This window comes from Coregonus lavaretus (genome assembly GCF_964263955.1).
Source record: "Coregonus lavaretus genome assembly, chromosome: 31".
NCBI lineage: Eukaryota > Metazoa > Chordata > Actinopteri > Salmoniformes > Salmonidae > Coregonus > Coregonus lavaretus.
The window spans coordinates 9,631,953-9,704,041 of record NC_140018.1 but is presented as its reverse complement, the minus strand read 5'-3'; the positions used below and the strand labels follow the sequence as shown (position 1 = coordinate 9,704,041).

The 72,089-nt window shown below is 42.4% G+C and overlaps 2 protein-coding genes across 2 annotated transcripts; one reads left to right on the top strand and one right to left on the bottom strand.

The window, feature by feature from the left end:
- Positions 1-32,704: 32,704 nt before the first annotated feature.
- Positions 32,705-42,772, bottom strand: slc25a47a (solute carrier family 25 member 47a). Its single transcript, XM_084148737.1, has 6 exons — positions 42,627-42,772; positions 37,413-37,456; positions 37,214-37,285; positions 36,913-37,092; positions 35,812-36,082; positions 32,705-35,629 (listed from the first exon to the last, which is right to left on the bottom strand). The coding sequence occupies exons 1-6, from the start codon at positions 42,661-42,663 to the stop codon at positions 35,307-35,309; spliced, it is 927 nt and encodes a 308-aa protein (XP_084004863.1). The 5' UTR covers positions 42,664-42,772; the 3' UTR covers positions 32,705-35,306.
- Positions 42,773-43,764: 992 nt separating this feature from the next.
- LOC311107197 (mitochondrial basic amino acids transporter-like) lies at positions 43,765-60,245 on the top strand. The gene is made up of 5 exons (XM_084149685.1): positions 43,765-44,131; positions 48,619-48,662; positions 50,552-50,635; positions 56,583-56,790; positions 58,454-60,245. Exons 1-5 carry the CDS (start codon positions 44,104-44,106, stop codon positions 59,020-59,022), a joined length of 933 nt encoding a protein of 310 aa, XP_084005811.1. The 5' UTR covers positions 43,765-44,103; the 3' UTR covers positions 59,023-60,245.
- The last annotated feature ends 11,844 nt before the right edge of the window (positions 60,246-72,089 follow it).

Sequence of the window (72,089 nt, the reverse complement as noted above, 5' to 3'; positions counted from 1 at the left end):
AGATGACCATATAACTGGACAGTACTCTAGGTGTGATAGGACCAGGGATTGAGTCACCTGATTCAGAGTGCTAGATGTTACATACTGAACATTTAACAGCAATTCTCTTAACCATCTAAATAACAATATTATCTATGTGTTCTGACCATGATAAAGCTGCGCCTAGTAGTTTCGTTTTTTTCACTTGCTCTACATGCATTCTATTCATCAACAAATTCAATTGGGGATCATCAGCAAGCATATATCTTGAACCAAATACAATACATTTAGTTTTAGAAATGTTCAACAACAATTTGTTCATATCAACCCACTCAGACACCATCCTTAGTTCACTACTCAGTACATCTGTTAGCTCATTACATTCTGATGCTGCGCTATACATTGTAGAGTCATCAGCATACATTACCACTCTTGCTTTGTTCATTACTGAAGGTAAATCATTAGTAAAGATAGAGTAGAGATGTGGGCCTAGGCAACTTCCTTGAGGAACACCACAGTGTATATCTGTACTGTTTGAAAAGCTACCATTAAAGAACACGTTTTGCCTTCTGGATAGATAGCTTTCCATCCAGGATAGAGCTGCAGTCTTAAAACCATAACATTTTAGTTTACCTAGTAACAGTTCATGATCAATTACATCAAAAGCAGCACTGAAATCTAGCAACACTGCACCAACTAACTTCCTGTCATCCATACTCTTTAACCAATCATCTGTCATTTGTGCTAAGGCCGTACTTGTAGAATGCCCTTCTTTGTCTGCATGCTGGAAACCCGTTATCAGACCATTACATGATAAATAATCCTTGATTTGTACAGATACAATTTTTTCCAATTATTTACTAAACACAGGAAGCATGCTTATAGGATGACTATTAGGACCAGTGAATGCATATTTATTTATCTTTAGGTAGTGGAATAACCTTTGACTCTTTCCAGATTCTGGGCACACCCCATACATCAAGCACTTATTAAAAATATGAGAGATTGGGGTAGATGTTTGGTTAGCTGTAACTCTAAGAAATTTGGCATCAAGATTATCTGTACCAGGTGACTTGTCATCCGAAAGAGACAACAGCATCCTTTCAACCTCTTCCCTTTCTACTTGGTGAAATTCCAACATGCATTGCCTCTCCTTCATGATACAATCTTTTATAAGGGTATATGACATGGAGCCATCAGTTGGACTCATGGCATTCCTCAACTTGTCCACTTTGCATGTAAAATATTCATTAAAGTAGTTTGCAATGTCGTGTGGTTTTGTAAGAAATATTCCCTCTGATTCAACAAAAGAGGCGGACATGTTCAAATTCCTACCCATCGTGCTCCACAGTTTTTTCCCATCACCCTGTACTTCATCAATTTTGTGCTGATAGAATCCCTTCTTCTTTCCTTTGTTTCGCTTGGTCACAAGACTTCTTAATTTACAATAACTTTGCCAGATTTATCTGCTGCTTTTTTGCCATCATAACGTTGAATCATTACATTTCTCAGCTCATCATCAATCCATGGGGCACTGTTTGACCTCACAGTGCATTTTCTTAAAGGGGCATGCTTATCAGCAATACTCATAAATAATTTGGTAAACAAACTTAGTGACATTTCAGGATCATCCTTACTACACACTTCTAATCTCATCCACAAATGAGTCCTGATTGAACCCTCTGTAGGACCTTCGGTAGATTACCTTAGGGCCAGCCTTTGGTATTTTAGTTTTCTTAGTGAGTGCAACCACGTTATGATCACTACAACCTAGTGCCACTGAAACAGCTTTAGAACAATGTTCAGCCATGTTAGTAAAAATGTGATCAATACATGTTGATGATGTGATACCGGACTTATTAGTGAAAGTTCTGGTTGGTGATGTCATAACTTGGGTCAGGTTACATACATAGGCAACAGAAATACGTTTATTTCTCATTGGACAGTTGGTGTTAAAAAAATCAATATTAATAGGGATTTATGGGAGACAATTCGTTTGTCCTACCTCAGGTAGGCTATGTCACCTCGTTCTCTTGCAGCCTTCATAGCTGGTATTTTCTTTTTTTAAATCTTTTTTTTTTTTAGGGGGTAGATCAGCTTTAATATTGCAGATAGATTGTAACTTCCACCAATGTAATTGTCTGCATCACTTCCAATCCCCCATATGTTTTTTTCCCTCGCAAATATATACATGCATACATATATACAGTGCTCAAAAAAATAAAGGGAACACTAAAATAACACATCCTAGATCTGAATGAATGAAATAATCTTATTAAATACTTTTTTCTTTACATAGTTGAATGTGCTGACAACAAAATCACACAAAAATTATCAATGGAAATCAAATTGATCAACCCATGGAGGTCTGGATTTGGAGTCACCCTCAACATTAAAGTGGAAAACCACACTACAGGCTGATCCAACTTTGATGTAATGTCCTTAAAACAAGTCAAAATGAGGCTCAGTAGTGTGTGTGGCCTCCACGTGCCTGTATGACCTCCCTACAACGCCTGGGCATGCTCTTGATGAGGTGGCGGATGGTCTCCTGAGGGATCTCCTCCCAGACCTGGACTAAAGCATCCACCAACTCCTGGACAGTCTGTGGTGCAACGTGGCGTTGGTGGATGGAGCGAAACATGATGTCCCAGATGTGCTCAATTGGATTCATGTCTGGGGAACGGGCGGGCCAGTCCATAGCATCAATGCCTTCCTCTTGCAGGAACTGCTGACACACTCCAGCCACATGAGGTCTAGCATTGTCTTGCATTAGGAGGAACCCAGGGCCAACCGCACCAGCATATGGTCTCACAAGGGGTCTGAGGATCTCATCTCGGTACCTAATGGCAGTCAGGCTACCTCTGGCGAGCACATGGAGCGCTGTGCGGCCCCCCAAAGAAATGCCACCCCACACCATGACTGACCCATCGCCAAACCGGTCATGCTGGAGGATGTTGCAGGCAGCAGAACGTTCTCCACAGCGTCTCCAGACTCTGTCACGTCTGTCACATGTGCTCAGTGTGAACCTGCTTTCATCTGTGAAGAGCACAGGCCGCCAGTGGCGAATTTGCCAATCTTGGTGTTCTCTGGCAAATGCCAAACGTCCTGCACGGTGTTGGGCTGTAAGCACAACCCCCACCTGTGGACGTCGGGCCCTCATACCACCCTCATGGAGTCTGTTTCTGACCGTTTGATCAGACACATGCACATTTGTGGCCTGCTGGAGGTCATTTTGCAGGGCTCTAGCAGTGCTCCTCCTGCTCCTCCTTGCACAAAGGCGGAGGTAGCGGTCCTGCTGCTGGGTTGTTGCCCTCCTACGGCCTCCTCCACGTCTCCTGATGTACTGGCTTGTCTCCTGGTAGTGCCTCCATGCTCTGGACACTACGCTGACAGACACAGCAAACCTTCTTGCCACAGCTCGCATTGATGTGCCATCCTGGATGAGCTGCACTACCTGAGCCATTTGTGTGGGTTGTATGCTACCACTAGAGTGAAAGCATTCAAAAGTGACCAAAACATCAGCCAGGAAGCATAGGAACTGAGAAGTGGTCTGTGGTCACCACCTGCAAAACCAGTCCTTTATTGGGGGTGTCTTGCTAATTGCCTATATAATTCCACCTGTTGTCTATTCCATTTGCACAACAGCATGTGAAATTTATTGTCAATCAGTGTTGCTTCCTAGGTGGACAGTTTGATTTCACAGAAGTGTGATTGACTTGGAGTTACATTGTGTTGTTTAAGTGTTCCCTTAATTTTTTTGAGCAGTGTGTATATATATATATATATATATATATATATATATATATATATATATATATATATATATATATATATATACACACATATATACACATACATATACACACATACATACATACATATATAGCCTCCCTACTGTTATTTTATTTTACTTCTGCTCTTTTTTTCTCAACACTTTTTTTGTTGTTGTTTTATTTTTACTTTTGTTGTTAAAAATAAATGCACTGTTGGTTAAGGGCTGTAAGTAAACATTTCACTGTATTGTCTGCACCTGTTGTATTCGGCGCATGTGACCAATAAAATTTGATTTGATATACACACATACATACACATACACATCCTTTAAAAAAAGATATTTCCCTGACATTGTCCCACACAATGACATACGTGACCCCTTCACCTTGACAGGCCTGCTCAATTTTATTGAGAAACACAATGAGGTGTGCAGCGTTGTAGGATCCAAGTAATGGCACTTGAATGGTCGCCCGTTGAGGTTCTACTCTTGGCGCTGAGTTTAGGCCAGTTGGAAGCCCGTTTCATCCTCAAAGATTTATATGTGGTTCACAGAAGCATCAAGCACCATCACTCTCTAAAAATATGTTTTGGTTAGTTATTTTTGCAGTATAGTTCCAAGATGATATTGTGAAGTAGCATGTGCATCAAATAGTAACAGTAATACAGTATATAGTGCTGTACCTGAACATACTCGGCCCGCAGTAGTTTCACCCAGTCGTTGTTTTTCTCAAAAGGCACGAGGTAAATGTGTTTCATAGATACCTGGTGCCTCTTCAAAAGGCGGGCGATAGTTGGTAGTCTGATGGATGCCACATTGGCAAAGGTGTCATCGTTCTCCTCAATGGCCTGCTTTATTTTGGACAGCCGTATGTCATTCCTGGCCCTCACCATTTCCACCACTGCCCACTCCTGCTGGTTGGTCAGCACACGGCCACAGCCACCATCATGGGGTCTTCTGTCAATTCTGAGGGTAGAACAGAGTACAGTGCATTCGAAAAGTATTCCCTTCACTTTTTCCACATTTTGTTACGTTACAGCCTTATTCTAAAATGGATTAAATAAAACATTTACATAAGTATTCAGACTCTTTGCTTTGGAACTCGAAATTGAGGTCAGGTGCATCCTGTTTCAATTGATCATCCTTGAGATGTTTCTACAATATGATTGGAGTCCATCTGTGGTAAATTCAATTGATTGGACATGATTTGGACGCACCTGTCTATATAAGGTCCCACAGTTGACAGTGCATGTCAGAGCAAAAACTAAGCCGTGAGGTCGAAGGAGTTGTCTGTCGAGCTCTGAGACCGGAGTGTGTCGATGCACAGATCTGGGGAAGGGTACCAAAACATTTCTGCAGCATTGAAGGTCCCCAAGATCACAGTGGCCTCCATCATTCTTAAATGGAAGAAGTTTGGAACCACCAAGACCTAGAGCTGGCCGTCCGGCCAAACTGAGCAATCGGGGGAGAAGGGCCTTGGTCAGGGAGGTGACCGAGAACCTGATGGTTACTCTGACAGCTCCAGAGTTCCTCTGTGGAGATGTGATAACCTTCCAGAAGGACAACCATCTCTGCAGCACTCCACCAATCAGGCCTTTATAGAGAGTGGCCAGACGGAAGCCACTCCTCAGTAAAAGGCACATGACAGCCCACTTGGAGTTTGCCAAAAGGCACCTAAAGGACTCTCAGACCATGAGAAAAAAGATTATCTGGTCTGATGAAACTAAGATTGAACACTTTGGCCTGAATGCCAAGCGTCACGTCTGGAGGAAACCTGGCACCATCACTACGGTGAAGCATGGTGGTGGCAGCATCATGCTGTGGGGATGTTTTTCAGTGGCAGGGACTGGGAGACTAGTCAGGATCGAGGGTAATGTGATCGGAGCAAAGCTCCAGAGCGCTCAGGACCTCAGACTGCGGCGAAGGTTCACCTTCCAACAGGACAACGACCCTAATCACACAGCCAAGACAATGCAGGAGTGGCTTCGGGACAAGTCTCTGAATGTCCTTGAGTGGCCCAGCCAGAGCCCGGACTTTAACCCGATCGAACTCTCTGGAGACACCTGAAAATAGCTGTGCAACGACGCTCCCCATCCAACCTGACAGAGCTTGAGAGGATCTGCAGAGAAGAATGGGAGAAACTCTCCAAATACAGGTGTGCCGAGCTTGTAGCATCATACCCAAGAAGACTCAAGGCTGTAATCGCTGCCAAAGGTGCTTCAACAAAGTACTGAGTAAAGGGTCTGAATACTTATGTAAATGTGATATTTCAGTATTATTATTTTTTGCAAAAATTTCTACAAACCTGTTTTTGCTTTGTCATTATGGGGTATTGTGTGTAGATTGATGAGGAAAAAAACAACAACATTTTAATCCATTTTAGAATAAGGTTGTGACGTAACAAAAATGTGGAAAAAGTCAAGGGGTCTGAATTCTAACCGAATGCACTGTATACTATAATAGATCATACTGTAAGAATACTGTAACAAGATTATAATACCATTTTAAATAGCTCAATGGACCGTAAAGGAAATCACACTACAAACAATCACCCTCATGCTCTTAAGGAAATCATGAATGTCATGGATACATTAGAACTAGTAGATATATGGAGGCTTAAATATCCTGATCTAGTGAGATATACATGGCGGAGACTCAATCAAGCTAGTCGTCTTGACTTCTTTCTTATGTCATTCTCGTTGGCACCAAAAGTTTAAAAAGTGTTGATAGGGGACAGAATGCGGTCGGACCATCATATAATTGGCATATACATTACTCTTTCTGAATTTCCACGTGGGAGAGGATATTGGAAATTCATAACTGACACCTTTAAATGTGCCTTTAGAGGCCATGCAATTCAGTACTCATCTCGAAAACAAAAGCAATTTAGGTCAAAAGAGTCCATACTAACAAAGGAAATAGAAGGTCTAACAGAACAGATAGATAGCAATAAAAACTGTAACATAGAGGCTCAGAATAAATTAGAGGAAAAACAAAAATAAATGAAGAAACTTATTCAAGAAAGATCAAGTGTAATATATTATAAAAATAAAGCAAACTGGATGGAATATGGGGAAAAATGCACATATTTTTTTTTTAATCTTCAGCATAGGAATGCTACCAAAAATAATTTACTGAAACTGGTTACATATGACGGAGTCACCCATGATTCACCAAATGATATTTTGAAGGAGGAAACAAAGTACTTTAAGCATATGTTTTCGTTTCAGTCGCCTCCATCTCCTCTAACTGAAGCTAATTGTAGAGATTTTTTTTCTATTGATAATGTAAAATTAACAGCCATACAGAAAGACTCATGTGAAAGAGAAATTACAGAGGAGGAACTTCTGGATGCAAATAAAGACTTTAAGTCAGGGAAAACTCTAGGGTTGGATGGCATACCAGTCGAGGTATACCAAACCTTTTTTGATATACTCAGAGGACCGTTATTAGCATGTTTTAACCACTCCTATGTAAATGGTAGATTATCAGACACTCAAGAAGAAGGTCTGATTTCATTACTGAAACAGGATACAAGTGGAAAATACAAAGATCCAGTCCATTTAAAATATTGGTGGCCCCTTACACTTCAGTGTTGTGATGCAAAAATTCTAGCAAAATGTATAGCTCATAGAATTAAAAAGGTATTGTCGGACATTATTCATTCTAATCAGACAGGTTTTTTACATGGAAGATACATTGGAGATAATACAAGGCAAGTACTGGAAACAAAAGAACACTATGAAAAATGTGGGAAACCAGGCCTGCTATTCATAGCAGACTTCGAAAAGGCATTTGATAAAGTACAACTGGGGTTTATATATAAATGCCTGGAGCATTTCAATTTGGGAGAATCTCTTATAAAATGGGTCAAGAGGAGTGAAACAAGGTTGTCCTCTATCGGCATATCTATTTCTTATTGCCATCAAGATGTTAGTTATTAAAATCAGATCCAACAATAATATAAAAGGATTAGAAATCCAGGGCTTAAAAACAAAGGTGTCACTGTACGCTGATGATTCATGTTTTCTTTTACTTTACTTGAATCCCTCCATAGCCTCATAGAGGATCTAGATACATGTTATTACCTCTCTGGATTACAACCAAGTTATGATAAATGTACTATATTACGTATTGGATCACAAAAAAATAAAAAAATAACATTACCAAGTAGTTTACCAATAAATGGTCTGATGGTGATGTGGATATACTCGGAATACATATCCCAAATGAAATAAATGATCTCACTCCAATACATTTTAATAGAAAGATAGCAGAAATGGATAAGATCTTGCTACCATGCAAAGGTAAATACCTGTCAATTTGTGGAAAAATCACCTTGATTAACTATTTAGTATTATCCCAGTTTACCTATTTGCTTATGGTCTTGCCTTCGCCTAGCGAACAGTTTTTTTTTATTATATGAGAAAAAAATATTCCATTTTATTTGGAACGGCAAGCCAGACAAAATTAAACGGGCCTATTTATATAATGAATATGAATTCGGAGGACAGAAATGATTAAATATTAAAGCATTAGACCTATCACTAAAAGCTTCAGTCATACAAAAGTTATACTTAAATCCGAACTGGTTCTCTAGCAAATTAGTAAGATTGTCTCACCCAATGTTCAAGAATGGCCTTTTTCCCTTTATTCAGATTACAACCTCACACTTTCAGTTATTTGAAAAGGAAATAATCTCCCAAATATCACTATTTCTAAAACAAGCCATAGAAAGTTGGTTGCAATTTCAATTTAATCCTCCAGAAACAACAGAACAAATAATGCAACAAATATTGTGGTTAAACTCAAATATACTAATTGATAAAGAAAAAAACTATTTTTTTTGACAACATTAAAAAAAAACGTATAATCTTCGTAAATGATATCATCGGTAGGACTGGTGGAGTTATGTCGCACATGCAGCTAACAAAAACATATGGAAATGTCTGCTCTACCCAAAATTACAACCAAATAATTGCAGCATTACCGCAAAAATTGAAGAGGAAAGTGGAAGGGGGAAAATGTAAGGAACTTGTCTGTCGGCCTTGCATTAAAGAACATAATTGGTTAAAGAAAACTGTGATAAATAATAAAGTATACCAGTTTCATTTAAGGACCAAAGGATTGACAGCCATCCCATATTGATTGCAAAATAGTTGGGAAGAGATTTTTAACGTACCGATCCCATGGCATAGTGTTTATGAACTGATACGAAAATGACGCCGGATTCAAAACATATAATTTTTCAATTAAAATTATTATATACAATTCTTGCTACCAATATAATGTTATTTACAGTGAGGGAAAAAAGTATTTAATCCCCTGCTGATTTTGTTTGTTTGCCCACTGACAAAGACATGATCAGTCTATAATTTTAATGGTAGGTTTATTTGAACAGTGAGAGACAGAATAACAACAAATAAATCCAGAAAAACGCATGTCGAAAATGTTATAAATTGATTTGCATTTTAATGAGGGAAATAAGTATTTGACCCCTCTGCAAAACATGACTTAGTACTTGATGGCAAAACCCTTGTTGGCAATCACAGAGGTCAAACCTTTCTTGTAGTTGACCACCAGGTTTGCACACATCTCTGGAGGGATTTTGTCTCACTCCTCTTTGCAGATCTTCTCCAAGTCATTGGGGTTTCGAGCCTGACGTTTGGCAACTCGAACCTTCAGCTCCCTCCACAGATTTTCTATGGGATTAAGGTCTGGAGACTGGCTAGGCCACTCCAGGACCTTAATGTGCTTCTACTTGAGCCACTCCTTTGTTGCCTTGGCTGTGTGTTTTGGGTCATTGTCATGCTGGAATACCCATCCACGACCCATTTTCAATGCCTTGGCTGAGGGAAGGAGGTTCTCACCCAAGATTTGACGGTACGTGGCCCCGTCCATCGTCCCTTTGATGCGGTAAAGTTATCCTGTCCCCTTAGCAGAAAAACACCCCCAAAGCATAATGTTTCCACCTCCATGTTTGACGATGGGGACTGTGTTCCTGGGGTCATAGACAGCATTTCTCCTCCTCCAAACACGGCGAGTTGAGTTGATGCCAAAGAGCTCCATTTTGGTCTCATCCGACCACAACACTTTCACCCAGTTCTCCTCTGAATCATTCAGATGTTCATTGGCAAACTTCAGATGGGCCTGGACATGTGCTGGCTTGAGCAGGGGGACCTTGCTTGCCTATTGTCCTGTAGCCCATCCCAGCCTTGTGCAGGTCTACAATTTTATCCCTGATGTCCTTACACAGCTCTCTGGTCTTGGCCATTGTGGAGAGGTTGGAGTCTTTTTGATTGAGTGTGTGGACAGGTGTCTTTTATACAGGTATTGAGTTCAAACAGGTGCAGTTAATACAGGTAATGAGTGGAGAACAGGAGGGCTTCTTAAAGAAAAACTAACAGGTCTGTGAGAGCCGGAATTCTTACTGGTTGGTAGGTGATCAAATACTTATGTCATGCAATAAAATGCAATTGAATTACTTAAAAATCATACAATGTGATTTTCTGGATTTTTGTTTTAGATTCCGTCTCTCACAGTTGAAGTGTACCTATGATAAAAATTACAGACCTCTACATGCTTTGTAAGTAGGAAAACCTGCAAAATCTGCAGTGTATCAAATACTTGTTCTCCCCACTGTGTATATATGTATATATATATTTATTTATTTATTTATTTATTTGCGAGAAAAAAAAACATATGGGGGATTGGAAGTGATGCAGACAATTACATTGATGGAAGTTACAATCTATCTGCAATATCAAAGCTGATCTACCCCCTAAAAAATATATATATATATATATGTTTTGCGAATTTACATGCATTACAATTTCTCATTTACTGTAAATGCAATGGTAAAGCATAGTGATTATCCTGCAGATTTTTTCTTGCCGAAATGTTCTCATGATCAAATTGACAGTTGATCTTTTCAGATTGGGGTGAACTAATCTGGCAGCCTCTGCCATGGTAAGGCCTCTGTTTACCACATGGTCAACGACGATGGCCCAGACTTCAATAAACACAACACTTCCCTGCCATCTGCCTCCCTCTCTCTGATGTCCACCTCTTTGATGGGGCCCAGGCCCACCTCTTTGATGGGGCCCATGCCCACCTCTTTGATGGGGCCCAGGCCCACCTCTTTGATGGGGCCCAGGCCCACCTCTTTGATGGGGCCCAGGCCCACCTCTTTGATGGGGCCTAGGCCCATCTCTTTGACGGGGCCCATGCCTACCTCTTTGATGGGTCCCAGGCCCACCTCTTTGACCTCTTTGACGGGGCCCATGCCCACCTCTTTGATGGGGCCCAGGCTCAACCTCTTTGACCTCTTTAAGGGGGTCCATGCCCACCTCTTTGACGTCTTTGATGGGGCCCATGCCCACCTCTCTGACGGCCCCTTGTCCACGAGCTCTTTGATTTCTTCCACTCCCTTGCTGTCTATCCTGCTCCGTGTTGAAAGAAATTGCAAGTGTTCACACACACCCATTAATATGGTGACAAATTGTGAAATCAATTAACAATAGCCAGTAGTCATTATGTATGGTTATCATGTATCATACATGTCATTTAGATGTTCATACTCAAAATATATATATAGTAGACACACTAGTTTAAAATCTATAGGTTTACCATTAAGCACAGTTGGATAAAGTGATGGTCAAATGTATTTAAACAAATGAGAAGAGAATCATATGAAAAGGATTGTGAGCATTGCACTGTGAAAGGCAATTACTTTATATGAAAGGTGTTTCTAGATGAAACACTGATTAGGTTTGGTGAAAAAGTTACTGTATGATTTTGTGTGTTGTACTTAGTCGATTGAAAATGTGTTTAAAGTTTTGAAAAAACAGCCTTTTTGATGATCTGTTTTGAGTTTTGTACTAAGAGTTTAGAAAATTCACCACATGTGAATATAGCACCAAAGAAAACTATTACTAATGGTAATAATAATCATAGTAATAAAACAGGTGTGTGTGTGTGTGTGTGTGTGTATGTTTCATGAATGCACAGATCCCCCTTTTGGCCCTCCAGATGGAGAACTCAGTGTTTTGCCGCCTGTAAAAGTGCAAATAAAACGTAACTCACTGGAATCTCGGTCATAAACTGTGAAAGAAAGGTTAGCAGGAGATGTCTGTGGAGCAGCGGCTGCGTTTACAACCTTATAGGGAAATTACTCCAGCAACAGCTCTTTACATCAACGTTCACATGTTCAGAAAAATATGTCCTCTTGCTGCAATTGACCAATTCTATATATTTTCCTACCATCCTGTTGTTGTTACTGTTTTTTGACCGAGGGAGAGTGTGAGGATTAGATGGAGGGAGAGAGGGAAAAAGGTAATGTAAGGTTATTCAGTTGAGCTCCAGTTCCTCCTCTCCTCTGTGCTATTTATGGGCTCTGTGTGTTTCTGCCCTAATGAGACAAGGGTAGCTGTTCTCCCGATGAAAACATGAAGATGCCTTGCTTGTTGCTGGCAAGGTGCTCTGTTTACAAAATAAAGTTCTGCATGTGGGAACGAGGCTGTTGGGACAAACAGGCAGATTGAGAAGAATGGTGAACGTGCATAAAGATGGCAGAGTACAGATATGACGTCATTGTTTAAAAACTATCCACAGAGTTTTTAAACCACGGCATGACATGGTTTAATGCACACATTAATCAGCACAATCTGCAATCTCTTTTTATTTTATTTTTTGCCGGTGTCAGAGATAGAATTTGAATCATGTATACTGTGCTAATGCCGATTTTAAAATAAAATAAAAAAGTAATGGAGAGCAATCTACAATACAGCGAACTTAGCAAACGAGTCATGATTTGTGGTAAGTGCATGTAGGCCGCCATTTTTATGCACGTCCGCCATTGAACAGGCGACCAAACCAAGTAGCAAATCGGGGGGGTTTGAATCAGGTCAGCGAGACTCCAACCCCACCTGAGTCCACTCAACTGGGTCTCTTACCCCGAAAAATAACCTGTGCTCATTTGGCCCGGCTCCAGAATGACATGCCTGAGGGGTCATTTTAAATCCATGTGGGGGCACAACTAGTATTGCTTTAACACATATGGAATCATGTAGTAACCAAAAAAGAGTTAAACAAATCAAAATATATACAGTGGGGAGAACAAGTATTTGATACACTGCCAATTTTGCAGGTTTTCCTACTTACAAAGCATGTAGAGGTCTGTAATTTTTATCATAGGTACACTTCAACTGTGAGAAACGGAATCTAAAACAAAAATCCAGAAAATCACATTGTATGATTTTTAAGTAAGGAACTTGCATTTTATTGCATGACATAAGTATTTGATACATCAGAAAAGCAGAACTTAATATTTGGAACAGAAACCTTTGTTTGCAATTACAGAGATCATACGTTTCCTGTAGGTCTTGACCAGGTTTGCACACACTGCAGCAGGGATTTTGGCCCACTCCTCCATACAGACCTTCTCCAGATCCTTCAGGTTTCGGGGCTGTCGCTGGGCAATACAGACTTTCAGCTCCCTCCAAAGATTTTCTATTGGGTTCAGGTCTGGAGATTGGCTATGCCACTCCAGGACCTTGAGATGCTTCTTACGGAGCCACTCCTTAGTTGCCCTGGCTGTGTGTTTCGGGTCGTTGTCATGCTGGAAGACCCAGCCACGACCAATCTTCAATGCTCTTACTGAGGGAAGGAGGTTGTTGGCCAAGATCTCGAGATACATGGCCCCATCCATCCTCCCCTCAATACGGTGCAGTCGTCCTGTCCCCTTTGCAGAAAAGCATCCCCCAAAGAATGATGTTTCCACCTCCATGCTTCACGGTTGGGATGGTGTTCTTGGGGTTGTACTCATCCTTCTTCTTCCTCCAAACACGGCGAGTGGAGTTTAGACCAAAAAGCTCTATTTTTGTCTCATCAGACCACATGACCTTCTCCCATTCCTCCTCTGGATCATCCAGATGGTCATTGGCAAACTTCAGACGGGCCTGGGCATGCGCTGGCTTGAGAAGGGGGACCTTACGTGCGCTGCAGGATTTTAATCCATGACGGCATAGTGTGTTACTAATGTTTTTTTTTGAGACTGTGGTTCCAGCTCTCTTCAGGTCATTGACCAGGTCCTGCCGTGTAGTTCTGGGCTGATCCCTCACCTTCCTCATTATCATTGATGCCCCACGAGGTGAGATCTTGCATGGAGCTCCAGACTGAGGGTGATTGACCGTCATCTTGAACTTCTTCCATTTTCTAATAATTGCGCCAACAGTTGTTGCCTTCTCACCAAGCTGTTTGCCTATTGTCCTGTAGCCCATCCCAGCCTTGTGCAGGTCTACAATTTTTTCCCTGATGTCCTTACACAGCTCTCTGATCTTGGCCATTGTGGAGAGGTTGGAGTCTGTTTGATTGAGTGTGTGGACAGGTGTCTTTATACAGGTAACGAGTTCAAACAGGTGCAGTCAATACAGGTAATGAGTGGAGAATAGGAGGGCTTCTTAAAGAAAAACTAACAGGTCTGTGAGAGCCGGAATTCTTACTGGTTGGTAGGTGATCAAATACTTATGTCATGCAATAAAATGCAAATAAATTACGTAAAAATCATACAATGTGATTTTCTGGAATTTCGTTTTAGATTCCGTCTCTCACAGTTGAAGTGTACCTATGATAAAAATTACAGACCTCTACATGCTTTGTAAGTAGGAAAACCTGCAAAATCGACAGTGTATCAAATTCTTGTTCTCCCCACTGTATGTGTTATAATTGAGACTTCAAATAGCCACCCTTTGCCTTGATGACAGCTTTGCACACTCTTGGCATTCTCACAACCATCTTCATGAGGTAGTCAACTGGAATGCATTTCAATTAACAGGTGTGCCTTGTTAAAAGTTAATTTGTGGAATTTCTTTCCTTCTTAATGCATTTGAGCCAATCAGTTGTGTTGTGACAAGGTAGGGGTGGTATACAGAAGATAGCCCTATTTGGTAAAAGACAAGTCCATAGTATGGCAAGAACAGCTCAAATAAGCAAAGAGAAATGACAGTCCATCATTACTTTAAGACATGAAAGTTTCTTCAAGTGCAGTCGCAAAAACCATCAAGCGCATCAAACAGCACACACCGTAACCATCGATTCAGGACAGAAGGCTATCGCCAGTCAGCACAATAAAAGGATAATGTTAGATGTACTGTCAATTTCAGCTTCACCTCAGCGCACAACCAATAGGCTACATTGGTCATTGTCCCTAGACCAATAAAATAACACAAAGCTGTACATCTACCAATAGCAATTAGACCATGCAAAAGCAAGCAATGACATTAAGAATCACAGATAAATCAAAAAGATCCATTGACGTAAAAAGCAAATTAATTAATAATTTATATTTCTGGCGCGGCGGTCAGATCCATAAATGTTGTAGCTTACCATTTAGATGAGTTGCAGCCTCATCCATGCTGTGTTGCACCTCATGAGAAGTTTCTGATTCTATTCTCCTTCCTGGCAAAATGTACTTGTCAGGTTCATCTCAAATGCCAGCTGGACAAGCTGGGCTTTTCGCTAATGTAACATGCTCTGTGTTCACTGAATACATTCTTCAGGATGGAGGAAGAATTTTCGCACATTGCAGTAAATGCCCCAAAAATGTTAATCATGTTTCAGTGCCAACAGCACAGAAGGCATTACTGACAAATGCCCGCTGTATTTTTTAAGAACACTGAGTGTGGTCCATTTGTTGTTGCTGGCTGTGGTTGCGATTTCACTTTGCAATAATATGTGAGCCACAATAACCTCTGCTTCCACTGCTCTTGGCAGTGCCCAGCCATTTTCGGATATCCATGCTGATCAAAGCTTAGCCAACTATGTGGCATAAATTCTATTTGGGGGGTCCAAGCCCAGCTTTGCCAGCCCCTAGAGCTCTGGTGCTCATTCAGAGTCAATAAGCGTTGCTGTTTGTGTTTAGATTGGCCTGTCCCTCGAGCATCTGCATCCATTTCTTCTAATCAGGTGTTTTCCTCTAAAAGTGGCATTCAGTGGCAGAAAAATAGCATTCCGGCCATTAGATGTTAGATGGCCTTGACCCCAGGCTGGCTGACAATAGAGGCCCCGGAATACCCATGGAAGTGAGGGTCAGCGCAGAGGAACTGGAGCACAGTGGCTTTCTAAGCATCTACTGTGTACATTCTCCACATGCAAAACCCAGATAGGACATTCCTGCGAGTCAGTGAAACCAGAGGGCTGATGCTCTGTCCTGCACGTCCAGCACAGAGCTATTGTGTGTGGAATAATAGAGTACAGCGTGTCCAGTGCAATGACCTCCTTTCCGTTTGGTTTGGCGCATCCATCTCCTTAAAAAGAGTCTCAGTGATGGCTGACGAGGACAGCAGCCCTCCTGCCTGAGTTCATGTTAACTCACTTCGCTTCTATCAAATAGAGACATCAAGCATCAAGTTTTATTACAAATGTGACTTCCCTTGCACTTGTGACATTACAATTCATCTAGAGTTGAGGTTCAGACTCTACATCTCTCTGTGCATTGTTACTATACAGTAGAGCAGTGGTTCCCAACCAGGGGTACTAGGATCTCTGGGGGTACTTGGCCTATCTACAGGGGGTACTAAGACCGCTGGGGGTACTTGGCCTATCTACAGGGGGTATTTGAGAAGACCCATGAGACCATAGGCCTACTGGTAAAATGTACATGAGGGGGTACTTCAGGCAGAGTAAAATTCAGTTGGTGGTATAGTAACCGAAAAAGGTTGGGAACCACTGCAGTAGAGTACTGTATATGTCTAAGGCCATAATGGTAAAAATGGAGAAATAACAACTCTGGCAGACATCCTAGCTACACAGCTCTCTCTATGACACCCTAGCTCCACAGCTCTCTCTATGACACCCTAGCTACACAGCTCTCTCTATGACACCCTAGCTCCACAGCTCTCTCTATGACAACCTAGCTACACAGCTCTTTCTATGACACCCTAGCTACACAGCTCTCTCTATGACACCCTAGCTACATAGCTCTCTCTATGACATCCTAGCTACACAGCTCTCTCTATGACACCCTAGCTACACAGCTCTCTCTATGACACCCTAGCTACACAGCTCTCTCTATGACATCCTAGCTACACAGCTCTCTCTATGACACCCTAGCTACACAGCTCTCTCTATGACATCCTAGCTACACAGCTCTCTCTATGACACCCTAGCTACACAGCTCTCTCTATGACACCCTAGTTACACAGCTCTCTCTATGACACCCTAGCTACACAGCTCTCTCTATGACACCCTAGCTACACAGCTCTCTCTATGACACCCTAGCTACACAGCTCTCTCTATGACATCCTAGCTACACAGCTCTCTCTATGACACCCTAGCTCCATGTAAAATGCTATGCAGTTTGAGCGTAGACAGACGATTCACTCTGAAGGCTCTCCGCAACGTCCCCAACCACTGCCCTGGGGCATTGGGATATATATATATTTTATTTTTTGACCAGAGGAAAGAGTGCCTACTACTGGCCCTCCAACACCACTTCCAGCAGCATCTGGTCTCCCATCCAGGGACCGAACAGGGCCAACCCTGCTTAGCTTCAGAGGCAAGGCAGCATGGTGGTACGGTGGTATGCTGCTGGCAAATCTTCTTTTAGTTTTAATGCACCGTATTGCTGGAACAAAATTCATTATACATTTCATCTTGATGTTCTGGTGAGGTTCGGGCAATTTAAAGTATTGATTGGGGACTTATTTGTGGAGGAATTTAACTGTTTTTTCTGGGTGATTTGTGATGTTTTATTTGTGCTTCCCATGACTGTGTTTTTGTATTTTAATATGTATATATAATTTTTATAATGTGTATATTTATGTTGTATTATACAGGGCGCATCTGAAAAAGATACCTAGGTCTCAATGTGTCTTCCCTGTTAAAATAAAGGTTAAAATACTTTTTTTTATAGAATAATACTGTTTCTGACTGGGACTGCGTCAGCCGTGTCAATCAGAGGAGCAGACCTAGGTTCAAATACTATTCTAAATCATTTCAAATACTTTAACTGGGCTTGATTGAGCTTGCCTGGCGCAATGAAAGCAATAGAATGGCAGCAAACCCAAAAACCCCGCCCATCTGACACTCCAGGCAGGCTAAAGCAAATGCTCAAAGTATTTGAACAATTTCAAATAGTATTTGAACCCAGGTCTGCAGAGGAGAGGTGCACACCACAATTAGGACATCATTATCTAATAATGACAGCCACCCAGAGACCGTCCGTCAGCCACTGCCCTCCAAGCACAGTCCTCCACCCGGAACATGCAGCCTCTAATGACAGAGGTTTATTGTACGACTTGGAAGGGATCAAATAATGGGTCCCTTTTCTATCACTATTAAATGTTGTGGGGGAGGTGGGGGAATTATTTTAGGAGCGCACACAAGCACAATAACGACAAAGCGGTAATGTTGTTTACGATTTCTGTCTTGTGAAAGGGCTTTGACCAGCCAGTAGAAATGGGCACAAGGGAACAACTGGGGTAATTCAGGACTGCAAAAATGTAGTTTTGGGAATGTATTTGTATTGGTTTAATCAGCCATGATATTTCATATTGAAAATAGTTGACCCTCCTAAATGATGATATAAGCAAAGGATTCTGAATTTGGCCATATAATCTACAGTGAACAATGGGAACTTTGAAAATATACTTTTCTTTAGGATGTCTTTCAGACTCTCTTTCATGGTCTCCTTAAAATATGCCACTACAGGACTTCAGGTTGCGGAAGACGACTGAACTTGAAAACGCCTGAACCCCTGGTCAGAGAAGGCCACATTCTGCTGAGAACCTTTCTGTGCCATCGCATTGATATTAAAAAAGGGAACATTTTGGCACGAAGTGACTTAGATGTGCACTTCTAAAGTATGAAGGCTACCCTTTTCAATGACAAAATAGCATTTCCTAACTAATATCAATGAAAAATGTTGTGTGTGTCAGTGTGTGTGTGCACGTATGTGTGTGCATGTGCATGCATTCATTCATGGGTGTGTGTGTCATTTGACACCACCAAAACAATTCAAAGCTCATTACTTCCCCCAAGGCTGCGACTCATCTGTCCATAGAACATTCTTCCAAGAGTCTGGATGATCATCCAGGTGCTTCCAGGTGCTTTTTGGCAAACTTTAGCCCACTTTTTGGATGAGATGGGTCCCATTATCTCTGGCAAAAACCAAACACTGCATTCCACAATAAGAACCTCATACCAACGGTCAAGCATGGTGGTAGTGGTGTGATGGTTTGGGGATGTTTTGCTGCCTCAGGACCTGGACGACTTGCCTTAATAGAAGGAACCATTAATTCTGCTCTGTATCAGAGAATTCTACAGGAGAATGTCAAGCCATCTGTCTGTGAGCTGACGCTGAAGCGCAGCTGGGTAATGCAGCAAGACAATGATCCAAAACACACAATCAAGTCTACATGAAAATGGTTAAAAAGCAACAGATTTGAAGTTTTGGAATGGCCTAGTGAAAGTCCAGACCTAATCCCAATTGAGATGTTGTGGCAGGACTTGAAACTAGCAGTTCAGGCTTGAAAACCCACAATTGTCGCTGAGTTAAATCAGTTCTGCATGCAAGAGTGGGCCGAAATTCCTCCACAGTGATGTGAGACTGATCAACAACTACAGGAAGCATTTGGTTGCAGTCACTGCATCTAAAGGTGGCACAACCAGTTATTGAGTGTAATGGGGCAATTACTTTTTCACACAGGGGAAATTGGGTGATGCATAACTTTGTTAATTAAATAAATAAAGTAAGTATATATGTTTTGTTATTTGTAAACTCAGATTCCCTTTATCTAATATTAGGTTTTGGTTGAAGATCTGATAATGTTCAGTATAAAAAAAGAGAAAATCAGAAAGGGGGTAAATACTCTTTCACGGCACTATATGCATACACACATGCACACAAATACAAACACACACACACACATTTCATGAACTAATGTAATTAATATTACTAATTTGACTTTTAGATGAACTCTCTGGAATGTGCCTGCGTCTATCCAATCTGAGTAGTGTGGCGATGGGGAGACTGCGCGCGTGTGTGTGTGTGTGTGGATGTGTTTAACTATTCTTGTAGGGACCAGAAGTCCCCACAAGAATAGTAAACAAACAAACATTTGATCAACTGGGGACATTTTGTTAGTCCCCATGAGGTCGAATGCTATTTCTAGGGTGTTTAGGGTTAAGGTTAGAATTAGTGTTAGGGTTAGAATTACGTTAAGGGTTAGGGTTAAGATCTAGGGTTAGTTTTAGGGTTAGGAGCTAGGGTTAGGTTTAGGGTTAGTGTTAAGGTTAGGGTTAGGGTAAGGGTAAGAGTACGGGTTAGGGTTAGGGGTTAGAGAAAATAGGATTTTGAATGGGACTGAATTGTGTGTTCTCACAAGGTTAGCTGTACAAGACTGTGTGTGTGTGTGTGTGTGTGTGTGTGTGTGTGTGTGTGTGTGTGTGTGTGTGTGTGTGTGTGTGTGTGTGTGTGTGTGTGTGTGTGTGTGTGTGTGTGTGTGTGTGTGTGTGTGCGTGTGTGTGTGTGCGTGTGCGTGTGCGTGCATGTATGTATGTATGTGTGTGTGTGTGTACTTAAGTTGTAGTCTGCACCAGCCATACAGAGGCTGTCAGTATAGCCCCGGCCCCTGTGGGTAAGGTTGTGACCTGATGCCGTGGTCCAAAAGGACACAAAGGTTCTCTGTCAACAAGCCCAGTGTCCTCTTGAGTCCTGTAGTCCAGAGCAGGGCAGGGCAGCGAACTACTTGTTCCCCTCCGGGCATCCATATTTGACCAACATATGAAAAATATTGTGCAAGTTGAACTAGAATGGCTTTGCATACAGTATCCTATCTTCCTGCCTGGACTTTAAACAGAAACTGTAGTTACTGTTTATCCTCTTTGCTTTTTGCTTATACAGTTTATTTATGATAGGAGGGTGAGATGAAGATTGAATATAAATTCTTAACAAAACTTGTGTCCTGTTCTGAAATGAAAAAGTGCACGGTGAAACATTTTCAATAAAGCAAGTGTGTGGGTGGGCGCCCTTATTTGGCATCTTATATAAGAAAGAGAACATAATTCAGAGTAATAACAAATATTGAGATTGGTGGTGATATGCCTGGATACAAAGTTTAGGTTCTAGGCACACGATCCATAAGCCACTGCTTTGAAGGAAACAGATCACATACAGTGGGTGGCGTGGAAATAACATGTGTCTCCTAAACCAGCTTCATTCAGTGTATTATGTCAAAGAGACTTGAGATCTGTGGCTGATGATAATTTGAGGAAGATACAAAACTAATTGATTGGCTTTTGTTGTTGTTTTTCCTTGTGTTATGCTGTGTTCACCCCTCTTTCAGTATATTCACCTGCTTTGTTTCCCGCATCTCCAAGGTAGCGTCCCAAAAGGTAACCTATTCCCTATGTAGTGCACTTCCTTTCCCTAGGGCTCTGGTCACTATATAGGGAATAGGGTGCGATTTGAGATGTAGACCAAATCCTCCTCTGTTTGAAGACTCTAAATAGCATCGTCAGCCACAATGAGGTTGAAAACCACATAATCTAATCCTGCCATCTGAATGGTTAAATCAATTATTGGCAATCTCACTTCTATTTACTGGGCTCTGGATTTTCCAAGCAAGTCTTGTGATCTCACAAAACACTGATCACAGATAAAACAGATGTAGGATCTTAATTTCATCACCCTTTTGCAGCAGAACTTTCCTGCAATGTAGGACATTTAAAACTTGTAGTATATTTGAGGTTTGAAAAGACTTATGAGGTGTGTAAGTCACACTTCGAAATTTCAGACTTGATTTTCCCTTACGAAAAGCGTATAAAACCAGGAAATATCACATTTACATAAGTATTCAGACCCTTTACTCAGTAATTTGTTGAAGCACCTTTGGCAGCGATTACAGCCTTGAGTCTTCTTGGGTATGATGCTACAAGCTCGGCACACCTGTATTTGGAGAGTTTCTCCCATTCTTCCCTGCAGATCCTCTCAAGCTCTGTCAGGTTGATTTGGGAGCGTCGCTGCACAGCTACTTTCAGGTCTCTCCAGAGATTTTCGATCGGGTTAAAGTATTTTCCTCCATCTTGGACATTTTAAAAAACCTTTGAAAAGCTTATTTTCATGAACCGTAAGTCCAAAAGCTAAGGGATTGGTTAAGAGATGGCTGGCTTATTGATACATCAGGAAATCAGATTTTTATGTGTCCATTTAAATCTTTCGTAAATCCACTCCACAACTGTTTAGGGTCATCAAAGAGATTACCATGATGAATTTTTTTAATCTTCTTCTGATGGACTAAAAGTCAGATACACTCTAAATGTGGTATTTAGATTCATCACAATAGTCCCTAAAGTGTTTGAGAAAATAAATGTGATGCATTCAAAGATGGCAACACATACCAATAGATGCATATTAGAACATACGCTAATATGCTAAAATATGCTACAAATACTTAACAAATCTTCTTCTCATGAACCATAGGAACAAATTACACCAGTTTGGAATATAGGCCCATGGTACATGTCTTAACTTATTTTGAGAAAAGCTAAGGGATTGGTCAAAAGATGGCTGAGTTATTGACAAATCAAATCAGATTTTATGTGTCCAATTAAACCACTGTAAATCCACTCCACGGTGGCTTATCATCTTGAAACTTGCCATTGCTATCATAGAAGTCCCTAAGATGAACCACACTGAATTTGGTTTTGATATCTCAAAACACAAGGAAGCTATTAACAACTAATTATTTGCATATGTAACACTAACGCTCAAAATCATCTGCAATCACCTTCTCCTTCTGAACCATACTTCAGATTCACTCCTGATTTTGTATTTAGAATCATTACATCAGTCTTTAATGGTTTTGAGAAGAAATTGTTGCTGCATTCAAACATGGCCGCACTGTACCTATAGATGAACACTAGCACATATACTAATGCTAAAAATACTTTAAAACATATTCTACTCATGGACCAAAAGTCAGATTGACTCCAGATTTGGTATATAGACTCAATAAATTAGCCTTTAATGAATTTGAGAATGATTAGTTGCTGTATTCAAAGTCGGCCAAGCTACACCACTAGATGGCACCCTATCACACCAGGGCTCTAAGAACTGAACCGATGGACATTGGGCCACAAATGTTGGTATGTAAACCTTATGTGTAATACCTTAGAAGCGGTGTGAATATAAAGTCACTGCAACCTTAGATGGCTGGACAGACCAGTTGGTGGCACTTTAGATGTCATTGGCACCAGTGCCACCATAGGATACTAGAGCAATAACTATTGATCAAGTGGACTTTGTCTCCTGCAAATTATTATTATGCAGACGAACAATGTGAAATATTGTATATACCGTATGATAGAGTGCTTGCTTTGTTATCCTACTGATCTTCTGTCCTTTTTGTCATCCTGTGAACCCCGTTCATTGCTGCTCGTAGCTATATTCATTATTACTACTACTACCTGGCTATACAGAAGTGGAGTACTGGCTGTGCTTTCCACACAGGACACAGGGCAGGCCACCTCACATGTCCTATATGTTTTATCTATTTGGAACAGTTGGAACAGTTGCCTAATGTGGGCTAGTCCACAAAAAGCCAATGGTTTATCCTATGGGAGGCCGTATGTGCACAGCCCAATGTTTGTTTTAAACTAAAGAAGACCTGCTGCATCGTGATTTTGTTTTTCCAACAAATTCCCAAATAATACGTTGAACCCATGTCTCAAGCACTGTTCTCATGTCAATAACAAATACTGTGTAAATGTTCTGTATGGTCGCCCCTGCAAGTAGGCAGGCGGTACACACACACACACACGCACGCATTATGGTTTTGGTTCAAGTTCAAGTCCATGTTTAAGTTCAAGAACAAGTTACATTTTATTACAGCATTATTACAATTTTAAGTACAGAATACACACAGCTATTGGAAAGGGCCTTATCGAATTTTGGAATAAGACAAAAACACTCTTCTTCTATGAGTTTGTTCCTTTCCCTTTCAGGGATGCATCCAAACTTCAGACACCTGAGTTGAACTCCTACATCAATTATGCATTGATGTCAATGGGAGATTTGCACGAAAGTTTAGAGTTCTGTGTGTTTTTCTCAAGTGAGGAGTGAGCCCTCAGAACTGTTGTGTAAATGCTTTGGAGGAGAGAGGGCACTGACCCTTTTTTCCTCTTGAAAATTTGACATTGTAAGCCAATCTGTTTCAACAGTGACATGTTTTACAGTCAGCTTTTACAATTTGTAATTGTACTTAGCAGAGGTTATGGAGGTGGATAAAATAAACTCCATCCTCAGGGCAGAAACAAAGTTATCCTTCAAAAGATTTAACCAACAGAAAATAAGACATCATCATGTCTTCTTCTGAAGTTTTGGAAGAAGCATTAGTAGATTATTTTAGTTGGCATTTTAGGAGAATTAACATAGCAGGTGCTATGGAAAAGTCACTTCCGGTCGTAGCTGTATCTAAGTGTCGTGTTTTTAGGAAGTCCCATTTGGAAATACCCTTTTTCCTGCCCATATGGAAATGTATGCACGTACTACTGAAAGTCGCTTTGGATAAAAGCATCTGCTAAATGGGATTATTATTATTATTATTATACAATTTTAACTGTACCATTTGAGGGAGTTTGATACAGAGCAGGGGTGCTGTGCTGCAGGCATGTCTATGCAGGTTCATATGGGTACAGAAGTGGGGGTTAACACACCCTTGACCTCCTCTCCTCTCCCAGGAGCTGTCCTCGTTTGTCCCCTGTGTTGGAACAGTTGGAACACCACCACGTGGAGTAGAGGGCAGAGCGGGTAGCGAGCTGTAACAGTGGGGAGGGAACATGCACACACAAACCCAACCTCAACCCTGACCTTCCACAGATGGGGGAGTGGGTTACTTACCAGGTTTTTTTTGTCTCTCCTCTCAGGCAATGCAAGGTGAACAACCTCTGCTACTTTAACACAAACATGCACGCACATGCACACACGCACACAAAGACACACCAATTCTGCCCCACAGATCTTGTATTTATATACCTTCTTGTGAATGATCGACAGGCGTCATCCTCACATCATCAAAGCTGTCAGAGGTCAGGGGAGAGGGAGTCACTACATGTCATACTACTGTAGAACGGAGCAAGTCATGGAATTATGACTAAGGCCTCGAGTGACGACTAGATCAGGAGTTTATGCTGACCACAGTGTTGTTATTTTATAGCTTCACTAATCACCAAGCCTTTGGTTAGAAATGTATAGAGAAGCAATGGTTTACAGGACAACCCCCCCACAGAATGTGATGAACAACACAGAGATGTATAGAATAACACAACTCAACAGGGTGTATATAAATCTATTTAACATATGGTTTATATATACTACACTTCCTCCAACTCTCCCCTCCTGTGTGTGTGTGTGTGTGTGTGTGTGTGTGTGTGTGTGTGTGTGTGTGTGTGTGCAGATCCAGATTCATGCTCTCTGATTTGTGAGTAGCCGACCTGAGCTGAACCCCCATAGTGCAGCTTTTCCTCTCTCCTCCTCCTCTCTCTCGCCCTCTCTCTTCATCTCTCTCTTTCTCTCTCTTTCCTCTCCCTCTCTCCCTCCCTCCCTCTTCCCCTCTCTCTCCTTCTCTCTCTCTCTCTCTCTCTCTCTCTCTCTCTCTCTCTCTCTCTCTCTCTCTCTCTCTCTCTCTCTCTCTCTCTCTCTCTCTCTCTCTCTCTCTCTCTCTCTCTCTCTCTCTCTCTCTCTCTCTCTCTCTCTCTCTCTCTCTCTCTCTCTCTCTCTCTCTCCTCTCCTGTACCATAGCCTGGCCTGTCAGAGTGAGTGGGCGATCACAGATACCAACATCAAGGATGCCGAGGCATGAGATCCACTTGGCTCTCTCTCTCTCTCTCTCTCTCTCTCTCTCTCTCTCTCTCTCTCTCTCGCTCTCTGTCTCCACTCTGTCTTTGCTCAGCTCCCTCTTTTTTTTCCACTCTATTCTCTTTCTCTCTACATTCTATCTCTCCTCTTTGCTCTCTCTCTCTGTTCTGTTCCTCTGCTTTCTTTCTCTGCTCTCTCTCTGTTCTTGTTATCATCCTCCCATCTCCCCCTCCTTATCTCGCTTTCTCTCTCTCTCTCCCCCCCTCTCTCTCTCTTTCTCTCCCTCTCTCACAACCCTTTCACCCCCCCCCCCCCCCCCTCTCTCTCTCTCTCTGTGCCCCGTCACGGCCCTCTACCCACGGCCCTTGATGCGGTTGCAGCTGCTGTTAGGAGCCGTGTGCACAGAGAGCCTGGATCTGCCAGAGAGGCACATTTATACACTGCTCAAAAAAATAAAGGGAACACTTAAACAACACAATGTAACTCCAAGTCAATCACACTTCTGTGAAATCAAACTGTCCACTTAGGAAGCAACACTGATTGACAATACATTTCACATGCTGTTGTGCAAATGGAATAGACAACAGGTGGAAATTATAGGCAATTAGCAAGACACCCCCAATAAAGGACTGGTTTTGCAGGTGGTGACCACAGACCACTCCTCAGTTCCTATGCTTCCTGGCTGATGTTTTGGTCACTTTTGAATGCTGGCGGTGCTTTCACTCTAGTGGTAGCATGAGACGGAGTCTACAACCCACACAAGTGGCTCAGGTAATGTAGCTCATCCAGGATGGCACATCAATGCGAGCTGTGGCAAGAAGGTTTGCTGTGTCTGTCAGCGTAGTGTCCAGAGCATGGAGGCGCTACCAGGAGACAGGCCAGTACATCAGGAGACGTGGAGGAGGCCGTAGGAGGGCAACAACCCAGCAGCAGGACTTCTACCTCTGTCTTTGTGCAAGGAGGAGCAGGAGGAGCACTGCCAGAGCCCTGCAAAATGACCTCCAGCAGGCCACAAATGTACATGTGTCTGCTCAAACGGTCAGAAACAGACTCCATGAGGGTGGTATGAGGGCCCGACGTCCACAGGTGGGGGTTGTGCTTACAGCCCAACACCGTGCAGGACGTTTGGCATTTGCCAGAGAACACCAAGATTGGCAAATTCGCCACTGGCGCCCTGTGCTAGTTCACACTGAGCACGTGACAGACGTGACAGAGTCTGGAGACGCCGTGGAGAACGTTCTGCTGCCTGCAACATCCTCCAGCATGACCGGTTTGGCGGTGGGTCAGTCATGGTGTGGGGTGGCATTTCTTTGGGGGGCCGCACAGCCCTCCATGTGCTTGCCAGAGGTAGCCTGACTGCCATTAGGTACCGAGATGAGATCCTTAGACCCCTTGTGAGACCATATGCTGGTGCGGTTGGCCCTGGGTTCCTCCTAATGCAAGACAATGCTAGACCTCATGTGGCTGGAGTGTGTCAGCAGTTCCTGCAAGAGGAAGGCATTGATGCTATGGACTGGCCCGCCCGTTCCCCAGACCTGAATCCAATTGAGCACATCTGGGACAACATGTCTCGCTCCATCCACCAACGCCACGTTGCACCACAGACTGTCCAGGAGTTGGCAGATGCTTTAGTCCAGGTCTGGGAGGAGATCCCTCAGGAGACCATCCGCCAACTCATCAGGAGCATGCCCAGGCGTTGTAGGGAGGTCATACAGGCACGTGGAGGCCACACACACTACTGAGCCTCATTTTGACTTGTTTTAAGGACATTACATCAAAGTTGGATCAGCCTGTAGTGTGGTTTTCCACTTTAATTTTGAGGGTGACTCCAAATCCAGACCTCCATGGGTTGATCAATTTGATTTCCATTGATCATTTTTGTGTGATTTTGTTGTCAGCACATTCAACTATGTAAAGAAAAAAGTATTTAATAAGATTATTTCATTCATTCAGATCTAGGATGTGTTATTTTAGTGTTCCCTTAATTTTTTTGAGCAGTGTATTTACTGTTAATGTGCTAATATTTTGAGGTAAATGTATTAAAATATTTGCTTTGAAGATATCAAGTGGAAGCCACGAGACTGACATCTGAAGCATCGTCCTCCTCAGATGAATTTCATGTATAGTATATATAACTATAGCTTTTTGCAACAAAATATGATTGTTTGTCTCTCTGAAATGAAACTATCAGGTGATAGATTTCAAACAAATTTGTCTGTCATTTACCCCATGCCATGATTTGATGGGGAAAAACACACTCTTTCACAAGTTCTTTAAACAAAAAAAGCTAATTTGCCCAAATTTCTGAAAATGGATATATAGCGCTTTGGAATGAAACTCTTCATATAGACACCAGATACATGATATGCAGCCCTTCTGATTTGCCTGCCTTGATATGGGTCTGATATGGTTGTCTGTACACCTTGCTCTCTTTTTATTGGCCCCACACATTTAGCCCAGGCTAGCGTGGTCCTCTGTAGCTCAGCTGGTAAAGCACGGCGCTTGTAACGCCAAGGTAGTGGGTTCGATCCCCGGGACCACCCATACACAAAAAAACATATGCACGCATGACTGTAAGTCGCTTTGGATAAAAGCGTCTGCTAAATGGCATATTATTATTATTATTATATCTGTTAAGCATGTATCATGTCTCTCATGTGGAACCCTGCTAGCTGAGTTTACATACAGCTATAGAAACTATGGGAAACCAAAGACAGAATCTTATCCTCTGCAGAGCCCCCCCCGTCCCCCCCCCGTCCTCCTTTCCTCCTCTTCTCTTCTGATGTTTGCTCAGAGTGCCATCTGAGGTAGCACCTCCTCCTCCTCCTCCCTCTTTCATGATTGCTGTTTGCTTGAGGTGGTATCTGAGGTATAGTGAAACCTCCTCTCCTGTCCTCTCCTCTCTTTTCCTCTCCTCTCCTCTCCTCTCCTCTCCTCTCCTCTCCTCTCCTCTCCTCTCCTCTCCTCTCCTCTCCTCTCTTTTCCTGTCCTCTCCTCCTCTCCTCTCCTGACCTCCATTCTCTCCTCCCCTTCCCTTCTGTTCTGTCATTTTCTCAGTGACATAATTTTCTCAGTGCCTTCTTCTCCTCCTCCTCCTCCTCCTCCTCCTCTTCTCTTCCTCCTCTTCTCTATTCTCTCTTCTCCTCCCCATCACTCTCTCCTGACTATCATTCTCTCAGTGCCATCTGAGGTAACATGCCGAGGCCGTTGGAGCTGCAGATTTACTCAGCAGCACACGTCACCACCGGGGGAGCGCAGAGCGCCCAAAATAGCTCAAATAGCACCGGGTGAATGGGGACCTAAGTGCCGGTTACCAAGGACTGATTCTGACAACAAAATTGAGCTTTTCAAACCGGATGTGAACAAGTGTCTGTCTCTCCTCCCAGCCCCCTCAAATGATCACATATTTTCTATGGTGATGTTAGACAGCCTGCAATGTTACTGCACTGCAGAGGGTGGAGATGAGAGCTGGTGTTTGGAAGCAATTATTCTGAGAATATTTAGTTGTATTTATTTCTCAGTTTACAGAAATGGCACACAGTGTGTGTACTTTGGTTTAGTTCTAAACATTGATTAAGAATGTTGACAAAGTCATGCCAGTTGGGGTTGATATCAAGGCTCACTCTGGGGGGGGCGATTGTGCAATGCTGAACAACATATTGTTGAAATCAAATCAAAGACACATTAATGGGTCCGTCGATATGAGTCAACCACTGATTAACACAATGTTATACTATTGCAAATGGGGAGTTGTACACAATATTGGCTTAGTGAAAGAGATCTCAACCTCGGGCCAGTATGCTGACTTGGCTGAGCTGCTTCATGTGATCAGCTTATCTGTCAAAGATCTCAGTGGCATTTTCTTATCTCTATCTTCTATTGGCCTAACGTGATCTGAGAGGAGGCAACTAAAGGTGCATTCATAATGACCCATGTTACTATCTAAATGACATTCACTGAGTCAATCTTGGATGAGTTTGTGTATCTGTATGTAAAAGAAGGTGGTTCTTTGGACTACGCCTGCGTGATGAGTAACCTTGCCTGAGAGATGTCTGAAGACTTGCATTAGTGCCTTGGGATTAAGCAAAGTGAGCGAACAGTCTTGTGGCACACAGACGACCCGTGTTCAAAGCCAGCCTGTTCAAGCAGCCACACAACACATGGACAGACTGTGGCCGGAATGTTGTAGAGGCCATACTATTGAGCACGGTTACATGCACACAATAATGTGATTATTGTGGATAGTCAGGTTAATATAATAGTTTGTTTAAAACGTTTACGTGCTTTGCAAGAAGAACGATTTCCCTAATAATCCTGTTTACATGGAAACATCTGAAATCTGGCTACTGATGGGACTTTTTATCAATGCAGAAAATCACTAATCAAAATAAACCTTCTACCACAGTGACCATGTTATTTTTGAGGACTATTTGATTCTGAGTTCGGATATATAAAGTGTGTATGTGAAAACTATTTATAAGATGCACACTTTCAGTTTTTCCGAACTCACTTCACTCATGGATAAGAGGGAAGCTTGCGCTACCTGGTAATGGCACATGTGCAGATCAAACACACCGCTGGAACGCTGATTAAGCTGTTTACATGTCCTAATGATGTGAAAGAATGCTCAGAAAACCAGGTGTTTTAATTGGCGTACGCTTACTTAAATTATGACCTGACGCCGATTAAGATAAGCAGAGTAAGGTGTTTACATGACTAATGCCATACTCAGCCTACTGCCATAATCAGTTTAATATCGAATTATTAGTGTGCAAGTAAACATACTCATTGACTGTCCACATGCAGACCAGACATGTAATCTTCAGAATTCAATTTTCAGTCCAATCCACAATGACCAGGTGAACTAGCGGTAATGAAAGTCTGTACATCTGCACCACAATGGCCTCTGATTAGGTCACTCTTCTCCACTGATGTGGCATCCTACCTTTGGCCATAGCAACAGGGAATGCAAGTGGAGACTTGAACATTACCACATTTTCAATAGGTTCCAAATGAACCCATCCCCATCCCCCACCCCCTAGCCCCCCTAGCCCTTTCCAAAAGTAGCGTGGTGCATAGTTAGCCAGCTTCTAACTTAGCTCCGTGAGACCTATAGAAGCCATTTTTGTTGCATAAGGGGAAAATACATGCAGGGTTTAATTATGAGCAGAGAACAAAGGAAACATTGAGGGTTTTTCTTGTTTCACAATACACTGTCGGTAATTCCTAGAATTTCATAAACTATGTATTTGTTAGAAAGCCCAGTTTCCAGGAGAAGCCCTTATACCCAAATGTGCACAGATCTTTATGGTGATTGGCATCTAGTTGGTTGTTAGAACAAATTAGCGACGGTTTAATGTATAGCCCATTCCACTGGCTGTACAGGCTTCTCTGGGGCTCGCCTCAGATGACCTCCATTCACCTATTCTGTTTGTTTATTCATCCCCCCATCCCTCTTTGTTCATATTACTGACAGTTCAGGTGAGGACAGGATAGATGCGTCTCCTGCTTTGACTTGAAGCCACATTGCTATGATTATTCTATGACTGTCCTTCAAGTTCAAAGCGTTCAGTGATGTGTGAGTTATTTGTGTGTGTGTTTGCACACGTGCATACATGCCTTTTGTGTGTGCCTGTGCATGCATGCATGTGTGTGTGTGTGTGTGCATGTGATCACGTTTGTTCAGCATGTTTGTGGGAAATAAACAAGTCGAGAACCTTGTTTTCAAAGGTTATCCCTCTCCACATCAGTTCTGGATAATGTAATTTGATTTGATTATTTTACTAAACAATAGATCTATCATCTCCCTGAAAGTTGCTAGAATGAAAGGCTGCATGATTTAAGGCATTGTGTGTGAATATTAAGCAACAGTGAGGGTGGTTGATGTTTGGCTCAGTTCCATATGTGGCCAGTAGAGGGAGGTAGTGTACCAACTGCAGCAGATTATGGCCCAGGAATCTGAGATAAACAGTAGCAATCACCATCTGAGACTGTTCTATTATAATCTAACATTAGCCGGACTAAATATCAGCCTCATCCGCTGAGCTTCTACACTCTCCTATAGTTATCAGACCAACATGTTCACCTCTGGTTCATCTTTTGCCACCTGGTTAAATGTCTTGTTGGAGTTTCACAGAGTCAAATGGCCCTTGGAAATATTTGGCTCACGTCTGATACAGGACTCATCACTCATGGGAGGGTAGTGTGAGGAGGGTGATGTTGTGTGTGTGTGTATTGTGTGTGAGAGCTCAATTGGTAGAGCACAGTGCTTGTAACGCCAGGGTAGTGGGTTCGATCCCCGGGACCACCCATACATAAAAATGTATGCACACATGACTGTAAGTCGCTTTGGATAAAAGCGTCTGCTAAATGGCATATTATTATTATAATTATTAGAGAGAGTGACGTGTGTGTGCTATGGTAAATGCACAGAGGACCAGATCAGTAAAATGTAATGGGAAGACGTCTTGTTCTGCATCAGCTCAGAAATGCCCCAGTGGAGTGATGAAGCTCAGAAATGCACTGGGGCGGCAGGTAGCCTCGAGGTTAGAGCGTTGGGCAGTAACCGAAAGGTGGCTGGTTCGAATACCGGAGCAGATAAACATAATGTCACTGTGCACTTAACCCTGGTCATGAATATAGATGGACTGGCTGCAACGTCACGAAAATGATGTGGGCTCCTGTTGTTGTGATTCTGGATGGTCAGATTGGTGACAAGAAACTGCCTTGTGGGGAATTGTTTTGCACACACTTCGTTTTTGTTGCTTAACAACCAACATGTCTATAAGCAACCCCCAAATGATGTATTATTAACTTTTGGTGTCTCCTCTTTCCACTAGATGTACCTAGAGTTCTATTCTGAAACCATAGCTGGGTTAAACTGCAGTTGAAACCTTCAGGCTACATAACCTTGTTCCAACATTGTCATAACAGGTGTCATTTACAGTTATGACAGCTGGTAACTACACATACAATTGATTCAAAAAGGACACCTACTGTTCAGCTTGCTATTATGCTGAGCAGTGTTATATTCTGCCATTGATAGAGTAAGTGAGCACATCCACTCTTCAGTGACTACATCCACCAGCCCATTTATTTGGTGCATTTCATACACATTCTGCCCATAATACATTTCCCAAAGTCAAATGTACAACTTTTAGTTTCAGAATAAATATCTCAAATAAATTACACACACACACACACACACACACACACACACACACACACACACACACACACACACACACACACACACACACACACACAGAAAATATAATGAACAGTAAAATATTCTCAGTGACCAACACCGCATTGAATGGCTTTACAATATAGAAGCAATTATATTACACTCTTTCCAGTCCCCGTAGTCATACCACTCTCTCCAGTCCCCGTAGTCATACCACCATTACTGCTCCTGCAGTCATTTTAGCCTCAATCAACAATCCTTTTTAAACTGTGTACTTTGCAGCGTATTGATAAAATGCTAAATAAACACAAATACAATTGATTCAAGTAGAGAAGTGCCTACAAAACGGACACGTAGTGTTCAGCTTGCTAGTTGCCAGCTTGCCTAAGCTTATCTTTCTCTAATTTGATGACAGACATTTACATTTATATCATTTTGCAGACACTCTTATCCAGAGCGACATACATTTTCCATTCTGGTCCCCATTGGGAATCGAACCCACAACCCTGGCATTGCAAGCGCCATGCTCTACCAACTGAGCTACAGGGGAGGAGAGGCAAGAGTTGCGAAGACCAGTAGTGGAAAAACTCCTGTCCTTCAGGGTCACAGTCAAGCTATTTGTCGTCTCTCCCTGGTACTCTCCCTGGTATTGATCATTTCTCAGTACTTATTAACCATTATAAACTGGGTGGTTTGAGCCCTGAATGCTGATTGGCTAACAGCCGTGGTATTTCAGACCGTATACCACGGGTACAAAAAACATTTATTTGAACTGCTCTAATTAAGTTCATAAGCAGTTTATAATAGCAATAAGGCACCTTGGGGGCTTGTGACATATGACCAATATACCACGGCTAAGGGCTGTGTCCAGACACTCCGTGTTGCGTCGTGCTTAAGACCAACCCTTAGCCGTGGTATATTGGCCATATACCACACCTCCTTAGGCCTTATTGCTTAAGTGTCCAACCCACCTGGCTTCCCAGGTTAAGGGGTAAGAATGAAAGTCAGTAGACAGTGAGGCCCGAGTGGTCCACCCGTTGAGTACTCAGCCCAGAAAAGCATGTGCATATCATCTAACCCAGTGGTCACCAACCTTTTCTGAGTCAAGATCACTTTCTGAGTCAAAACGCAAACCGAGATCTACCGCTCAGATCTTTTTTACATGACTGAAAAAACGTAATCCTATGCAACATTAAGCTATTAAAAACAGTACTGTAGCAATGAGGTTTGTGCAGTAGGCTATAGGCCCAATACATTATCACTGCATATTGGCTTTACTTGAATTGCCCAGCAAATGCATTTTTGTTCGGACCATTAACAAATATTTAATATTAGAATATTTGAGGTAGGCTATATGATCACACAGGTAATAGATCCGTTGTTGTATTACTTGTGAGGCACAGCTGAGTTAGAATACATTAATATAATGTGCTTTTTATTTTACTGGGCTGATGGTGCCTGCATCTGATGGTCAGTCTCAGCGGAGGGAGAGAGCAGCAGACTGAGGGTCCGCCTCTCAACGTCCCTCCGCTCTCCCTTTCCTCCACTGACACTGACCAAAAAGGGACACCATCTTCCAGCTGATGGCGAAACTCGAGTCGCACCGCGTTATTTCAGCCTCATACAGAAATTCATGTTGTTAATCCTATGACCAGAGAAAGTTAAATATTCCTTGATATTGAGAAAGACCCAAGCCGGTAACAGTAATAAAGTAAGCCTATCGATACACTTTCCTACTCATTCATTGCAGCTGCAGTGCTGGTTGTAGCACAAGTGCAAGTACAAAGAACGCACGTTTATTGCGTGTATGTGCTGTGTAAGAACTTAAACATAAACTCAGTCATAAAACAGACGCTCTTTGCTGTATTCGTTGACAGTCTCTCTCTAGTCAAGGATTTAAATGTTTTTAAATCTCACAGTAAAAACTTTGCTGTAGCTTTCTTTTATGCCTGCTACATTACTGTAGACACAGTCTTCTGACCCATCCGATTGGTCAGCGGTAGGCCTATAGTGCACTTGATTTGCTCTCTGGGCCCGCTGGGAAGGCAGAGTTTGTACCTTCAGACACATGAAATGGTTCAAAATCTGAACACTTCAGCCACCCGGCATGCAGGGCAGCTGAATCGGGTGCACCTACCGCCAACTGCACAAGAGGAATACAAAACAAAATAGGATTGCAAAGCTTTAGCGTTGGGTTTTTTACATAAATATTTGGAGATCGACTAGAGATGCTTTGGAGATCGACCAGTCGATCACGATTGACCGGTTGGTGACCACTGATCTAACCCCTCTACTGAACAGAGAGAGCGAGAGCGAGAGACACAGACAGACAGACAGACAGACAGACAGACAGACAGACACAGAGAGACAGAGACCGACACAGAGAGACAGACAGACAGAAAAACAGAGACCGACACAGACAGACAGACAGAAAAACAGAGACTGACACAGAGAGACAGACAGACAGACAAACACAGACAGACAGACAGACAGCTGTGGGGGGTTCTATAGCATCAGGCTGTGTTCTGAGGAAGCAGTGTGGGGGGTTCTATAGCGTCAGGCTGTGTTCTGAGGAAGCCGACCAGGAGTTCGAAGGTAGCAAACACCACCATGTTGACAGGGAAGGCACGTAGACAGTTGATCCCCAAGCTCCTGAAGAACACCCCTGACCCCTCCACCCTGACTGTCTCTGTGATGCAGTGGACAAAGCCCTTGTATCTCTTGATATCCCTGGCTCCGTCCATCTGGAGGCGGGCCTTAATCACATCCATGGGCGTACCCACTGTCCAGCCGGTTATACCAGCCAACCCGCCGGCCAGCATCACCCCTGTCCACTCTGAGAATCGCAAGAGATAGAGATTAGGGTTAAATGCTCTATTTATAAACTACAACAATAATTACTTTAACCATTTGTAGACTAGAACACATTCATAGGGCGGCAACGTTTTTTTTTTTACGTAACGTTGCATCCTGTTGAGTACTGAAGCCCACGCTTTGGACCAATAGAATCTCACCCACCTGGTCCCTTCTTTCCAGTCGGGGTGAACCACTCACAGAGTGTGCTGTAAGTCAGGAAGTAAGTGGCGTAGGACGGTCCGTCTCTCAGCATGAGAGGCAGAGCTCCCCTGTAGAGCCCCAGCGCCCCCTCCTCTCTGACGATGGTCAGGAGACAGTGGACGGGGCCGCGGTACTTGGGTTTGGGCAAGTTCGCCCCTTTTCTGGCTCGCATGGACTCTGTCTGACACTGCAGCCTGACTTTCACTATGTCGCCTGGTGACATCACTGTCACCTGAGAGACCAGAATAAGGAAACGGGACAGTCAGTGAATTCACATACAGGTTGGCAGTTACTCACTAATTACACTGTAACAGGACTACCATATTTTAAAGCCAAATAATGTCAATAAATCCAATAAAATGTTATTGGTTGCGTACACATACTTTGCAGATGTTATCGCAGGTTTCTAGCTCCAACAGTGCAGTAATACCTAACAGTACAAAACATTACACACAGTTCCTCAATAAATTAAGAAAGAAATTAAGAAATATCAGAACGAGCAATGTCAGAGTCCGGAATATAAATATATATGTATATGATGGTGTGTATAAACAGTATGGACAGTATATGAATAGAAAAGGTGTGTACAGCAGTAGTTATATAGGATGAGCCTTGACTAGAATACAGTATATACATATGAAGTGGGTAGAACAGTATGTAAACATTATTAAAGTGACCAGTGTTCAATGACTATGTACATAGGGCAGCAGTCTCTAAGGTGCAGGGTAGAGTACCGGGTGGTAGCCGGTTAGTAAAAGTAACTAAGTTCAAGGCAGGGTAATGGGCGGAGGCCGGCTAGTGGTGACAATTGAACAGTCTGTTGGCCTAGAGATAGAAGCTGTTTTTCAGTCTCTCGGTCCCAGCTTTGATGCACCTGTACTGTCTCCGCCCTCTAGATGGTAGCAGGGTGAACAATAAGGTCCAAGTGTGGATAATATGACATTGTCCTCCCTTAGAACGTAAATACAATGGCCATACAATCACAATGAGTGCATCCTGTGAAGGTTCATTCTGTAAAACAACAACAAAATAATAACTATCCTCAGAAATAGAACTCCTCACCGTAGCCACACCCCCGGCCAGGCCAGAGAGGAAGATTTCTAGTTTGGTGTTTGGGGTTCCTGGTCCTCCCCTCAGCTGACTGAGACACTGACGGCAGTTCCTGTACGTCCCAAACACCACAGAGGAAGTCATGGAAACCGTGGTAACAGGCAGGGACATCCCCTTGAAGAAGCCATGGACCTGAAGGTACAGGAGAGAGAGGAGGGTGGGTCAGCGTGCTTCTCAGTTTAGACAATAAGATAAGGTGACTGATGAACCAACTGATTAGGACAGCTTTATGACAGAAAAGATTGACACTCACCCCTTCTTTAGATAATGTTGTTATGAAGCACTGCCATATCCCAGTGAACTGCTTCTGAGTTTGTATCCTGACCTGTCAACGTCAGGAAGAGTTCCGCCTATCAAGAGCTGTGTCTTCACCAGAATAAGGCTCATGGCAGCATCTTTAGGTATGTACTTTATGTCTCCGCTTCAATAAAACACATTATCAAAACGCTTACCTTTACTGTATCAAGAGGATATCCCACAGCAACACCACATGCCCCTGTGTTTAGACAGAGAAATGGAAATCATAAAGACCACACACACAGCAGCTGTTAGACCATAAGCCTACGTGACATTGTTATTACAATGTTATTATAGCTAGCGTGATTGGTGAATGACGACATCTGTGTTAGCTAACTATCTTAATTAAGCAAACTCCAGGTGTTACTGTGGTAACATGACCACATTTCTATGACCAAATGTAAATGAAGGAGCTGCTAAGACGACTAGATACATGTTTTAGAGCACATATCAGTCTGCCTGCTGGTCCTTGCTTACAACATCATAACATTGTGATGGCATAACAATTTTGACTGCCACGCAACATTAAGTTGATACTCTGTAATACTGTAAAAAACGTATTTGACAAAAAGTAACATAGGTGCATGACATGGCCTTGTTGATCAAGGAGGATAGACTGCCAAATATGTTACAATGTTTAGAAAATGATTTGGGTTTTGAGGCCTTCTGGACAGTCCTGATAATTGTATTGAATTCAATGTCGGGCAAAAATTAGGGTTTGAATCAGGAAAGTTTCCTCTCACGACCTCTACACGCCAGAATGTTGGATACAATTATATTTTAACGCACTTTACTTTATTTTAACCACTTTACTGGTTGTCCATGCAGTTCCTTCTTTTGGCGGTAGGAATGTAAGACAATATATGCACAGGAAAGTATAATTACATCAACTTTTCAAAGCACTGGTAGTCTGTTCAGATTTCTATCACCTGAAGCCTACACAGAACCATGTAAACACGTGCACGAGCCTGGCAAGTATGCATGCATCTCAATGTACATGTACAGTTGAAGTCGGAAGTTTACATACACTTAGGTTGGAGTCATTAAAATTTGTTTTTCAACCACTCCACAAATTTCTTGTTAACAAACTATAGTTTTGGCAAGTCGGTTAGGACATCTACTTTGTGCATGATACAAGCAATTTTTCCAACAATTGTTTACAGACAGATTATTACACTTATAATTCACTGTATCACAATTCCAGTGGGTCAAAAATGTACATACACTATGTTGACTGTGCCTTTAAACAGCTTGGAAAATTCCAGAAAATGATGTTGTGGCTTTAGAAGCTTCTGATAGGCTAATTGACATCATTTGAGTCAATTGGAGGTGTACCTGTGGATGTATTTCAAGGCCTACCTTCAAACTCAGTGCCTCTTTGCTTGACATCATCGGAAAATCAAAATAAATCAGCCAAGACCTCCGAAAAAAATTTGTAGACCTCCACAAGTCTGGTTCATCCTTGGGAGCAATTTCCAAACACCTGAAGGTACCACTTTCATCTGTACAAACAATAGTAAGCAAATGTAAACACCATGGGACCACGCAGCCGTCATACTGCTCAGGAAGGAGACGTGTTCTGTCTCCTAGAGATGAACGTACTTTGGTGTGAAAAGTGTAAATCAATCCCAGAACAACAGCAAAGGACCTTGTGAAGATGCTGGAAACAGGTACAAAAGTATCTATATCCACAGTAAAACAAGTCCTATATCGACATAACCTGAAAGGCAGCTCAGCAAGGAAGAAGCCACTGCTCCAAAACTGCCATAAAAAAAGACAGACTATGGTTTGCAACTGCACATGGGGACAAAGATCGTACTTTTTGGAGAAATGTCCTTTGGTCTGATGAAACAAAAATGGAACTGTTTGGCCATAATTACAATCGTTATGTTTAGAGGGGATGGCTTGCAAGCCGAAGAACACCATCCCAACCGTGAAGCACGGGGGTGGTAGCATCATGCTGTGGGGGTGCTTTGCTGCAGGAGGGACTGGTGCACTTCACAAAATAGATGGCATCATGAGGAAGGAAAATTATGTGGATATATTGAAGCAACATCTCAAGACATTAGTCAGGAAGTTAAAGCTTGGTCGCAAATGGGTCTTCCAAATGGACAATGACCCCAAGCATACTTCCGAAGTTCTGGCAAAATGGCTTAAGGACAACAAAGTCACGGTATTGGAGTGGCCATCACAAAGCCCTGACCTCAATCCTATAGAACATTTGTGGGCAGAACTGAAAAAGCATGTGCGAGCAAGGAGGCCTACAAACCTGACTCAGTTACACCAGCTCTGTCAGGAGGAATGGGCCAAAATTCACCCAACTTATTGTGGGAAGCTTGTGGAAGAAACGTTTGACCCAAGTTAAACAATTTAAAGGCAATGCTACCAAATACTAATTTAGTGTATGTAAACTTCTGACACTCTGGGAATGTGATGAAAGAAATAAAAGCTAAAATAAATAATTCTCAAATGAGAAATAAGTGCACTCAGGCTATCCGGAAAGGCCAAAGTTAGTTACTTTAAGGAGCAGTTCTCTCTCTGTGGGTCTAACCCCAAGAAGTTCTGGAAAACGGTTAAAGACCTGGAGAATAAACCCTCCTCCTCCTCACAGCTGCCCATGTCCCTTAATGTTGATGATGTGGTTGTTACTGACAAGGAGCACATGGCTGAGCTTTTTAATCACCACTTCATTAAGTCAGGATTCCTATTTAACTCAGCCATGCCTCCTTGCCCGTCCAAAATGTCCTCATCTCCCACCCCTTCTAATGCGACTAGCCCCGAGGCTCCTCCCTCTTTCCCTCCTGCCCCGCTACAAAGTTTCTCCCTACAGGCAGTCACTGAGTCCGAGGTGCTAAAAGAGCTCCTTAGACTTGACCCCAAAAAAACATCTGGGTTGCTGCCCCTATTATCGCCAAGCCTATCTCTGACATTTTAACCTGTCTCTCCTCTCTGGGGAGGTTCCCATTGCTTGGAAGGCAGCCCCGGTGCATCCTTTATTTAAAGGGTGAGATCAAGCTGATCCTAACTGTTATAGGCCAATTTCTATTTTGCCCTGTTTATCAAAAGTGTTGGAAAAACTTGTAAATAATCAACTGACTGGCTTTCTTGATGTCTATAGTATTCTCTGTGGTATGCAATCTGTTTTCCGCTCAGTTTATGGATGTGTCACTGTAACCTTAAAGGTCCTAAACGATGTCACCATTGCCCTTGATTCTAAGCAATGTTGTGCTGCTATTTTTATTGACTTGGCCAAAGCTTTTGATACGGTAGACCACTCCATTGTTGTGGGCCGGCTAAGGAGTATTGGTGTCTCTGAGCGGTCTTTGGCCTGGTTTGCTAACTACCTCTGTCAAAGAGTGCAGTGTATAAAGTCAGAACATCTGCGGTCTCAGCCACTGCCTGTCACCAAGGGAGTACGCCAAGGCTCGATCCCAGGCCACACGCTCTTCTCAATTTACATCAACAACATAGCTCAGGCAGTAGGAAGCTCTCTCATCCATTTATATGCAGATGATACTGTCTTATAATCAGCTGGCCCCTCCCCGGATTTTGTGTGAAACGCTCTACAACAAAGCTTTCTTAGTGTCCAACAAGCTTTCTCTGCCCTTAACCTTGTTCTGAACACCTCCAAAACAAAGGTCATGTGGTTTGGCAAGAAGAATGCCCCTTTCCCCATCGGTGTGATTACTACCTCTGAGGGTTTAGAGCTTGAGGAAGTCACCTTATACAAGTACTTGGGAGTATGGCTAGACGGTACACTGTCCTTCTCTCAGCTCATATCAAAGCTGCAGGCTAAGTTTCAATCTAGACTTCGTTTCCTCTATCATAATCGCTCCTCTTTCACCCCAGCTGCCAAACTAACCCTGATTCAGATGACCATCCTACCCATGCTAGATTACGGAGACATAATTTATAGATCGGCAGGTAAGGGTGCTCTCGAGTGGCTAGATGTTCTTTACCATTCGGCCATCAGATTTGCCACCAATGCTCCTTATAGGACACATCACTGCACTCTATACTCCTCTGTAAACTGGTCATCTCTGTATACCCGTCGCGAGACCCACTGGTTGAAGCTTATTTATAAAACCCTCTTAGGCCTCACTCCCCCCTATCTGAGATACCTACCTCAGCACTCATCCTCCACATACAACACTAGTTCTGCCAGACACATTAAAGGTCCCCAAAGCACACACATCCATGGGTCGCTCCTCTTTGGATTGTAACGCTTGTAACGCCAAGGTAGTGGGTTCGATCCCCGGGACCACCCATAGACAAAAAATGTATGCACGCATGACTGTAAGTCGCTTTGGATAAAAGCGTCTGCTAAATGTTATATTATTATTATTATTATTATTATTATTATTTTCAGTTCGCGGCAGCTAGCGACTGGAACGAGCTGCAAAAACACTCAAACTGGACAGTTTTATCTCCATCTCTTCATTCAAAGACTCAATCATGGACACTCTTACTGACAGTTGTGGCTGCTTCGCATGATGTATTGTTGTCTCTACTTTCTTGCCCTTTGTGCTGTTGTCTGTGCCCAATAATGTTTGTACCATGTTTTGTGCCGCTACCATGTTGTGCTGCTGCCATGTTGTGTTGCTGCCATGTTGTTGTCATGTTGTGTTGCTGCCATGCTATGTGGTTGTCTTAGGTCTCTCTTTATGTAGTGTTGTGGTGTCTCTCTTGTCATGATGTGTGTTTTGTCCTATATTTTATTTATTTATTTATTTTTAATCCCAGCCCCGTCCCCCACAGGAGGCCTTTTGCCTTTTGGTAGGCCTTCATTGTAAATAAGAATTTGTTCTTAACTGACTTGCCTAGTTAAATAATGGTTAAATAAAAATAAAAATATGTATCTAAATCTGAAGGCACTACCAGTGCTTTGAAAAGTTTATGTAATTAAACTGTTCTGTGTACATATTGTCTCACATTCCTACTGCCAAAAGAACCAACAGCATGAACATGGACAACAGGTAAAGTACCTTAAAGTATAATTGTATTCAACATTCTGGCTTGTAGAGGTCGTGAAAGGAAACTTTCCTGATTAAAATGCTAATTTCTGCCGAACATAGAATTCAATCCATTCAACGTCGGGTTTCCAGGCAACATTCTCCTGTACAATTATATAGAATATCTATATATGCAGAGGCTGCTACCCTATAACCTCAAAAGCCCCCAAAAGAAGTGGGGTCACACACTTCTATAACGAATGAACCTTCAAATATTATTGATGACGCACACAACATTTCTATGAATGATCTTTTCCATGAGCTTGTTATTCAGGGTTTGGACACCCAATATTCATATTAGGCTACGTTGTTTTTAAATAACGCTACACAGCCTCCCGATTGCAATAGGTTACGTACCTCCTATGGATCCTGCAACGAAATCGGCGATATGCATTCTTCAACAATACAATAACTTGCGTGAAAACGATATTAATGCATTTTTCTGATGCTTCCGCTGATATTGTGTCGTTGTATAAAATGTTGTCCCTGTTATAGAAGGACTATTCTAGCCACTTATGTGACGTTCTGCGTCCTTCATACCAAAATACCACGTGTATGCTCGGTTGAGCGTTACGAAACAGAGAAGCCGAGTGCAGCCGAATAATGCCGAAGTTTCTATTGATAGGTTCCTGCGCTTCAAAACAGTCATCGTGTCTAAGCAATGACGGTATATGAAGTGTCAAAGACACACTGAAACAGACACTGAATGGCTTTGTCAAAGCTTTTGAAAAAATAATTCCAAATGTAATAGGACTATAACAACATATGCAACATAAAAAACGAACTATCCTTACAAATGCACTCTAGGCTAATGTTATTCTAGCACAAAGCCAGTAATTGTTTAAGGCTAAATATCTAAAGATATTCAGTGAAGTAATGCCACGTTGAGAAACAATTCAGCTTTCTATCTTAGAAAGAGGCATAAAAGGCGGGCTACCAGTCAATAAAGGCTACTTGTGTCTAAAACCAGTGTGAGAACTGTTCTGAAAAACATAATGTCATTGATAAGAAGATTGAAACGAGAAGTTTGAAAGGTGGTAGCTATTCCATGGTATGTTCGTCCATATGTGACCTTGAATGTAGGTAGTTAAGCCATAACATAAGGAATAGTTTATATTTTGTCTAAATTTGGCATACGTGATATGGAAAACAATCGCAACTTTAAGCAGCCAGATGTTTTTCAGTCCGTTTGCTTATGCGTAGAAACATCTATATAATTCCCTATGTAAAATCGATATTATGTGAAATCTGCCATAATGATTAAAATGAGAGTTGGTTGTGGGGTGTTTTCATCAATGACCAAAAACATCACACCGTATTGCTGACACAACCTTGAAAGGGGGATTATTTTCATACACAACCAATAAGCGTTGGGGGTAAGATCGAAAAGGGGGGTGGCGCCTTCGGCACTGTAATGTGATTGGATACGATGTTTACCCGAAGCAGGTAGTAAACGCCTCCAATGTCATCTGTCAAAACGTTGGTCAGACAGACACAGGGTCGAGGTTACTGCAGAGAGGGGATCGTAAAATCACTTAGCTATGACAGTTCGTGGAGGTCGTGTAGCTACTATATTCATACCTCAGTGATTCTAACGACCACAGATATCGCAACAAGGATATATTAGCTAGCAAGTTGAAAGCACATTAGCCTAGCTAGGAGACGAAGACTTTAGCCAGCTAGCTAGGTGGCAAGCAACGTAGCTAGTTAGCTGGTTAGCTCAGCTGTGTGTTGTTTCATCAAACTGTGTAGGTGTCAAACGAATCGGCTTCAGAAAAAGCAATAATTAACCGATATTTGACACTGAATCGCAAATTTCTACTGAATAGTGGTGATGGACTTTCTCGCTGGCTGCATTGGAGGTACGTCTGATTTGAAACACACATCAACCCAGGAGGCAGCTTTAGCTAGCTACTGGCTGCACTAAGCCAATGAGGGAAGGCAAGCGCACCCATCCATCGTCATAGGCTACCTACCATCACACCACACACACAGATAATTGTCCTGAAACCAATTTGATAAATTAATTCTTACATAGCTCACACAAATTGACACAATGTATGTCATTGAGATTGTGCAGCTGTTGCCTTATTCACATCATCACCCTGCTAACTAGGTAGGTACATCAATATTGTGTGATACAATCCCATTCCGTGATTTAAACCGCATTTTTTATATTTGGCACAAGTGGGTCGACAGGGCACGCAAGGTTCATTTTCCAAATTATATCTATAGAAATGGGAAAACACGTGACATATTGTACCTGTCTGTAACTATTGAGACAATGCATTAAAACCAATAACTGACTCCATGTGTGATTGTAACCATAGCCGCTGGAAGTAGGGGTGCTGAGGGTGCTGCAACACCCCCTGAGAATATTAATACAATATTAATACATTTGTATTATTATTATACTTTTTCACAAAAGTAGTGCACTGGGCCTTTACTAATCCTTTATTATCAGACCGATACAGCAGTCAGTAGCGCGGAAAAAATGGCAGCACCCCCATCCCCAAACATCTTCCCGCGGCTATGATTGTAACATCATATAACAGGAATAACAAACTCAATTTGACACCATAAGATACTGTAGCCTACAGTCTGTGAATAATTGGTAAGCATGACATTGTTCCAATGTAGATATAGGCCTATTTGGTAAATCAGGTTGGTGCAAGTGTTATTGAGTCTGCTATCTGGTGTCAGAAAAAAGTAGGCCCTATGTGTCATAAAAGCTGGATATCTGGGGATATGGGTAACCACCATCAACATTTCAGGGTTAGACCTTATTTGGGTATCTGATGCCAGTATTCTCCAATGTTACCTTGGTGCTATTCTTCTAGGTTATAATTGTTTATAGGTGGTTGTATATTAAAGTAGATGAGTGGCCCTTCTCTCCAGGAAGGCCAAGTTTATGTTGTTGAAAGTTGAAGGTCTACTTCTTCCCTGGTGAAATGATTTATGACGTGATACATCTGCGGTTTCAGTTACTGCTCCATCAATCAATGATTTATACGTCAATTAACAGGCTTACAAAGTTACTTGTCAAAATTCAATGACTTGGCTATCATAGGAGAAAGATCAAATGACTTCCTTCCTTCCTTCCTTCCTTCCTTCCTTCTCACTAGGACATGGTCTAGAAATCCTACAACAGGTGTTTTCCAGCCACCCACAAGCCTCCTTAATGTCCTCTGTACGCCCTGTGAAGAATGGAAAGCATGTAGTCCTGTAGCATTACATTTACATTTGACATTTTAGTAATTTAGCAGACGATCTTATCCAGAGCGACTTACAGTAGTGAGTGCATACATTTTCATATTTGCAGACTGGAACAGATAACCTAAGATGGCTCTACCGTAACAAGGAGAGGCATCCACCCACACCCCTTCACAGACCAATCACACTCTCCCTCCTGCTGCTGTGGAGGGGCTTGGTGTTCATGTAAACCCATAGGGGAGGGATCCACATGCTCAACGTGAGTGGAATGGTGTGAAAAGCCCTACTCGACTCAGAGGGCAACTTTAGTATTATATGGAAGTGTAAGCCTATTAGGCTCACTATTTGGAGCTGAGCCATAAACGTATATGAGTGTAAGCTATCCTCCATGTTGGCACCAAATGTTCCATAACAATACTATTCTAATTGGTATTCCAACTAGAATGTAATTATGTTGGAACTTTTGCTGCCAACGTGGCATGCTCCAAAAGTGGGCGGCAGGTAGCTTAGTGGTTAAGAGCGTTGGGCGAGTAACCGAAAGGTCACTGGTTCGAATCCCCGAGCTGACTAGGTGAAAAATCTGTCGATGTGCCCTTAAGCAAGGCACTTAACCCTAATTGCTCCCGTAAGTTGCTCTGGATAAGAGCGTCTGCTAAATGACTAAAATATAAATGATGACAAACCAAGCCTTTGAGCATTTGTGAATCAGTTCCTCTGAAAACTCCTGCAGTTTCAGGCAACACGTTGCATTAGGCTTTCAAAGCAATCATTCCAAGGTCACCATAGGGGAATGAATAACTTGCGTAGTTACCTTGTACCAGGCAGACACCTTTGCATAATATAAATGCAACATGTAAAGTCTTGGTCCCATGTTTCATGAGCTGAAATAAAAGATCCCAGAAATGTTCCATATGCACAAAAACATATTTCTCTGAAATTTTGGCCACAAATTTGTTTACATCCCTGTTAGTGAGCATTTCTCCTTTGCCAAGATAATCCAGTCACCTGACAGGTGTGGCATATCAAGAAGATGATTAAACAGCATGATCATTACACAGGTGCACCTTGTGCTGGGGACAATAAAAAGCCACTCTAAAATGTGCAGTTTTGTCACACAACACAATGCCACAGATGTCTCAAGTTTTGAGGGAGTGTGCAATTGGCATGCTGACTGCAGGAATGTCCACCAGAGCTGTTGCCAGAGAATTGAATGTTAATTTCTCTACCATAAGCCGCCTCCAACATCGTTTTAGAAAATTTGGCAGAATGTCCAACCGGCATCACAACCTCAGACCACATGTAACCACACCAGCCCAGGACCTCCACAGCCAGCTTCTTCACCTGCGGGATCATCAGAGACCAGCCACCCGGACAGCTGATGAAACTGAGGAGTATTTCTGTCTGTTATAAAGCTCTTTTGTGGGGAAAAACTAATTCTGTTTGACTGGGCCTGGCTCCCCAGTCGGTGGGCCTATGTGAAATCCATAGATTATGGCCTAATGAATTTATTTCATTTAACTGATTTCCTTATGTGAACTGCAACTCAGTAAAATCGTTGAAATTGTTGTGTTTATATTTTTGTTCAGTATAGATACAAAAAGTGAAAGAAAAGAGAGAAATAACTAAACTTTACAAATTGCCCAGGGTACTGTTAGTTTGCTGGTCGTTTTTTCCACTGTAGCTGTAGCTACCTAAGGTATTGTAAAATATGACCATAATTTTCCTTTGCCTGCCGGTTGCCAAGGACGCAAGTAATCGTGGTAGTTTCTCTGAGGTCACTATTTGTTGACTTGTTATCCCCTTGCACATTGGCCCGTCCTATCCAGGATCCTTGGGACATTCCTACCCCATCTGAAGTGGACATTTAAAGGGTTAAGGTAGGGGTTAAGGTAGGGGTTAGGGTAAGGATTTAGGGTAGGGATGTCCCAAGCATCCCAGATAGCACTGACCCTTGCACATGCCTACTGCTGTTCTTTTACTGGCTTACAGAAGGAGGCCGGCTCTGATTGGCTGGCTGGAACAAGTCTTCTCACTGTGACACAGCAGGCGCTTAGTAAGGATTAGCATGGCTCTTCTAGCCAGTCCCAGAGAGGCACAGACAGACTAAAGACAGAGTTATGCAAACTATGTTTGGGTTGTAGCATTCTCATGGGTGCCATGCTGGTGCACTACGCTTTCCAACATTCTAGAATGTTGTTGTTTTTGGAACATTTGGTGCCAATGTGGAGTATAGTCTGCCAAACTATGTAGGCCTACACCAAGGCCTGTAGCAGGACAGTTGCTGTCTGGGCCCAGGGCCAAGGTTTCACTCTGTATTCAGAGCCAGGGTGTGTGGAGGAGAGGGCTTGTATTAGGTTAAACCTAGTCAGTAGTGAGAGGGCCCAAACTGGCATCGTTACAAGGGTAGGGTACCCCTTTACACATGTTATGTACAGTACCTTCCAGAGCAGTCGTCTGGAAGAGGCTATTCCTGAAGGAGACTCAGTCTCTCCCCAGTGGCCTTGCCAGATATGAGGCAGCGGTTTCTAGACCCAGGTAGCGTCACTGTCTGTCAGACTTGGATTTAAATACTATTTGAAATCATTTCAAATACTTTACCGGTGTTTGATTGAAACAGCCTGGCTTAATGGACTAATAGAATAGTCTCAAAACTGTAAACCCAGCCCATCTGGCACTCAAGGCAGGCTGGAGCAAATGCTTCAACTATTTGAAAGATTTATAGTATTTGAACCCAGGTCTGCTGTCTGTCTGTAGTTAGGCTACAGGTTGTTGTTGATGGCTACAGGGTTTCCATTTCCTTCTCAGATGAATCACAGCTTATATTTTGGCAGGCTGATGTGATGTCCTCTGTGGGGTGAGAGCCAACATTAATAGGCGTATGATTACAATTTCTGAAGTTGTGATCTGAAAAGCAGACACGGCTATTTATTTTGTTTACTTAAAAACAATTGTCGGTTGCTATAAAGCTTGCAAAAATGGATTGACGTTTTTTTCTACCAGAGTACAACTTCTCAAACTATCTGTGTATCACATAGGCTACAGTCATTTTTACTTGGAAAAAACATTAAACAATCTGTTCTCAGTTAAGTGTAGCGTAGGCTATCCTGTCTAACTGCTCTCTCATTCTTCTCCTTAGGTGCTGCCGGAGTCTTAGTAGGACACCCTTTTGACACGGTTAAGGTGAGTCTGGTTGTTCTTGTTTTGGCCTGTTTCTTTCTATTATATGAAAATAAAGCTTGCAGTCACTAAGTTCAACAGTTGCTGCTTGTCTCAAACAACCATAAAAAGCAGCAATACAGTATGGTAAGGTACATTGAGGACCGTATTCTCCACACTATAACAGATGCTATTTTGTATGTATGGTGCTGATTTCGTACACATCCTGCTTGCATAGGTCTAATGATTGTGGGAGATGTCCTTGTTACCTGTAACAGGGACTTTCTTCGTTTCACAGAAAAGGTCTTACTGTGTTAGTAGATACTTCACAACAGTACAATGTAGTAAGTACAGCAAAGGTCAATCCATCCACCCGTCTCTCTCTGTGACACTTTGACTGTCTTGTTTTTGTTCAACCACAACAAGAATAGGACCCTTCCCCATCCCCTATCAACTTTTTTATGTCTGAGTTCACCAAGTCGTGTCAGAAAAATAATGTTTGTACACTTCATTGCAGTACATACACTATATATATATACATATACAAAAGTATGGGGACACCACTTCAAATTAGTGGATTCGGCTATTTCAGCCACACCCGTTGCTGACAGGTGTATAAAATCAAGCACACAACCATGCAATCTCCATAGACAAACATTGGCAGTAGAATGGCATTACTGAAGGGCTCAGTTTCTTTCAACTTGGAACCATCATAGGATGACACCTTTCCAACAAGTCAGTTTGTCAAATTTCTGCCCTGCTAGAGCTGCCCCGGTCAACTGTAAGTACTGTTATTGTGAAGTGGAAACGTCTAGAAGCAACAACGGCTTAGCCGCGAAGTGGTAGGCCACACAAGCTCACAGAATGGGACCGCTGAAGCGAGTAGCGTGTAAAAATCGTCTGTCCTGGGTTGCAACACTCACTACTGAGTTCCAAAATGACTCTGGAAGCAACGTCAGCACAATAACTGTTCGTTGGGAACTTCATGAAATGGATTTCCATGGCCGAGCAGCTGCACACAAGCCTAAGATCACCATACGCAATGTCAAGCTTCGGCTGGAGTGGTGTAATGCTCGCCGCCATTGGACTCTGGAGCAGTGGAAACGCGTTCTCTGGAGTGATGAATCACGCTTCACCATCTGGCAGTCCGATGGACGAATGTGGGTTTGGTGGATGCCAGGAGAACGCTACCTGCCCCAATGGATAGTGCCAACTGTAAAGTTTGGTGGAGGAGGAATAATGTTCTGTGGCTGTTTTTCATGGTTCGGGCTAGGCCCCTTAGTTCCAGTGAAGGGAGATCTTAACACTACAGCATACAATGACATTCTAGATGATTCTGTGCTTCCAACTTTGTGGCAACAGTTTGGGGAAGGCCCTTTCCTGTTTCAGCATGACAATGCCCCCGTGCACAAAGCGAGGTCCATACAGAAATGGTTTTTTGAGATCGGTATGGAAGAACTTGACTGGCCTGCACAGAGCCCTGACTTCATCCCCATCGAACACCTTTGGGATGAATTTGAACGGCAACTGTGAGCCAGGCCTAGTCACCCAACATCAGTGCCCTGCCTCACTAATGCTCTTGTGGCTGAATGGAAGCAAGTCCCCGCTGCAATGTTCCAACATCTAGTGGAAAGCCTTCCCAGAAGAGTGGAGGATGTTATAGCAGCAAAGGGGGGACCAACTCAATATTAATGCACATGATTTTGGAATGAGATGTTCAACGAGCAGGTGTCCACATACTTTTGGTAATGTAGTGTATAGTTTTGTGTAATGGTAAGCTATTCTGTATTCCCTCATTTTTGTTCCTATGTTGTAATACTGTTGTCAGGAAGTGTTGGTTCGTTAAGGAGGGATGCTGATTGGCCGTCCAGGTTATATTTGACTTTTGACCTTGACCTGTGTTTGTGTTGCAGGTGAGACTCCAGGTCCAGAATGTGGACAAGCCTCTCTACCGCGGGACCTACCACTGTTTCCAGTCCATTGTACGGCAGGAGTCGGTAAGTCCTACCTAAATCTTTATAATTTAGTGGAAGCTTCGTCTCCAATTGAAATTTAAACAGGTGATTAGCTCATGTTAAGTTGTCATGTTTGGTACAGTGGGGAAAAAAAGTATTTAGTCAGCCACCAATTATGCAAGTTCTCCCACTTAAAAAGATGAGAGAGGCCTATAATTTTCATCATAGGTACACGTCAACTATGACAGACAAAATTAGAAAAACATTTCCAGAAAATCACATTGTAGGATTTTTAATGAATTTATTTCAAATTATGGTGGAAAATAAGTATTTGGTCAATAACAAAAGTTTCTCAATACTTAGTTATATACCCTTTGTTTGGCAATGACACAGGTCAAACGTTTTCTGTAAGTCTTCACAAGGTTTTCACACACTGTTGCTGGTATTTTGGCCCATTCCTTCATGCAGATCTCCTCTAGAGGAGTGATGTTTTGGGGCTGTCGTGGGCAACACGGACTTTCAACTCCCTCCAAAGATTTTCTATGGGGTTGAGATCTGGAGACTGGCTAGGCCACTCCAGGACCTTGAAATGCTTCTTACGAAGCCACTCCTTCGTTGCCCGGGTGGTGTGTTTGGGATCATTGTCATGCTGAAAGACCCAGCCACGTTTCATCTTCAATGCCCTTGCTGATGGAAGGAGGTTTTCACTCAAAATCTCACGATACATGGCCCCATTCATTCTTTCCTTTACACGGATCAGTCGTCCTGGTCCCTTTGCAGAAAAACAGCCACAAAGCATGATGTTTCCACCCCCATGCTTCACAGTAGGTATTGTGTTCTTTGGATGCAACTCAGCATTCTTTGTCCTCCAAACACGACGAGTTGAGTTTTTACCAAAACGTTCTATTTTGGTTTCATCTGACCATATGACATTCTCCCAATCCTCTTCTGGATCATCCAAATGCACTCTAGCAAACTTCAGACGGGCCTGGACATGTACTGGCTTAAGCAGGGGGACACGTCTGGCACTGCAGTATTTGAGTCCCTGGCGGCGTAGTGTGTTACTGATGGTAGGCTTTGTTACTTTGGTCCCATCTTTCTGCAGGTCATTCACTAGGTCCCCCCGTGTGGTTCTGGGATATTTGCTCACCGTTCTTGTGATCATTTTGACCCCACGGGGTGAGATCTTGCGTGGAGCCCCAGATCGAGGGAGATTATCAGTGGTCTTGTATGTCTTCCATTTCCTAATAATTGCTCCCACAGTTGATTTCTTCAAACCAAGCTGCTTACCTATTGCAGATTCAGTCTTCCCAGCCTGGTGCAGGTCTACAATTTTGTTTCTGGTGTCCTTTGACAGCTCTTTGGTCTTGGCCATAGTGGAGTTTGGAGTGTGACTGTTTGAGGTTGTGGACAGGTGTCTTTTATACTGATAACAAGTTCAAACAGGTGCCATTAATACAGGTAACGAGTGGAGGACAGAGGAGCCTCTTAAAGAAGAAGTTACAGGTCTGTGAGAGCCAGAAATCTTGCTTGTTTGTAGGTGACCAAATACTTATTTTCCACCATAATTTGCAAATAAATTCATCAAAAATCCTACAATGTGATTTTCTGGATTTCTTTTCTCTCAATTTGTCTGTCATAGTTGACGTGTACCTATGATGAAAATTACAGGCCTCTCTCATCTTTTTAAGTGGGAGAACTTGCACAATTGGTGGCTGACTAAATACTTTTTTCCCCACTGTATATTATAGTCCTATAGGCTTCAGATTTGTTTTAAATCACTTTGGCCACTCTCCTATCAACACAACCACATTGAGGTCTGCTCTGCTTGAGTTATTTCCAGAGGTTACGGCTCATTTGGTCTCTTGGCCAAAAGCTGTTGTTTTGGCTTTTGATGTGGTATTAATGAGGTCAGTTTGTCCTAAGCGCTGATCCTGGACCTGTCTGTGTCAGACGACCTCACCTGTCTTGTCTTGTGACTGATGTTATGGGACTGCTAGAATACTCACAGAGTCCATGGAGGTGGGAGAGGCGAGGCAGTAGCACAGAGCTCTACAGTCCGACCATTTTACTTGCAAATGCGCTAAAATATTTTGCTGTGCAACCTGGAATTTTTATTCAAGAGCACTTTTTATTTAAGAGCACTAGTGTGCCTAGAAAAATGAAGGATTCTAGCTTTATTACCTCAAATATTTTTAATTGTGCTCCTAAATTTCTTTGTGTGCGTTTTTCAACTTAGGCGCACACATGCTCCTTGTAAGAAAGGTCAGCGTAGAGCCCTGTAGTAAATATGGGCTGCGGAATACTTATTTTGGTTTGTGTTCTGTTAATCGATGCCTTATAAGGGTTTTACCAAGTTTATAAATGAATTCTACAACATGCATTAGTTAGAATTACAGTACCAGTCAAAAGTTTGGACACACCTACACATTCAATGGTTTTTCTTTATTTTTACTATTTTCTACATTATAGAATAATAGTGAAGATATCAAAACTATGTAATAACACATATGGAATCATGTGTTAAGCAAATCAAAATATATTTTATATTTGAGATTCTTCAAATATCCACCCTTTGCCTTGATGACAGCTTTGCACGCTCTGGCATTCTCTCAACCAGCTTAATCTGGAATGCTTTTCCAACAGTCTTGACGGAGTTCCCACATATGCTGAGCACTTGTTTGGCGGCTTTTCCTTCACTCTGCCGTCTGACTCATCCCAAACCATCTAAATTGGGTTGAGGTCGGGGGATTGTGGAGCCCAGGTCATCTGATGCAGCACTCCATCACTCTCCTTCTTGGACAAATAGCCCTTACACAGCCTGGAGGTGTGTTGGGTCATTGTCCTGTTGAAAAACAAATGATAGTCCCACAAGCCCAAACCAGATGGGATGGTGTATCGCTGCAGAATGCTGTGGTAGCCATGCTGGTTAAGTGTGCATTAAATTCTAAATATATCACAGACAGTGTCACCAGCAAAGAACCCCCACACCATAACACCTCCTCCTCCATGTTTTACGGTGGGAACTACACATGCAGAGATCATCCGTTCACCCACACCGCGTCTCACAAAGACACGGCGGTTGGAACCAAAAATCTCAAATTTGGACTCCAGACCAAAGGACAAATTTCCATCTGTCTAATGTCCATTGCTTGTGTTTCTTGGCCCAAGCAGGTCTCTTCATCTTATTGGTGTCCTTTAGTGGTGGTTTATTTGCAGCATTTCAACCATGCAGCCTAATTCACACAGTCCCATCTGAACAGTTGATGTTGAGATGTGTCTGTCACTTGAACTCTGTGAATAATTTATTTGGGATGCAATTTCTGAGGCTGGTAACTCTAATGAATTTATCCTCTGCAGCAGAGGTAAATCTGGGTCTTCCATTCCTGTGGCGGTCCTCATGAGAGCCCGTTTCATCATAGCGCTTGATGGTTTTTGCGACTGCACATTCAAAGTCCTTGAAATATTCCGTACTGACTGATCTTCATGTCTTAAAGTAATGATGGACTGTCGTTTCTCTTTGCTTATTGGAGCTGTTCTTGACATAATATGGACTTGGTCTTTTACCAAATAGGGCTATCTTCTGTACACCACCCCTACCAACTGATTGGCTCAAACACATTAAGAAGGAAAGAAATTCCACAAATTAACTTTTAAGAAGGCACACCTGTTAATTGAAATGCATTCCAGGTGACTACCTCATGAAGGTAGTTGAGAGAATACCAAGAGTGTGCAAAGCTGTCATCAAGGCAAAGGGTGGCATATTTTTAACTATTTGCACATCATTAGAACACTGTACAGTGCCTTGCAAAAGTATTCATCCACCTTGGCGTTTTTCCTATTTTGTTGCATTACAACCAGTCATTTAAATGGATTTTTATTTGGATTTCATGTAATGGACATACACAAAATAGTCCAAATTGGTGAAGTGAAATGAAAAAATAACTTGTTTCAAAAAATTCGAACAAATAAATAACGGAAAGCGGTGTGTGCATATGTATTCACCCCCTTTGCTATAAAGCCCCTAAACAAGATCTGGTGCAACCAATTACCTTCAGAAGTCACATAATTAGTTAAATACAGTTCACCTGTGTGCAATCTAAGTGTCACATGATCTCAGTATATATACACCTGTTCTGAAAGACCCCAGTCCGCAACACCACTAAGGAAGGGGCACCACCAAGCAAGCGGCACCATGAAGACCAAGGAGCTCTCCAAACAGGTCAGGGACAAAGTTGTGGAGAAGTACAGATCAGTTTTGGGTTATAAAAATATCAGAAACTTTGAACATCCCACGGAGCACCATTAAATCCATTATTAAAAAATGGAAAGAATATGGCACCCCAACAAACCTGCCAAGAGAGGGCTGGCCATCAAAACCCACAGACCTGGCAAGGAGGGCATTGATCAGAGAGGCAACAAGGAGACCAAAGATAACCCTGAAGGAGCTGCAAAGCTCCACAGCGGAGATTGATGTATCTGTCCATAGGACCACTTTAAGCGATACACTCCACAGAGCTGGGCTTTACGGAAGAGTGGCCTGAAAAAAACCATTGCTTAAAGAAAACAATAAGCAAACACGTTTGGTGTTCGCCAAAAGTCATGTGGGAGACTCCCCAAACAACAATGGAACAATGTACTCTGGTCAGATTAGACTAAAATTGAGCTTTTTGGCCATCATGAAAACACTATGTCTGGTGCAAACCCAACACCTCTCATCACCCCGAGAACACCATCCCCACAGTGAAGCATGGTGGTGGCAGCATCATGCTGTGGGGATGGGAAACTGGTCAGAATGGAAGGAATGATGCATGGCACTAAATACAGGGAAATTCTTGAGGGAAACCTGTTTCAGGTATCCTGAGATTTGAGACTGGGACGGAAGTTCACCTTCCAGCAGGACAATGACCCTAAGCATACTGCTAAAGCAACACTCGATTGGTTTAAAGGGAAACATTGAAATCTCAAAGCGCAGACCTCAATCCAGTTGAGAATATGTGGTATGACTTAAAGATTGCTATACACCAGCGGAACCCATCCAACTTGAAGGAGCTGGATTAGTTTTGCCTTGAAGAATGGGCAAAGATCCCAGTGGCTAGATGTGCTAAGCTTATAGAGACATACTCTAAGAGACTTGCAGCTGTAATTGCTACAAATAATTGACTTTGGGTGGGTGAATAGTTATGCACACTCACGTTTTCTTTTTTTGGGTCTTATTTCTTGTTTGTTTCAAATAAAAAACATTTTGCATCTTCAAAGTGGTATGTAAATCAAATGATATTTTAATTCCAGGTTGTAAGGCAACAAATAGGAAAAATGCCAAGGGGGGTGAATACTTTCGCATGCCACTGTATAGGAACTGAAGTTACTTTTTTTCTTTTGCAATAGCACAGAACAGGATGTAGACCAATTATACTGTGTATGAAAGATTAAAAAGACTACATATCCATTATGGACCCTGCCATAACATTATTGTGGTCCTTTGTAGCTCAATTGGTAGAGCACGGCGCTTGTAACGCCAGGGTAGTGGGTTCGATCCCCGGGACCACCCATATGTAAAAATGTATGCACACATGACTGTAAGTCGCTTTGGATAAAAGCGTCTGCTAAATGGCATATTATTATTATTATTATTATTATTATTATTATTATTATTATTATTATTATTATTATTATTATATTATTGAAGAATCTCAAATATAAAATATTTTGATTTGTTTAACACTTTTGGTTACTACATGATTACATATGTGTTATTTCATAGTTTTGATGTCTTCACTATTATTCTACAATGTAAAAAATAGTAAAAATTAAGAAAAACCCTTGAATGAGTAGGTGTGTCCAAACTTTTGACTGGTAGTGTATGTGGCTCCCTCTTTTCATGCTTCACACGAGTCCATAGCCTGAAATATATAATTTTTGAAATCTCTGCCCTTCTCCTTTTCTGTCTCTCTTTACCTGACCAATCTCTCCCTCCTTCACCCTCCAGATGTTTGGGCTGTACAAAGGCATCGGCTCCCCCATGATGGGCCTAACCTTCATCAACGCCATAGTGTTTGGAGTGCAGGGCAACGCTATGCGTTACCTGGGCCATGACACCCCTATGAACCAGTTCCTGGCCGGGGCCGCAGCCGGAGCCATCCAGTGTGTCATCTGTTGCCCAATGGAGCTGGCCAAGACACGCATGCAGATGCAAGGTAGGGATTATACATTTACATTTTAGTCATTTAGCAGACGCTCTTATCCAGAGCGACTTACAGTTAGTGAGTGCATACATTTTCAAAATAATTGGCTTTTAATGCTGCGTTCAAAACAAGTAGGAAATCTCAGACTTCAGTGCGTTCAAGACAACTGGGAACTCCGACTGGGAAAAATAGTTTTGAACGCTCATCCAAATCGGAATTCCAAGCCAGAAACACCGGCATCTTTCTAGAGCTCCGACGTTCCGACCTGGAGGTATTATCACTGACGCCATAATTTGTTTTTTTTCTGAGTTCCCAGTTGTCTTGAAAGCACCATTTTAATACTAGGAAAGGAGTGGAGATAACAACTATTCTCTCCAACTGCTTAAAATGGTCTGAATTAGAAAATGGTGCTCTTCTTTACACGTGTCATGGTGCGGTATAAACCAGGTCATCTGACCACTAGATGTCCTCGTATACCCATGCATGTAATAAATGCACATGCGTATTTCAATTGAAGTTGCTATATGTTATGAGGAAAGTCATGAACAAGTATTAGAAATGTTTTGACAACCTTGGGGATCAATGTTGATAATTCGATATGATATTGATTTGAGTGAGGTACGTTGTGATATTGTTTTTTGTAAAAACTACACCGTTATTGCAAGCATGCAACACTGCCTTAGGAGTGTGCCATATCATGATTTGATGAGGGATTTGTTACTTTAATATAACAAAAACTGTTGTCAACACTTGCAAGAATACTTTACTGGGCAAAAGTGTTCCATGTTCCATACATACACATTCATCGGTTTCCTCAGTATTTGGTGGTGGAGCAACCTAGCTAACAAGCCAAGCTAGCTAACTAGCCAGCAAGTTAAACAATTTGTGGATTGTACTCTGCCATTTCAAGCTAGCCACTTACCTACCTCCTTAGCAAATAATAGTTTCTAAGAAGCGCATTCTGTGTAGTTGATGTTTGTGCAGATGTTTGTGTTCTAGTTAGCAAACGTTTGTAGCTAGCGGGCACACTTTTATGTCATTTTAGCTTATCTGAGCTAGCTAGCATAATGTACTCTGTGCACTGCCCCTACACTGTTGGAAAACGTGTACCATAGACTGATGTGTTGTTCAGCAACAAAACCGATACGTGCACAACTTTGGGGCAAAACAGAGGGGGTTGCCTTAGAATCAAAGGATTATTAACAACATGTAACCTATATTGTAAACTATAAAACAATACGCACTAGTTTTTTCTCTAGTAGATGGTTACAGGTGTTGGTTAGCTAGCTAGCACATTTTTTTCCATATTAGCATTGATGTGACATAAGTAAAAACACCTAAAAACAAGACATGGTATCAAGAACAAGATACAACTAGCTGAAACATGCCACCTACAATTCTCCACATGGCCACTTCTTGTCATTGTTGCTAGCTATCTGATCGTTCAGAATCATAACAACACACTGCCTTTTGCCTCTGCGATGCGCACGCATCATTTTGGTGATGTTGTCAACCCACCTGTCTATAGCATCAGTTTAATGGGTTCACCAATGGCATTAACTTCATTAAAACGTTTTAAAAACATGTATGGCCACCTATTTCATGTTTCTCCAATAGTCAACCTTTCCATATTGGTTCCCATCACTAGTATTTATAGTTCTACTGTGTTACTAAGGCACTGGGGAGAAGAAGTCCAAGAGGAAGCTGTACAAGAACTCCCTGGACTGTCTGGCCCGTATCTACAAGCGAGAGGGGCTGCTGGGGGTGAACCGCGGCATGGTTACCACGCTGATCCGAGAAACCCCCGGTTTCGGAGTCTACTTCCTGGCCTATGACGTCCTGACTCGCTCCATTGGCTGCGAGCCTGACGACCCCTACATGATCCCCAAACTGCTATTCGCCGGTGGGATGTCCGGGATCGCCTCTTGGCTCTCCACCTATCCAGTGGACGTGATTAAGTCCCGCCTCCAGGCGGACGGGGTGGGCGGGGTCTACCAGTACACCAGCATCGCTGACTGCGTGCGGCAGAGCATTAGGAGGGAGGGGCTCAGAGTGTTCACACGAGGTCTCACCTCCACCCTGCTCAGGGCATTTCCCGTCAACGCTGCCACCTTCGCCACCGTCACGCTGGTGCTGCTGTACGCACGGGGAGTGGAAGAGGGGCCCACAAACTGTGAGCCAGAGCCCCCCGACACAGCTCACCACACACAGCTACCGCAGCAGACCCAGGCCTCCAGCCTGTGACCTGAGTCTGGAGGTGTTACCCCCAACTGAGCTGCTCTACTGTGGGGTGGGGGAGGGAGGGAAACCCATTGGGACCCAATGCCCTTTGAATCTCTGAGTATGGAAACCCATATGCTCCTGATTTAGCTGTATGTACAGTACCAGTCAAAAGTTTTAGAACATCTACTCATTCAAGGGTTTTTCTTTATTTTTACTATTTTCTACATTGTAGAATAACAGTGAAGACATCAAAACTATGAAATAACACATATGGAATCATTTAGTAACCAAAAAAGTGTTAAACAAATCAAAATATATTTTAGATTCTTCAAAGTAGCCACCCTTTGCCTTGATGACAGCTTTGCACACTCTTGGCATTCCCTCAACTTGCTTCACCTGGAATGCTTTTCAAACAGTCTTGAAGGAGTTCCCACATATGCTGAGCACTTGTTGGCTGATTTTCCTTCACTCTGCGGTCCGACTCATCCCAAACCATCTAAATTGGGTTGAGGTCGGGGGATTGTGGAGGCCAGGTCATTTGATGCAGCACTCCATCACTCTCCTTCTTGGTCAAATATCCCTTACACAGCCTGGAGGTGTGTTGGGTGATTGTCCTGTTGAAAAACAAATGATCGTCCCACTAAGCGCAAACCAGATGGTTTATCGCTGCAGAATGCTGTAGTAGCCATGCTGGTTAAGTGTGCCTTGAATTCTAAATATATCACAGACAGTGTCACCAGTAAAGCCCCCCCCCCACACCATCACACCTCCTCCTCCATGCTTCACGGTGGGAACCACACATGCGGAGATCATCCGTTCACCTACTCTGTGTGTCACAAAGACACAGCGGTTGGAACCAAAAATCTCCAATTTGGACTCATCAGACCACAGGACAGATTTCCACCGGTATAATGTCCATTGCTTTTCTTGGCCCAAGCAGGTCTCTTCTTATTGGTGTCATTTAGTAGTGGTTTCTTTGCAGCAATTCGACCATGAAGGCCTGATTCACACAGTCCCCTCTGAACAGTAGATGTTGATGTCTGTTACTTGAACTCTGTGAACCATTTATTTGGGCTGCAATTTCTGAGGTGCAGTTAACTCTAATGAACTTATTCTTTTTGTTTTGTTTTTTGTTTTACGGGGTAGATCTGCTTAATATTGCAGATAGATTGTAACTTCCATCAATATAATTGTCTGCATCACTTCCAATCCCCCATGTTTTATATATATATATATATATATATATATATATATATATATATATATATATATATATATATATATATATATATATATATATATATACAGTGCTATGAAAAAGTATTTGCCCCCCCCCCCAATTTTCTCTACTTTTGCATATCTGTAACACTGAATGTTATCAGATCTTCAACCAAAACCTAATATTAGATAAAGGGAACATAAGTGAACAAATAACACAACAATTACATATTTATTTCATAAACAAAGTTATGCAACGCCCAATTCCCCTGTGTGAAAAAGTAATTCCCCCCTTACACCCAATAACTGGTTGTGCCACTTTTAGCTGCAATGACTTCAACCAAATGCTTCCTGTAGTTGTTGATCAGTCTCACGTCGCTGTGGAGGAATTTTGGCCCACTCTTCCATGCAGAACTGCTTTAACTCAGTGACGTGTGGGTTTCCAAGCATGAACTGCTCGTTTCAAGTCCTGCCACAACATCTCCATTGGGATTAGGTCTGGACTTTGACTAGGCCATTCCAAAACGTCCAATTTGTTGCTTTTTAGAAATGTTCATGTAGACTCGATTGTGTGTTTTGGATAATTGTCTTGCTGCATGACCCAGCTGCGCTTCAGCTTCAGCTCACAGATGGATGGTCTGACATTCTTTATTGGAGTGAGATCATTTATTTTCTTTGGGATATATATTCCGAGTATATCCACATCACCATCAGACCATTTTATTGGTAAACTACATGGTAATGTAAAAATTGTATTTCTTAGTGATCCAATACGTAATATAGTACATTTGTCAAAATTTGGTTGTAATCCAGAGAGATTAGAAAATGTATCTAGATCCTCTGAGGCTGTGGAGGGATTGTAGTTGTGGATTTAAAAGAAAACATGAATCATCAGCGTACAATGACACCTTTGTTTTTAAGCCCTGGATTTCTAATCCCTTGATATTATTGTTGGATCTGATTTTAATAGCTAACATCTCGATGGCCATAATAAATTGTCACGTTCGTCGAAAGGAGTGGACCAATGCGCAGCGTGATAAGCGAACATACTTTTATTTAGATTCACCACACGAACAAAAACAACAAAACGATACGTGAAGTCCTTGGGTACATACACAAACCATACACGGAACAAGATCCCACAAACACAAATGCCCAAACGGCTGCCTAAGTATGGTTCCCAATCAGAGACAACAAGCAACAGCTGATTCTCGTTGCTTCTGATTGAGAACCACCCCGGCCAACATAGAAACACAATGAACTAGATCCTGAACATAAACACAAAACATAGACTCTACACACCCTGGCTCAACATAACAGAGTCCCCAGAGCCAGGGCGTGACAGAACCCCCCCCCCCCCCCCCAAAGGCGCGGACTGCGACCGCGCCAAACATAAACCGAACAGGGGAGGGCCGGGTGGGCATTCCTCCTCGGAGGCGGATCCGGCTCCGGCTCCGGGCGTGACCACCACCTTCTAATAACCCCCCCGTAGTGCCCCTGGTCTGGTCTGGCCCCGCTGGCTGGAGCTGGACTGGACATCGGTGGAGCGGATTGCTTAGGCTCCGGTGTGGAGCAGCTGACCGGTACCTGATCAGGCACCGGTGAACTGGGCACGGGCTGTGCCGGACTGATGACACGCACCCCAGGCTTGGTGCGGGAAGCAGGAATGGGCCGGACCGGGCTGACGACGCGCACCCCTGGCTTGGTGCGGGGAGCAGGAACGGGCCGGACCGGGCTGGCGACGCGCACCATAGGCTTGGTGCGGGGAGCAGGAACAGGCCGGGTCGGGCTGGCAACGCGCACCATTGGCTTGGTGCGAGGGGCAGGAACAGGCCGGGCCGGGCTGGTGACGCGCACCATAGGCTTGGTGCGAGGGGCAGGAACAGGCCGGGTCGGGCTGGCGACGCGCACCATAGGCTTGGTGCGAGGGGCAGGAACAGGCCGGGTCGGGCTGGCGACGCGCACCATAGGCATGGTGCGAGGGGCAGGAACAGGCCGGACCGGACTGGCGACGCGCATCACAGGCTTGGTGCGAGGGACAGGAACAGGCCGGACCGCACTGGCAACACACCTCAGTACCTCTCGCCGTGCCTCTACACTTTCCCTCCCTCTACTCACCAATGGCTCCCGTAACCCGGTGGCCTTCTCTCCTCGTCCACTAACTCGCCCTTTTTCTGCCTCCAGCAGCCCCGTCGCCCATGCCATTTGCCCCCCCCCCCCCTAAAAATGTATTGGGGGTGCCTCTCGTCTGTCCGACGACGACACTGTTGGCGCCGTACCTCCTCTCTCGCCAGGGCTTTAACCCTTGCCCATGGTCCTCTGCACTCGAACATGTCCTCCCAGGACCACCATTGGCCCACCTGGGCCATCGCCAACTTCTCCAGCTCCCTACCCGGCGTTTGCTCCGACACACGCTGCTTGGTCCAGTTTTGGTGGGATCTTCTGTCACGTTCGTCGAAAGGAGTGTACCAATGCGCAGCGTGATAAGCGAACATACTTTTATTTAGATTCACCACACAAACAAAAACAACAAAACGATACGTGAAGTCCTTGGGTACATACACAAACCATACACGGAACAAGATCCCACAAACACAAATGCCCAAACGGCTGCCTAAGTATGGTTCCCAATCAGAGACAACAAGCAACAGCTGATTCTCGTTGCCTCTGATTGAGAACCACCCCGGCCAACATAGAAACACAATGAACTAGATCCTGAACATAGAAACACAAAACATAGACTCTACACACCCTGGCTCAACATAACAGAGTCCCCAGAGCCAGGGCGTGACATAAATAGATAAGCCGATAGTGGACAACCTTGTTTCACTCCTCTTGACAGTTTAAAACTTTCGGAGAAATAGCCATTATTTACTATTTCACACCTAGGGTTACTATATATATATATATATATATATATATATATATATATATATATATATATATATATATATATATATATATATACATTAGTCTTTCTGTATGGCTGTTAATTTTACATTATCAATAGAAAAAAATCTCTACAATTAGCTTCAGTTAGAGGAGATGGAGGCGACTGAAACGAAAAAATATACTTGAAGTACTTTGTTTCCTCCTTCAAAATATAATTTGGTGAATCATGGTTGACTCCGTCAATTGTAACCAGTTTGAGTAAATTATTTTTGGTAGCATTCCTATGCTGAAGATTAAAAAATAATTTTGTGCATTTTCCCCCATATTCCATCCAGTTTGCTTTCTTTTTATAATATATTACACTTGATCTTTCTTGAATAAGTTTCTCCATTTCTTTTTGTTTTTCCTCTAATTTATTCTGAGCCTCTATGTCTATCTGTTCTGTTAGACCTTCTATTTCCTTTGTTAGTATAAACTATTTTGAAATAAATTGCTTTTGTTTTCGAGATGAGTTCTGAATTGCATGGCCTCTAAAGGCACATTGAAAGGCGTCCCATACAATAAGGGGATTTGCTGTACTTATGTTATTTCGGGGAAAAAAACAGTTATAAAGTCCTTTGTCCTAGTTAAAAATAATTTATCATCCAATAGGCTTTGATTAAATTTCCAATATCCTCGCCCACGTGGAAATTCAGTAAGAGTAATGTATATGCCAATTATATGATGGTCCGACCACATTCTGTCGCAGCCGGCCGTGACCGGGAGACTCATGGGCGGCGCACAATTGGCCCAGCGTCGTCCAGGGTAGGGGAGGGAATGGCCGGCAGGGATGTAGCTCAGTTGATAGAGCATGGCGTTTGCAACGCCAGGGTTGTGGGTTCAATTCCCACGGGGGGCCAGTATAAAAAAAATATGTATTCACTAACTGTAAGTCGCTCTGGATAAGAGCGTCTGCTAAATGACTAAAATGTAAATGTAAAAATCAACACTTTTTAAACTTTTGGTGCCAACGAGAATGACATACGAAAGAAGTCAATATGACTAGCTTGATTGAGTCTCCGCCATGTGTATCTCACTAGATCAGGATATTTAAGCCTCCATATATCTACTAGTTCTAATGTATCCATGACATTCACAATTTCCTTAAGAGCATGAGGGTGATTGTTTGTAGTGTGATTTTGTTTACGGTCCATTGAGCTATTTAAAACAGTATTATAATCCCCCACCATAATAATATTGTCTTGAATTGCTTGCAGGGTTGATAATTTCTTATATATATTAGTCCTTGATGGTTTTTGCGACTGCACTTGAAGAAACTTTCAAAGTTCTTGAAATGTTCTGGATTGACTGACCTTCATGTCTTAAAGTATTGATGGACTGTCATTTCTCTTTGCTTATTTGAGCTGTTCTTGCCATAATATGAACTTGGTCTTTTACCACATAGGGCTATCTTCTGTATACCCGCCCTACCATTAAGAAGGAAAGAAATTCCACAAATTAACTTTTAACAAGGCACACCTGTTAATTGAAATGCATTCCAGGTGACTACCTCATGAAGCTAGTTGAGAGAATGCCAAGAGTGTGCAATGATGTCATCAAGGCAAAGGGTGGCTATTTGAAGAATCTCAAATATAACATATATTTGGATTTGTTTAACACTTTTGTGGTTACTACATGATTCCATATGTGTTATTTCATAGTTTTTATGTTTTCACTATTATTCTACAATGTAGAAAATAGTCAAAAATAAAGAAAAACCCTAGAATGAGTAGGTGTGTACAAACTTTTGACTGGTAGTGTATATCTATAGATTTGCAGGCTAAGACTGCACTTGACTATTTTGTATAATGTTCAAAGTAACCTTTATTTCCTGCGTTATTACATTTGAACAGTTTTACTGAAATTGAGAAGTCGAAGCACTGATAGCTTTGGAAGGTGCGACAAAGAAAATTGAATGTAGTGAGACTGAGGTTGAACTCAAAGCTTAATATGCCCCCTCAGACCCTAGTATTTCTCACATAAACCAAAATAGTTAAAGTTATGGTTAGGTCGCTGTTACTAACTGGTACGACCGCATGTCTACTAACTAGCACTGTAATGGTCTGGTTATGTAGGTTATCCTTGTATAACTCTGTCGTCTTTGCACAGTAACTATTCAGTAGTCTACTTTGGCCTCTCAGGAGATTCACATGTAGGGTACTAGTTGAGCTAAAGCACTTATGTCCTAACTGAAAGCAACCTATACTGTACCTGGGCGATATCTGAAAGCTGAATGAAAGGCCCGAAGGTGACAAATCACTATTAGAGTTCCAATAATGTAATGGATCTTGTGTGTTTTGTTTTGGGACAAGACTTGTGTTTTACTGAGTAATGGGAAGTTTTATCTTTGGTGTTTTACTTGTGTATAAATATGATATTCATTGTGTTTTGTTTTTAAAGATGTTATTGGCAAAATTTCAGAATATTGCAAATTCTAGAGAGAGGATTTTTGTTTGTGTTTATTAATATTATTTGAGCCGGAATGTTACTGTGGTTGCTGTTAACTAATCTATCTGTGTCTCTTGTACTGATAACCCATTGGTTCTCCTCATCTAGCCTTTAGTATATCTGTTACTGTAAACTCCTGTCATTTTAAAGGATTTGGAATGGGGCGTTGATATATATTTTTACTGGTTTGTGAGAAACTGAGTCGTATTTGCATAGATTGGCAGATCTCTCTCCTATATGTATGATGGGAACATTTAGAATGCTGTTCCTGTATGAGGGTATTCATATAGAAGGCAATATACATCTGTGGACCTACATTATGGTAGCTTTGACACAATATTCATGTATTATTAATGACTCTGTTCTCTCTTATTCCTTCACTGTAAGGGGGGAAGAACACACACACTGAATTGTCTATAGTGTATTGCTGCTGTAAATAACTATCATTCTAATAACCTTCTGAAACAAAGGATTCAGGAAAATCCACGATGACACCACAGTGATGTTCTTTAAAAGAGCTATAATATCATAATGGCCACTATGATCTCATAATGTAATTCTCTAAAACGGAGACTGACATCATAATGACATTCTCTTAAATGGCTGCTTTGACATCATAATGACATTCTCTAAAACAGCGACAGTGATGTCGTAATGACAGTCACTAACATATCCACATGTACTGAATTGTTGAATGTAACAATATGTTTCCCCACAAAATGGTCTCTGACTTTTACCAGGAGAATAAACATGTACTAGAGACCTGTAACAATCAGATTCTCTTCTATATATTTTGGTTGGTCCGGGGTCGTTTGCTGCTTGGATAAAACAGCCACAACCCGTGTAATACTGCTGTTCTGCAGTCTACTGAATTGGGATTGTGGTTGTGGGGTAATGAAAATAATATATTGCTGAGTGACATTCAGTATGCCAATCAGATTTGCCATTCTAATTGTTCATTTTAATCTCTTTTATATACTGTATCACATTGTGTTTGTCACCATAATATTTTATTGTGATCATTTTAATGTTCTCATACACCTCCAGTCCTTGACACGAGGCTAAAGTTAAAAACTGACATATGCAAATCCTTTGGACCTGCTTTGTGGTAAGCAATACGCACAGCTGAGCACAGTATGTGATCCAAGTTGTGTGATGATCATCTGTTAGATCATTTGAAAGGGGGAATGAAAATGTAAATATATAAAACCTATATTTTTCAATCTCAGTTAGTTGTGGTGTCCTCAATGTTTGACCAGAGTTTTGAAGGTGTCTTTCTCTTATCTTGTGGGTTTTGCTCTTACAAAGATGAGCTTGGAAAAGGAAGACTCAAAAGATGGAGACACTGATATTTTTGTAACAAACTAATGAAGCTGAGCCAGTCAATGTATTTCATGCTTTGGTTCATCAAGGTTGACTTGTAGAAAATGTGAACATCAATAAAAGACTGACTCAGATTAAGATCTTTCTCCATGTCATTATTCCTGTGTCTTGAAAACAATATTTTTATTGTCATACTGCATTTTATAATGTTACATAGTAAAATACATATCCCAGAAAAATAGATGTCTGCTGCATTTAGATTTGAATGTGTTATTCACTCACTTCGTCAGTAGGAGTCAGTATAATTCTACATTTTCAGAAGAAAAGTTCCATGAAGTAGATATTTTTAACACATAAAAAAATGAATAAATATAGTTTTGATGTCTTGCCTAGGCTGCACTGCATTGTCTACTCACAGGCACTATCCCACTACTGGACAGAACAGGGTCTTTGACCTGCTTTGTTTCCGACCTGGGCCAGTGCACCGCTCTTTAGCCGACCTGGTGGTTCCGGGCTCCCCCAGGAGCACCATATCGATACCGAACTTAGTGTGGACACCCGTTTGACATAGCGCGCTATAGCCCAGAGCTCCTCAGCTCACTCGATCCGCCAACCTTAGCCTCCCAGTAACTTGGATTACAGGGTAACGCCACCGTGCCCGGGGAGAAACTCAGCTGCAGGTAAATGTGATAAAGGTTGTTTGTTGTAACGTAATTTCGAAGTAAGGCTGTCGGCCTCATATACCATAATAACATATGGTCGGCCTACTACAGTCCTTTGCCAGGAAGAAGTAAACGGTATAATATATTTTTTTCTCTAAATGTTCAATTTGATTGGACATTTAGTTCAGCCTCCTTAAGTCTGTCAGAGCAATTAATTCAGTGTGTACACAGTCTATCTAGATTCTACGGTAGCCTATTTACTGATAATATGTGTAACAGGGACCCAGGGTAGGAACCAAGTCTTGATCAGTGTTTCACCTGGGACCCTAAATAGTGGGGAACATGTCAAACGTATAAAACCAAAGATTATCTAATATATTGACAGGATATTGGACTGTCTGCTCTAACATTGGGAATAAATCTGCAAAGGCGGAACATAGACCCCTTTCCAGGACACAACACACTGACGTCACGCACAGATGCACGCGACTCTTGGCGGCAGTAAGAAAGCCATAGCCATCTGCGCCCATTCAACATAGCCTAGATGTACATTTGTATTACTTCTAAACAAAATAACTTTTGGGGGTTCTCATACGCTTACAATTGTGTTTTGATTCTTGCTTGAACAGTCGCTAAGATTATATTTGGTTGTGATCTTTGCAAAATAACTATTTTGGATGCAGCAGTTGTTAGCTAGAATGCTAATGTTCATTGACGCAAAAGCTAGCCAAAGAGCCCTTTTACTGGTTGAAGTGTTTTTTAAGTATAATGCAGTTGATTTGCAATGATGACACAAACATTATATTAAGCAGGACATTCATACGAGCCTTAAAATCCAATTATACTGAACAAAAATATAAACGCAACATGCAACAATTTCAAAGTTTTTACTGAGTTACAGTTCATATAAGGAAATCAGTCAATTGAAATAAATTCATTAGGCCCTAATTTATGGATTTCACATGAGAATGGGAATACAGATATGCATCTGTTGGTCACAGATACCTTAAAACAAGTCAGTATCTGGTGTGACCACCATTTGCCTCATACAGCATGACACATCTCCTTCGCATAGAGTTGATCAAGCTGTTGATTGTGGCCTGTGGAATGTTGTCCCACTCTTCTTCAATGGCTGTGCGAAGTTGCTGGATATTGGCTGGAACTGGAACACGCGGTCTTATACGTTGATCCAGAGCATCCCAAACATGCTCCATGTCTGGTGAGTATGCAGGCCTTAATAGAAGAGGGACATTTTCAGCTTCCAGGAATTGTGTACAGATCCTTGCGACATGGGGCTGTGCATTATCATGCTGAAACATGAGGTGAGGGCGGCAGATGAATGGTATGACAACGGGCCTCAGGATCTCGTCACGGTACCTCTGTGCATTCAAATTGACATTAGCAAACCGCTCGCCCACATGACGCAATACACATGCTCTGCGGTTGTGAGACCGATTGACATTACTGCCGAATTTTCTAAAACGACGTTGGCTCATGGTAGACAAATTAACATTCAATTCTCTGGCAACAGCTCTGGTGGACATTCCTGCAGTCAGCATTCCAATTGAACGCTCCCTCAGAACTTGAGACATCTGTGGCATTGTGTTGTGTGATAAAACTGCACATTTTAAAGTGGCCTTTTATCGTCCCCAGCACAAGGTGCACCTGTGTAATGATCATGCTGTTTAATCAGCTTCTTGATATGCCACACCTGTCAGGTGGATGGATTATCTTGGCAAAGGAGACATGCTCACTAAGGGATGTAAACAAATGTGTGCACACAATTTGAGAGAATTAAGCTTTTTCTGCGTATGTAAAATTTCTGGGATATTTTATATCAGCTCATGAAATATGAGATCAACAATTTACATGTTGCATTTATATTTTTGTTCAGTGTATAATCTAAAAGTTGTGTGAAACGCACTCATAAGCAACATGTAAATAGAGCCTTTTTTTGCTGGCGTTCTATAAGAAATATCCCTTCTTCTGCCACCAACTTGCGCGCATTACCCTCGTGCAGCAATGTTTGCCAACACAGAAAGAGTTATTTTCTAGCCAATGAGAGGGCAGTTATGCATGTGAACAACAGGCACAACTCCGATACTGATAAAAAATATTTTTTCTCAAAGTTGCCGGATGTCATGTTCGTCCACTGATAGCAGAACATTTCTAACAACATAAACATTACGAAACTTCTGTTCCATCAAATAAGCCTCACTTTGCATATTAGCAATTACGTTTTATGTTGACCAAATTCAACACTCTCATAGACCACCATACAAAAAAATCCCCATCGTGGTCTGCTTCACACTTTATTTTTGCGCTAACAGTTTGTGCATGAGTATGAAGGGTGCTGAAGGGGAGCACCCCTTCAGACAGACTTGTACTTTGAGTATTACGTTTGTTGTAACCTCTCCGGCCGATATCAATAAAGATCTGTTCATTTAACTTTGACTTGGAGCCCTTAGTGGTAATTTCTACTACAATTTGGCGTCAAGAAACAGGATGTTTAATTCTACCTGTGGAGCTTGGCAGTGAGAGTCTGCGAGGGAACACCGGTGGCACATTCCATGTGAAGGCATGCAAGGGAAATTCCCGTCTGACCAAAGACGACAAGGACCCGTCCAGACCAGATACTCACTGTGGGCTGCCTGGGTGAAAACACATAATCTGCGAAACCTGGAACGACTGACAACTGAATTTCAGTAATTCAATTTAAATGAATTTTGAACAATAATAACTGTTTGGAGAAGCTTAGAAAAGGATCCAGAGTCCCAAGAGGGGACTAGACAGGGGTAGAGAGACCCCGTCTGCAACGTTATCTGTAGGTATTCAAGAAATACTTACGTAGTTCTGGGAACTACATGGAAGTTCTGGGAACTCCATTTTAGGATTTAGAGAATAGAGTGTTATTGAGTGGAATGATTTTAGTATGATTGACTGATTTACTGAAAAGGGGAAATTAGTTGATTGATTGAGGTATGAGTGAAAATTGTTAGAGTAAAGTAAATGAATAAGGTATAATTAAAAGTAATACTGGGGAAAGGGATTAGTAAAAGTAGATATGAAGACCCAGATTGGGCACCAAAGGGACCCAGTAAAGTGATGGCAAAAACGTTTTGTAAGGGGGTACTGTGCCAGACAGAAGATTGGACAGCATGGACTAATGGTGGGTTCCCTGAGGATAGCTCCCTGAGCTCTGACATTGGAGGAAATAAGAAAGCAGCTGAAAAAGAAAGAGAAAAGTAATACGAAGACTTGGGATGATTTTAGAAAGTGGGAGGGAGAAGTGGATTCTCTGAAGGAGAAAACAATAAAATGACTGATGGTAAAGCAAGTGCAAGAGAAAGCCAAAGACAAACAAAAAGAAGACGAGAGAAGAGTTCGACCGACTGCATCCAATGTTGGCAACAGCACCGCCACCACCACCACTGCCACCACTCCCTCCGGTTCCTCTGGGAGGACCTCTTGGTGGGGGTGACCAACAGCCAGGCCAAAACCAACCCCTGGCTGCCGGACCAGTAAACCCCAGGTACGGGCCAGTTCCACAACCATGGAACCTGCCCGCACCGCAGCCACCCCCAGCCTATTATGGGTTGGGGGCCCCGCCGAAGTAGAAGAGGTGAAACCAAGAAAATATGAAAAACCCAAGATAAGGCCAAAAACACTGACTACGACCTTACACAAAGACGAAGGGACAAAGCCAATAGCCCTTCAGAATCCAGCTCTTATGATGATGATAAAGACAGCAAAGGAGACGAGCGGCCCCCACTCAAGAAGCTCTTCCCCCGATATCATCTCCAAACCCTCAGGGGGGAGCTGCTATGACTGTGGATCGACTCTGGGACATGGATGAGGTGAAAGCCACTGTAAAGGACGTGACTGATCCTGCGAAAGATGCTGTGAAGTTTGAAGAAGAGGTGAGAGCAATCATTGCCATGTATAACCCCACCACCTGTGAAATTGAGGAAATACTCAAATACACAGTACCAAGGAGTTGTAGCAATGTCTGAGCTGATGGTGCATGTTCCCCATGCGGTTCATGCCATTATTACACAGGCTAAAACTGCCCATCTTACACCTGCCAGATTGCTTGATGATCAGAACATCCTTTTGACTATGTCTCGTTACACTGAAGAGATGTACTGTACTTAACCCCTCTACTCTCCTCCCTACAGCAGATGCCGGGGAAGAACATGACTGTGAATTGACCATTGACATTGACTGTAGCCCTAGGCTTGACCTAAAAGACGTTCCTCTTTTGAATTTGGACTTTGAGTTTTTTGTGGGTGGCTCTGCCCAGTGAAACGACAAGGGTGAACCTTTAGATAGGCTGGACACATGACATTTTTAACAACACTTTTTTCGGATAAAAACTAGTTCATTGCATCCGCCATGGAGCCCAGTTTCATAATATTACCATATGTCTCAACTGCTTGCCGTAATTTTGAAGTAATCGCAAAAAAACAGGCCTCATTTTAGGGCATTTTTCACCCTGCCAGCTCC

Bases quoted from the DNA above. Each gene is read 5' to 3' on its own strand.
- slc25a47a (XM_084148737.1), bottom strand. From the start codon at position 42,663: ATGCATATCGCCGATTTCGTTGCAGGATCCATAGGAG. The intron at 37,093-37,213 runs GTGAGTGTCAAT...CTGTACCTTCAG, and splicing joins CAACATTATCTAAAGAAGGG to GTCCATGGCTTCTTCAAGGG. The intron at 36,083-36,912 runs GTGAGGAGTTCT...CTGGTCTCTCAG, and splicing joins TGGCCGGGGGTGTGGCTACG to GTGACAGTGATGTCACCAGG.
- LOC311107197 (XM_084149685.1), top strand. From the start codon at position 44,104: ATGGACTTTCTCGCTGGCTGCATTGGAG. The intron at 48,663-50,551 runs GTGAGTCTGGTT...TTTGTGTTGCAG, and splicing joins ACCCTTTTGACACGGTTAAG to GTGAGACTCCAGGTCCAGAA. The intron at 50,636-56,582 runs GTAAGTCCTACC...TTCACCCTCCAG, and splicing joins CCATTGTACGGCAGGAGTCG to ATGTTTGGGCTGTACAAAGG.